At 32.1% G+C, this 72089-nt stretch overlaps 3 protein-coding genes and 2 long non-coding RNA genes across 11 annotated transcripts; 3 read left to right on the top strand and 2 right to left on the bottom strand.

The window, feature by feature from the left end:
* The first annotated feature begins 2982 nt into the window (after positions 1-2982).
* LOC143044331 (uncharacterized) lies at positions 2983-6985 on the top strand. Its single transcript, XM_076216281.1, has 8 exons — positions 2983-3026; positions 3494-3590; positions 4150-4290; positions 4610-4949; positions 5320-5526; positions 5988-6093; positions 6343-6420; positions 6844-6985. Exons 3-8 carry the CDS (start codon positions 4211-4213, stop codon positions 6981-6983), a joined length of 951 nt encoding a protein of 316 aa, XP_076072396.1. The 5' UTR covers positions 2983-3026; positions 3494-3590; positions 4150-4210; the 3' UTR covers positions 6984-6985.
* A 13945-nt stretch (positions 6986-20930) lies between these two features.
* Positions 20931-27698, top strand: LOC143044334 (peptidoglycan-recognition protein SC2-like). Of its 2 annotated transcripts, none has more exons than XM_076216283.1 (4): positions 20931-21202; positions 21836-21964; positions 26094-26294; positions 27001-27698. In XM_076216283.1, the coding sequence occupies exons 1-4, from the start codon at positions 20998-21000 to the stop codon at positions 27324-27326; spliced, it is 861 nt and encodes a 286-aa protein (XP_076072398.1). In that variant the 5' UTR covers positions 20931-20997; the 3' UTR covers positions 27327-27698. The 2 variants fall into 2 exon arrangements, with proteins under 2 accessions (XP_076072398.1, XP_076072399.1); XM_076216284.1 differs by having other exon boundaries at positions 20932-21088; positions 21839-21964.
* A 6288-nt stretch (positions 27699-33986) lies between these two features.
* LOC143044330 (uncharacterized) lies at positions 33987-46831 on the bottom strand. 6 transcript variants are annotated; one of them, XR_012968646.1, is made up of 3 exons: positions 46747-46831; positions 35463-35550; positions 33987-34764 (listed from the first exon to the last, which is right to left on the bottom strand). It is a non-coding gene; the product is annotated as an uncharacterized LOC143044330 (long non-coding RNA). The 6 variants fall into 6 exon arrangements; XR_012968644.1 differs by having other exon boundaries at positions 46743-46828; XR_012968645.1 differs by lacking the exon at positions 46747-46831 and adding an exon at positions 42872-42911.
* A 2163-nt stretch (positions 46832-48994) lies between these two features.
* LOC143044329 (uncharacterized) lies at positions 48995-50785 on the top strand. Its single transcript, XR_012968640.1, has 2 exons — positions 48995-49088; positions 50094-50785. It is a non-coding gene; the product is annotated as an uncharacterized LOC143044329 (long non-coding RNA).
* Positions 50786-58631: 7846 nt separating this feature from the next.
* LOC143046607 (putative G-protein coupled receptor B0563.6) lies at positions 58632-65702 on the bottom strand. Its single transcript, XM_076219753.1, has 2 exons — positions 65605-65702; positions 58632-60608 (listed from the first exon to the last, which is right to left on the bottom strand). The coding sequence occupies exon 2, from the start codon at positions 60602-60604 to the stop codon at positions 59540-59542; it is 1065 nt and encodes a 354-aa protein (XP_076075868.1). The 5' UTR covers positions 60605-60608; positions 65605-65702; the 3' UTR covers positions 58632-59539.
* Between the last annotated feature and the right edge of the window lie 6387 nt (positions 65703-72089).

Below are 72089 nucleotides of genomic sequence, written 5' to 3'. Positions count from 1 at the left end.
CCGACATGTTTATTTTAACTGAAGAAGGGAAAGAAAAACAAAGGTTAATCAAAGCTGGTTTGGATAAAGATTCTGTTGCTGTGTATTGGACCATTTATTGCCCTGGTAAAGGAACTTGCAAACGTGTTTGCGATGGAATTGGTGAAGAAGGTATGATATGACCAAGGATAGATAAGAAACAAGCCTCAAAGCAACCAAGGCTTGTTTTTTTAAAATATTTTTAACCTGACATTGAAGAAAAAAAAATAATTTGGTGAGGATAGGGTAAAATATAAAAAAAATACTCTAATGTAAAAATTGAAAAAATTGCTTTGGGAGTTCAAAAAATAAATAAATTCTCACCCTCTGTGTGCCGAAAATATATTCTTAACTGAAAAGCAAACCCTTCAAGTTAAATGATCGGTCCCTAAAAGATCAATTATAAAGGACATAAAAAGTTTATAACATGTGGATGATTTCAAAACCAAGAGGCTCATAAGAGCCTGAATCGCTCACCTGGAAAAAATAACAACAACATTTTTCTAATTACAGCCTGTTATAAATGATTGTTTACAAATGTTTTGTAGGTTGCATTTCTCAGAGAAAACGTCATGATCGCCACAACTGTCAGGTTAGTGTAACAGCAAAAATTATGTTGTCAGATGAAACCAAGTGGAATGTTTGTATAAGAGGATCCCATACTGATAGTGGCTCAGAATGGAGTGAACCAACTGGAAACAGGAAAATATTAGAACGTGTTAAAGACAATATTATGGTAAGCAGATCATATGGACTTAAGCCATTTGAGGTTTTCAGACGTCAAATAAAAGATTTAAAGGAGCCTGACATGGAGACAGAATTTAAAGACACAAGAACAAATCCCACTGATAAACGTGTGGTTGACTTCATAAAAACTACGGAGAAAAGACACCCTTTCAGTTCAGGACAGTGGACTGCTGTCCATCATTTAGCAGTTAATGAATTGAGAAACTCTGGCCAATTGCTTTTGTACCAGAAAGGGAATGCAGAAGAGGCTGCTATGGATGATAGAGATAGAGGTTATGTATTGGCAGTGTCCAACCAATCAGCACTTTTGTCAGCCAGAAAAAACCAAGCTGTCCTTGGAATTGATGGAAAACATGGTTTACAGGAGGATGGCGCAGCTCTAATGACTGCTATCACTCAGCATAAAGATGGATTTGGATGTCCAACGTCATTCACTATTATGAGCAGAGAAAATTCAGATAATATATTTAATGCTTTACGAGCTATCAAGGAAAATGTGCCGTGTCCTGATGATGAGTGTGACCATCCTTTTAGATACTTTGAGCTGCCAAATAATCAGGGTTATCGTCGAGTTACCCAGTGTTCCAGGGTCCAAGAGTATAAACCTTTAGTCATGATAGACAAGTTTGAAGCTTCTGCTAATGCATGCCAGCGCCTAGAACTAACATATGTCCTTTGTTGGTTCCATTTAGTTAAAGCGGTGATGGAAAAGCTAACTCATGAATCAGTTTCGCTTCATGACTCTTACTTAATCATTCTTGGATTCAAGATTGTTGCAAGGGCTGTGTCTGAGGAAAGGGCTTGTGAAAGATGGCAGATGTTTTTACAGGTATTATGTTTATATAATGTAGGTATACAATGTACATGCTGTATACATAATATTTTTTTAAAGTCCAAAATCACACATGACGTATAAAAAATACATACAGCAGCAGCCATTTAATTTGCTGGGTAGGGGCTATGGATTTTTTTCTTGACAATCTTGTTTCGTCTTTTTGAAGACTCAAAACATTCTGTAAGTTCAAAATTCATAAAAAATTAAACATGACTAAGGTATAAATTTAATAAGACAATTATATATTATCCATTTCCAATTTAAAAAAAAAGTTGGGGCTTGTCACAAAAAGCTGTATAGTCACATGTTATATTTTTCAGTCTGTCCATTCAAAACAAAAGCATGTTGGAGCTGTATCTTCTTTGACTAATAAGATAGATTTTTTTATATATTTCATGTATTTTGCATGTGGGAGATCACAGCAACATGATCAAGGCAATATGCCATGTACCATGGATGTTGACCTTTGACCTTATACTTTTGTTACAACCATTCTGTACATGTAAATACTATTAATTCATATATTTCAACTAATTTGATTCGTTCAGGGATGGTCACATGTTAAACTATATTATCTAAGGTAGACTGAAAACGGTGGATTGAAAAGTGATATTGCACGTTTAAATATTTATAGAAAACTGATATTGCACGTTTTTTTTTAAGAATATCTAAAAACCGATATACTTTTTGACGTCAACTAATGAATTTCATGATATTGTTTTAAAAAAGTGTATATTTATGATCGATTAACTTTCAAAAAATCTTCAAAATATATAAAATGTACTAAAAAAAACATAATAATTTGAAATCAGAACAAATATGGTAAACTTGTTAAGAGACAATATGTTATACCTGTAAAATAAAAATAATAAAAAATCGAAAACAGGAATATAGTGCACTGATGATTTTGATACAAATATGGTCGGTAATTAATAATATAACAATTATAGCCTTTGTATTCAGTCAATACAGGATATATCGACCCAAAGAAGTATATCGACTTCAGACTTCGTCCTCAGTCAATATATCCTTGTATCGACCTCATACAACGGCTATAATTGTATAATGTGTCTCGTCTATCCATCATGTTGTACATGTGAACAAGGAGTTTAATAGTATATACTATAAAACTCCTGATGTACAATATGTGCCATGCATAAAATTGAAGAAAAAAAATTTCATTGAAAGGTTATTGACCTCCTCTTCAAAGATGACAAGCAGATACGACTGAAAAAGTACTTTATAGAGGAATGGTGGTGTCCAAAGTGGAGATATGCATGGTTGGATATTACAAGACGCCCACTTGCATGCAACGGAAGCAGAACAATGACTACTAATAACTGTGATGAAAATCTGAATTTGAAAGTAGGCAATTGTGTTGGTGGAAAAAGAAAAAAAGTTTCAACTCTTGTGTTTGAACTGACAGGTACATTTATATTGTTGTACACATTGTTTCTCATTTTCAGCTCACCTCACATTTTTATGAGACCATGCAATTTATTGTCATCATTTTGTGTCTGATGTTGTAAATTTGCCCTAATATCTTCTTTGAAACTACTACATGTTCAAAGACAATCAATATTTTACCAAATAGGGCTTTAACATTGTTGAAAGCAAATTGTTGATTTTTTGTCATTTTAAACTGCTTCAGACTTCCATCCCTTGAAGATATAGTAACCAATACCGCTTTACTTTTTCTTCCATCCCTCTGTAAGCTGTATATATCTTGAAAACTATAAAAGGCAAATAATATAAATAAGAAGCAATTTTTTCCAAATGGTTTTAAATAAGGTTTGTCAGGTGAGCCTCTTGTTGGTTAGTTTTGTAAACTTGATTTTGGGCAAATTTTACCCCAAACTGTATCTACTCCTTCCTATCATTTTCACATTTTAGGTTTTGAGAAAGCGAAATCAGGAAATGAGGCAGCAGTAGGTCAGAAGAAAAAAGCTTCTTTGCTAGACACGCATGCAGCAAAAACAATTTGTCACAAGTAAGTTTTTTTGTACATTTATGTACACTACAATGAAATGTGGTTGTTAGAACATTAACCACCAGGACAAAAAGTTTACTGATCTATAAGGCTTTGAATATATTTTAATAGAAATGGTATTTAGATCAGTTTGCATAGGCAGCATAGCTATTTTTAGACCTCAAGTTGCCTCAACCTATTGGGGTTATAATGCAACTTCAATATATATATTTGTACGTCCAACTTTGGCAAAACTTAGCAACTACTTGTACTAGAGTCATTTAAACTTGTAAACATGTACATTTATGGTTATCTGTCAGCATCCAGATCAAATTAGGTCACCATGACCTATATTTCATAGTTTATCGACGCATGTTTTTTTACATTCTTTATCGATAAATATATGTGAGCCTAGCTACGAGACAAAATGTGAATGTATACTAGTAATTGTTGATTACATGTGTTTTTTATTCTTTCCATCAGCTTAACTAAATAAATATCTTTATTATGAGCAATTGTTTACTTGTTATTTATCATTGTCTTAAGTTTTCCTTATAATTTTAGTGTAAATCCATTTCAGTCTTGGAACAAGAAAGGCCACACCATCAGACATTACTTTGCGTGACAATCAGGCGAGATTTATGTTTCTTACCTACAAAGTAAAAGATACCGAAAAAAATGGGATTTATATTGTTACAGATGAGCACCAAAAGGTTCAAAGGTTTGTTTGCAAATATTATGATATTATTTTATTATTTTAATTTAGATTTGAAATACTGTCAGTTATTGTGACAAGAGAAGGTTACCTTTAATAAATTTATTTCCAATATATAAATTACTTTTGAAAAGATGCTAAGCCAATTCAATAAACTGTGCTTGTCATGTGTCAAAGGAAATTTACTATCAACATAGGTAAAAGTATGATTCAATACCAGAGTATTCTGGCCTTGGCACAGCTTTAAATGAACTATATAATCATGTATTCACATCCCATGCATAGAGTTAAGGATATAAACAGTCATTTTAAATCTCTATTTTAGATTTAAGGATCGCAAAGGAAATTGGATCACGATTTCGGACACCAGTGTTCTGAAGAACTTGCTTTCATCGCTGCATCCTACTGGTCTGATTCCTGCAAATGATGAAGTTTTGATTGATATGAATACAACAACATGTACATGTACAGATTTTGTTTGGCGTAGTGCTTTAAGAGATATGTGTATACACATGAAAGCAGTTTTACTTTTCATTGATGATCAGAAAAGGAACAGTAATGTCAGGGAATCTGCCAAAGGGAAACTTGCTGAATTTCTTAGACGTAAACAGCTTGCAAGGCCAAGACAAGGCAGAGATGAATTGCTTTGTGATGCTGATGACAGTGTAAGAACAACAATATTGAAATCCTTTTCCTACATGTAAACTTATCTAGGTGTTAAAATGTTCTTGTTAAAGTTTCAATATGTTTCACTTCAGGACTAAATTGAATCTAGATCAAAATTTATATAGAATTTACTGTATCTTGTATTATCATTCAAGTATTTTAAGTAAATACACCATCTCTGATGCTGTAATATTTTTTATCTTATGTATCTGTGACAGTTCACAAAGAACATTTATGCATTTTTGAAGTTTTATAAAGTTTAAAGTTCATGGATGTAAGAGGATGAACTTCGTAACTATTTTACCTCATTCTGAGATTTCAGGCACACAATGAAAATTATCTTCATACACACTTTTTTCATTTTCACAGATTGTGTTTGAACGTTTATCAGATTTGTATGAAGAACATAAAGGTAAATTATGGGAATTTCTGTCTGTGGTACAAAGGTCAGATAGAAATGACAAATTTAGACCTAAAGACCTCCCAAAGACATGTCTGACAATCGGGAAACCAAAGGAAAGAGGAGCAAAACCAAGAGCTGCCAATCCTTTCAAGAGAAAAAGAGTCCTTCAAAAGGTTTGTTTTAAAGAAATATGTTCAATTCAATTCAATTCTGCACAAAATTATTGAAATAACCAAATCAGTCTTCCAATACAAAATCTAAGCTATAGAATATCAAGAATGTCTGTAATAATTCAAGGTAATGATATCGATATCCAAGCATAACCTTTCAATGATACAGTATCTCGGTACAAGATTTATTTTTACTGCAGACGCTGCTCTTCAGATTGAACAACTGTTAAATCAAAACTATAGAATGTTAAAAAAATACCATAAATAGATGCTTAGTTTTTGTACCCGAACAAATGCACACACACTCGTGCTCTGATTTGGAGACATATTTGTCCTTTTTTTCATCTGTAAAATAGCTTGCGAGTACAACTATCTACTCCATTGACTTGCATTAAACTTGATATGCAGTTGTGTATCTTTACAAGACCATTATAATTCCCTAGATTTTGTGGATTTTTATTAAGGTTTCAAAGAGCAAGGATGATCCAGTTGAACCAAAGAAAAGAAAGACACATAATGGAAGCCTGAAAAGAAAACGTAACACAGCACGGCGTGCATCTTCACGGATAGGTATATGATAAGGCTGATTATTTTATATATTTACTTCAACATTATGACAAAAATGCTTGACATGATTAGATTCAATATATTTTTCATCACTTTAGTCTTTACAATATTTGAAACATTGGCATTATCGAAAAAGCCCACTTCTTTCTTTCTGCAAATTCAAATGAATTTGATAAATCAGTCACAGAATTTATGATTCAAACTTTTGAATTCCAGTCTGATTTGAATGGTTTATTCACACATATTTTACAGTTGCCAGAGCCAAACAGACTTTATTGATTGGAGCTGTTGTTAAGCCTCGTCTCACTGATCCAAAGTTAGATTCTCCACGTGAGTATATACCATCTTTTTAATATACAACTGAACTTTTTTGCAGTGGTACAGTATTTTGTTATTATTGCAATGTGTCATCCTTGTTACTAAGCGATGCCTTTTAATAATTGGTATGTATAATAAGTTACCAGGGTTCCCATATTGTGGGATCCAGTTTCAAACCAGGCCAATATATAATTCAGCCATTTTTATATTTAGCCCCTATTTTTCAAATGAGAATGTTTATTCAAAATTCAATCTTAAATGCGGAATTTTTTTTTTTCAGTTTGACATTATTTGAAAAAATATATATATGAAAGCATTGCAATTTATTATCAAAGGGAGGTATCTCCAAAAAGTTCTTCTGAGTCACTTTTAGAAGGTGACATGGATTTTACCTTAATTTATGACTGTATTTTATTACAAGATATATTTTCATAGTTTCAGATTATGCAAGATTAAGGCAAAAGAGGATAGAAATGGAAACCAAACAGAAAGAATCACAAGCACAGTTTGTAAAAGAGCTGGTAGCAAAATCCCCATCTCTGTCAAGAGGTCAAATAATGGCACAACTTTCATGAAGAAAGTCAGGTACATTTGTAATACTTATTTTGACTATTTTGTCTCCCCTTTCAAGAAAGCAGGAGAGTATTATAGGTTTCATAACGAGTGAGAATTAGATATCGCTTGATATCAACTCGAGTTATTTAATTTCAATATAATAATAAACGAACCTATTTCTCTTATGGTAAACATGCTTTTTGTGCTTAATAAAAAAAATCCGCGAAACGTCGACCCAGTCGCTTGAACATAACTGCATTGTGACGTCATATGTCCTGTTCGTCGTCAATCTTCAACATAAGACTTTTTTAAACATTTTGTACGCTTCAGAATGTAATAATATTTGAATAAGAATATATAATAAGGTGAAAAGTGTGCGTATTTTCTATATTATTGAAGAAATCGCTTATCTCCGTTGCAATGGAGGAAATGTACATCATTGTGACCTTTAACTGACCTAAAGAATAGCCAATGAAAATGCCGCAATATCGTTTCAGGAGGTTTCGTTGGCCAATCAAATTAACGCATTTTTCGTATCACTTTTACGTATCACACTCCGGACAGTGTGATACGAGAATTATCTATTCATGCGAGAAATAGATAACAGGCCCCAACCATAAGAGAATAGTATTTAGCTTTCTGAAACTGGTAATTTTTCAATACCTTCATTATCATATAATTTCATGACTATATTGTATGTCTTTAAAGGATAAAAGTCTGTCACACACTTAAATATAAAGAAGTACTAAACAGAAATATATTCAAATTAGTTTTGTCACGTCACATACTCTCTGGCTTGATCTAAATAGAATAGAACAATGATAATATTAGCAATTTTGATTTCTTTTTCAGGTGGCTTTAAATCACGCTCAGGCAGACACATCAAGAGGAAAAGTTTTGGTCCTGATTTTGAATCATTTTGATTAAATCAATCATTTTAAGTCTATATCTTTAGTATCAATAACTTTTAAGTTAAAGGGTGTTCATTTAATGGAGAAGACAGGCGACCAAGATTCTAATGCTAGACAAAACTGAAAGTCCTGGTATTTGTACAAGACCTTGAAAACAATCATCTACAAAACAAATTATATAAAAAAAATTAAAAAAAATGTGTGTTACATGTGAAAATCAGACTCCACAAAAAACTGGGTGCACTGGTAGGGTAAACATCTTTGCTTTTCATGAAACACCTGCTGAGTTTCTCATATCGACTCGTATGATGAGCTAGTTCTAAATATCAGGATTTTGTTGATAAAGGAGTTCTTCTCTCTCAAAAACTAAGACAAGGGTCTGAATCAATAAAATAAAAATCTGCCATCAAGAAATTTTACGGATGTCATCACTGATCATCACTATCTGGTTGATCATTATAATAACACTTTCTCAATCTTATATTAACCATCCATCTAAACCGAATATGACAAAGAAACAACTCAACAGGTGCTGTAAACAGTGCAGGAAATACTTGCCCTTCCGGAGCACATGATTTCACTTCCGGTTTTGGTGGAGTTCATGCTGTTTCTACTATATTTAGTTTTTTTTGTTTAATACTGTTCTTGTCACTGTCCTCTGATTTTACTAGTTTTTGTTTATCCCTTGGCTATGTTAAATTTGTTTCATGCTATCGACCATACAGCTTTCAGACCAATATTAAATACCAAAGTCTTAACCTTGCTCCATTAGCTTCACTATTAGAAACTTTGCATAGTTAAGAAGTCTGTTTAAGCTTAAGGTCAAATATCAATTTTTTACATTTTAATTACTGACAACAGATGCTTTATTATAGCAATACAAGGAAAGTATTTTACATGTGAATTGGAGAACTATAAAGCTGTAAAGCTGGAGCTGATATAAGATCAGCAATAAGAACTCAGAGCCTCTTGTTTCATTTAATATCAGAAGAGGTAATACAGACATTTGACTAGAGTTTGTTTGGGTGACTTGGGCTCTGAAAAAAACATATATCACATAGTAGGATTTATTCTTATCTGCAAAGTGTTATTAGGATGGAATTGTTTGTTATTTTTAGGTATCCCTAAAAGGTTGTCTTCCTCTGCAGACTCTTCATCTGATGAGTCTGAATAGTTACTTAGTCTCATCACTGTCCCATCTTTTTTTTCCTTTTTCTTCCTGTATTGTATAAAAGATTGTAGTTGTTTCTAACTAACATCTTCCTTCAGATTTAACTTCATCTTTTTAGATGAAGTTATCCCATCTTTCATTAAAGTTAGAGCTCTTTTACGAATCTGTAAGAAAAATAGATTTTTTTTCTAAGTTTAAAATGATTCAATCAATAATTCTGAGTTTTTCAGAAATGTTGTTAAAAGAAGTGTATACAACAGAAGCCAAATCAATGTACAAAAGACAAACCCAGGAACAAATTAGACACACACGGACAAAAAGCATCATTTAACATTGAAAACTAAAAACAAATGAGAAACACTGACCCTGAAAAACTGGGTCGACCTCAAGTGCTCTTGAACGGTAAGCTGGTCCTGCTTCTTGCAAGACACCTGCCATGACCAACTGTGAATATGGCCTTTTCTGAAATTGGAAACTGTGTTGTGTGTTGTTTTGAATTTGTTTATATTCTTTATGTCAAAAAACAGAAATAGACCCAATAGTAAATATGTACAAACGATTTACTTTTTTTGTACTATCTTACAAACTTTGAAATGGCAATATTAAGATTGTTTAACTTAAATTACCTCATTTTGCTTTAATGGGTTTTTGTTTGGTGCAACCCACACAGTTGTTGAAGGGACGTGGTGTCCCTCAAAAGTGACTTCCCATTGTTCCATGTCATCAGAGTATAGATGCAACTGTACTCTAAAGGAGCATCTGTGGCCTGACTTTGCCCTCTTTTCGTCCTTTTTTGAGCAGCCTAAAAATATTCAAAAAAATATTAAGAATTGTTTCATATTTGAAAGCATTCAATGTCTACAAGAATAGTGTAAACTTATCCAATATATAAAATAAATGTTGGAAAATTAGATGCTGTAAGTGAAGGACTATTTGACTTTGAGGACGGGTTGGAAGATTTCTATGTAAAATAAACAAAGCAAATGGAGGGGCATGGAATTTTTTTGAAATAAATAGTTAGCTTCCACATTATTGAAAGAAAAATGTTTGTTTTCAAAAATGTAAAATATGTTTTGCCATCTTGGTTTACTTGCTTAACTGTATAATTGCATTGTTTTTTTCTGGTCAGAATATTTTTTTATTCGTGGGACGCAGCACTACATATTATTTTTTTCAACTTTAACATTATTTTTCAATGCTCTGTCAGATTTTTTTTCTTCCCTTTAAGCTTGCAGGCCAGATTACTTATTTTCTCAAAATTCACTGTCAGGGCAAAATATTTATTTACAATAAAAAATGCCCCCCCCCCCCCTCTGCAAGTTAAATGGCCGATTCCTTACTACTAAATATGTACTTATACTGTAAGTTGTAACTAACTGTAACTGGTATATGCCTCCTATCTCAAGAGCACTCCACTACGCCTAAGGGATCACATATGTCTAGTTAAATCACCAGATAAGATTTATTATATCTTGCCAATAGGTAACAAATTAAAGAATTAAGAACGCATCAGTGTTCTCCTTTTTTGAAAGAGGTAAGGTGGGTGTTTTGAAAATCCAACTTCCAACCGGACGTTACGCATAGAACAGAACGCAGAAGATCAGCCCCCCCCCATTTCCCCATATTTTATCAAACGTTTCTGTAGCATTATAGCTAAGCATTACATACTTCCTACCTTCAACACATTCACCAAAACCTCCACAATTCCGGAGACAGTTGCCTGTCCCATTGCAGAGGAGGGTCTCCCGAGCAACCCAAATTCTCTGTTTTGGTTTATCAATGTCTTCACTCTTGAATATAATTGTGTCTGTCAAAAATCCATTTTCTCCCTTTTCAGCTTTCACATATTTTGTTTTAACTTCTCTTCCTTTCCGGATAATATTGGCCTGAAAGTTTCAATAGAATCCAAATACTCCTTAAGATTTTCTTGTTTAATTTTCCGCGCCATTTTGCATCATCAACAACATCAACAACATCCAGAGATGTTCCGATAGCAATCACGTGGTTTTAAGACGAGAGTAGGGTACGTTTAATACTCCGCGGTACCATGACGCATTTTATTTCAAACGAGGGTACGTGTATGACAAAACACGGTACCCAGGGTACCATCATTGAAAGTAAAAGTACCCAGGGTACGTTGATGGAGTACCCAGGTCGACAACGACCCGTTCAGCTGAATTGTCTATTTTCGTCGAGTACCCGGCCCGCTTCATCTTTTTATATTTTTTTCTGCAATCATTCCCCCTAATTGCGGAGAAGGTTAAGGGTAATGGAACGTTTAAATGAGTGGTAGGAACAGATGGAAACAATAAGAATATCTGGGAGAAAGTGATTAATAATTCATCTTAGAGCAAGGAAGTGGGACATGGTGATGGAGTTGCATGGGAGATGAGGGAGTAGTGAAGTGGAAAATCACCAATGACCACTTCCTAAAAGTAAAATAATTTTACCCAAAAGCAACATGAGCAAGAATCAAAACATTTTGTAATATAAAGAGAAAAAGAAAATGAAAAACTTATGTTTGAACAAAGAAATAATCCTAAAACTATACATTACATGAGGGAGTAGTGAAGTGGAAAATCACCAATGACCACTTCCTAAAAGTAAAATAATTTTACCCAAAAGCAACATGAGCAAGAATCAAAACATTTTGTAATATAAAGAGAAAAAGAAAATGAAAAACTTATGTTTGAACAAAGAAATAATCCTAAAACTATATATTACCATTAAGCTGGTAGGTTATTGTATTGAAAGTAATATTTGAATCAATTCCTTTTTTCAATTGTTCCCATGACTTACACATGTTACATTTGGACACTTTGGTTATATTATTTTCAATAATAATATTGACTATTTCATTTGATACAAATTGACTGATGATTCTAAAATTTTGGGGATGTGGTATGGTTTCCAATGAATCAAGTTTCTACACAATGAATCGGAATGACAAATTATGAAAACAAACCATTCCATGCCTACTTTTGGAGAAAAAAAAAGAAGTTTTATTAATCTTTGTCCATCATAAATACAGAAAGACCTACCTCTATTATAAATACTATATTTTAGGTCTTTTTACAAATATAAGTGATAAGCGGCTTACATCATGTCATGACGCGCATGTTTCAAAACATCTGTAGTTTGGATACATGTACAAAATTACAATAGAAGTATAGAACCAGGTGCTATAATAGCAGACAGTGGTTACATGAAACCTGTTTATGCAAACAAGAGAAAAAAAGTAAAATCACAAAAAATACTGAACTCAGAGGAAAATCAAACTGGAAAGACCATAATCACATAGCAAAATCAACTGACAAAACACATCAAAAACGAATTGGCAACAACTGTCATATTCCTGACTTGGTACAGACATTTTCAAATGTAGAAAAGATGGAATAAACCTGGTTTTATAGCGCTAAACCTTTCACTTTGTACGAAAGTCTCATCAAATTCCTTTATATATACGTGAACTAAACATAATAAATAAAATAGTCAAAATATGGGTACAGCAGTCATCATCGCGTTACAATTTTAAAAGAGAGAGCATAATTTATCCCGATCCCACAAAATAACAATGATAACAAGGTATGGTAATTGAGAAAACATTGTTAATATGGAAACAAAGGTATTATCTTATGCAAACATGTTTTACGGACAAATACAGTTCATATCAGTTTCACATATTTTTTATCCATTTTTTGCACCTTACAAATGTTTTGTCAACTATAAACAGGGGAACAGACCAGAATATGATAGAAAACGTCTATGGGTAAATGTATTATTGATAAAACAATAAAAAAATGTTACCTCAATTAAATTAGAATCGATTGTTTGTTTACTTAATGTATAGTGGCAAATATTTCATTGGTATTCAGAATTATCTTTGGAGATTCGTTTGGACTAAAAGACCAATCTTTTAAGAATAGATAAAAAAACAGAAGTGTAGATCTTATTTTTTAATGTTTGAGACAAAACTAAATTCAGAACTATTTAACATTAGAAATAAACACAGTATCTTTTAGATTTTCTATCCAAATACTAATGTTTCATATCTTACATTTCCAATGATGGGTAAACGTTAGTTAGGATGCAACCTAACTACAAAGTGAAAGCCATCTTTACATATGTTGTCATATATAATTCTTTTTTATGTAAATGCTTATAAGAGTCCAATATTCATTATTATTTAAACATTATGTGCATCCGGCCATTTGAAGTTTTGGTCCACTTTTAATGTTTTGTGCTGTACTTCAATATAAAATAAGGAGATGTGGTGTGATTGCAAATAAGAATATACAACTGATTTCAACTGATGGTGATTAAAGCCGTCTACAAGGTGCAAAACCCTTCCCATATACAGTTGCCCAATAAAGGTTCCGACCTGACATAAGGTAATACAATTAAAACAAAACAAAACAACCAGCAGTCTGATTTACAACGTAATATTAACAAAAATAAAAATGTGATTGACACTGATCCTGAGCAACCAACGTCTACCACAGAAGTAAAACATCAATTTTTCTGACATCCATCTTGTATTATCTTTAATGTCAAATAAACGTTAATGTATATATTATATGTGCTCAGTTACGACATCCTTAAAGATAAAACCATCATATATATGTAACACTCCCAAACGTGTCCTGTCCCCCAAACGTGTCCGATTCCCCCAAACGTGTCTATTCTCCCTAAACGTGTCCGTAATATCCAATATTCCCCAAACGTGTCTGGTTTTATAACCCCTAAACGTGTCCGAAAATTGTTATTAGCCAAAAAGTGTCCACTATTTAACGCCAGAACGTCTCAAGTCTTTTAGCGCTAATACATGAATAAAATCAATAAAGTTTACGATAATTCTATAATGGGGGACACAGTTAATGAAGTGGTCATTTATTAGTATTAGTTGGTTCAATGCCGGTTGTTATTGCAAATTTAATCTGTAACATATAAATCGACTTTTGACTGAAATTGCTTATAGTCCAGTTGCAAGTATTATGCTCGTTTAGGGCGCACAAACATATACAAACCATTCTAGTTCAGTTGAATTAAGCGTTTACCATAGGATAACACCCAATTAAATTCAAATACAATATATTCAGGTTAAACTATTTGGGATGAGGCCTAAATGAATTGTGTACAGTTATTAAAAATTTACACTTTACGGTTATTAGGAATCTACACTAATCGTAACTCGAAATTAAATTATATTTTTTTGGAGCGGAAAAGGACAGTTTTATTTTTACGAAATATCACTGTTTTATCTTTTAGTTCCCTTTATATTATAGGACAAGTTTGGGGGATTTGGCAGGTTTGGGTGTTTATTAAAAAAATGGACACGTTTAGGCGTTTAAACAATACAAATGACACGCCACGTTTGACGCCCTTTGTACAACTAGACATGTTTTGCAGTTCAGTGACGTCGATGTGGACACGTTTGGGAGTATTGGACACGTTTGGGGGGAAGGACACGTTTCTGAGTGTTACATATATACCAGCCGAGGATTGAAATTTTGTAAACAGTTAATTTATAATAATGACCATATCAATGATAATTATTGTCAACACAAAAGTGCTGACTACTGTACTGGTTATAGAACCACTATGAGTAACAGTGTTAAGGAGGACCTTAACCTTACTGTTTCGTAACAGATCTAATGTCAGCATTTACCTACTGCATTCCACAGGTTTGGTGTTACGGGTCTTACTACCATACATGCCAAAAATAAATGCAACGTTAGCATTACATGTAAAAGTTCATTTTTGACAAATAATATACATGTACTTATATTATGAACCCTTAATAATTTGTATAAAAGTCTGGATAGAATATATATAAAAAATTCTTCAAATTAAGATCCGATTCGCACAATATCCAAGTTTTCAGTGCCAGATTTCCACTTGCTTTATTTGTAGCGAAAACATTTTTCAGGCATACACAATGTAACTCTCACTTTTACAGAATTATTGCAGAAATTGTTGTACAAAAGAATTTGCATTTGTAATATAATCATAATGTGTTTTCAACTTCTTCACATTATTCATAATAGAAATTAAAAAGAAATGTTTGATGATTGTTACTCAGCATGTCCACGAAGGTACAATTATTAAGAACTTTTTCAAACTATTTAATATGGATGACTCTATTCTAAAGGAAATCACAGGGTTAATCATAGATAAGTATGAGACCAGATTAAGCATTCACATGTTCGTAGCGTGTACGGTTCTTCACAATATAGCCATGGTGCCTAATGGACCAATAATACTTAATGATAATATTCTAGAGGAACAGCCAGTGGTACAGCCATAAATTGGACAACAAGATGGCCATGGAAAAAAGGACCATTGATCAATCATTTTTCTCATAATTACAAAATTAGTGGAGAAAAACCTTTACAACATCTTTATATAAACCAATTCTTATGATGATGAACACCCGGTAGTTGTACACGTAGTTGAGTGTCTGTGTATACTTTTTAAAGCACATATATTGTAAGTTTAGGAAAATTCTAGAGCGTAAAACAGTTTATTGAAAGTTGTGTTATACATTTTTTGAGTTTTAGTTCTTATTTGCTCATGTATATCTCGAATTCATTGACCTAGTTCGACAATAGATTTGGTCTTTTTCGGTTTTATAAGCTATTCAATTTCTTCTCTTTTCAATTAGGTTTTAATTTTGTTAACAGTGATTTAAATCTTAAAGAGCTTTCGTTTTACTATGAAATTGAAACATGTTTTTAAACTTGTAAAGACCCCGCTGCAATTTACCTTTAACTAAATATAAGAAGATGTGGTATGATTGTCAATATAACAACACTCCACCAAGTCACAATTTGTAAAAGTAAACCATTATAGTTCAGGTCTTCAACACGGAGCCTTGGCTCACATCGAACAGCAAGCTATAAACGACCTAAAAAATGACTAATGTAAAACCATTCAAACTGGAAAACCAACGGTCTAATGCCTTACCTATATATAAAACGAGAAACGAGAAACATTTATGAAACATACCAACAAAAAACAGCCACTGAACATCAGATTCCTGATCTAGGACAAGTGCAAACAAATGCAGCGGCTTAAACATTATAATAGGTACCAACATTCATCCTTATCTGAAAAAAAAGTGTAACATTAAGAAAAAAATAAAAATAGAATATCAATAGAAATGGCTTTACTATTAAATCAAAAGACATGTTAACGCAAGTGAAAATTCACTGAACGAATAAATTTGATCTATGACACAATGTAAATATGCCATTTTTTGTCAATTTAAATTGTTATCATACCACAAAAAAGGAACATGAAGTAAGACAGAGCTTTATATAAGTAAACAATCGAGAAAAAATAAGCGCGAGCGCGGCTTGAAGACCACTAGTCTAAGAAATGTTGATGGTGATACACAGCTTCGGTCTGAGTTTTGCAAGCTGTTTTTATGCACTGATGCATCATTTACGTTTTTTTTTCTCGAAAGGTGCGAGTCAAGATATGTATGATACGGGTGCCGAAAGAACGAAAGAACGGAGGAAATAACTCAGGGAAGAAGAAGACAATCTAGAATTCTCAGATGACTAAAAACATGTCTTCAGTGTTGCGAGTGTTTTATTTTCGAGTGGGCCAAGTTCGGTCTATGTGTTACACTGGTCCTCCGAGAAAGGACGAAATTACTAAGAGAAGAGAAAACAATCTGTGAATGATTAAAAACTTTTCTTCGAGTTTATTATATTTCTCTTTTTTGAGTGGTGCAAGTGTGATGCAAGATGTAATAATTAGTTAGAGTGTTCGAGTGGTGCAAGTTGGCCGTGGGCCGAGTTGTCGAGCAGTACACTAAGCATGTGCAAAAGCGTATTAGACAATGATAACGGTCTCCGAATTTGGATACTTTCTAAAAAATTGCCGTTTCTGTGGAAAAAAGTACAAAACACTACATTTATACGTACGTCATATCACAACCATTTTCGACTTTGTTTGGTTTCAGAGGAACGGCAGCTCAATGAAATTGGTCTCTTCCTTTAATAGTTAAGATATTTACATCAGCAGGTACCATCTTTTTATTAGTCAAGAAACCTTTTAAAATTACAATTCTTATATGGTAAAGAAATTGTATTTTTTTCAAAGTCGTGTTTGATGCATATATAAACATACTATTTGTAAATCACTTTCAATGAATAAATTAAGTAAAAATGAAACTTTGTTAAAAAGTTAAAATAAAAAATTAACTCAGAGTAAAATTGTACACGAAAATGGATAAAGGAAGATGTGGTATGAATGCCAATGAGACAATTCTCTATCCAAGTAACAATTTATAAAAATAAACCAGTACAGGTCAAGGTACGGCCTTTAATATGGAGCCTATGCTCACACAGAACAGCAAGCTACAAAGGGCCTCACATTTTTAAAAAGTCCATAAAAAACGGCAAAATCAAATTTTAAAGCTCAAATACATCAAACGAATGGATATTACAACTGTCATAACTTGGTACAGGAATTTCCTGATGTAGAAAATGGTGGATTAAACCTTGTTTTATAGCTAGCCAAGGAACTATATTTAACAAACACCTGGTGTACAAATAGTAAGACAAAATAAACTAACAATAGACAAATCAAAAGATAACACGAGTTGTAAACAGGTGATAAATTGGATAGTCTATAGGTGTAATATACAATAAATTGAAGTGCTTGAGACAAGCCCCTCGCTCTAAATTGTATAGAACAAACCTATCCATAAACTTATCGATATATGATGCGAACTGTATGGAATAATCGTCAACTTGATGTACTCGATTTTCGGAAGTGTGGATAAAAAGTATCAAAAGTACTAGCAATCTTAAATCCTATTCTATTTTTAATTGTATTTACTTACTACTAGACCGAAAATATAATTTCATTGCGTTATGTTTCTAAAATCTAACAAAAATTGGAGTAGTATCTAATCCTATCATTATTCACATACACATCGAATATCTTTTGCCATTATATAGTTAAATCAAAAAAGGGACACGGATTTTAAAGGTGATCTTCTTGTTTACGAATCCCTGTATTTTTATTGTATTATTGTAATTTGTGCACTTTTGAAAAGTAAAATATTGTTTAAACTAAAACACGTTCTTCGCATCTACTGAGTCAGACAATGGTTCTCGATCAAAATATTTTGATTGTAACCAAAACAATTGTTTTAGGTCGATAAATTATGTAAAGACAAGTCAGAGTAGTTTTTCGATGTTCGAATCTCTTATATCGATTATGAAGAAACAATTCAAGGTATGAAAAAAAAAGGGAAGAAATCAGAGGAGACCCACGTTTGTTTAAAAACGTTACCATCCTCATATATATGAAAACTTGTATCAATGAATATTACGAAGGTAAATCTAGAAAAGCGCATTTGACGATTAAAACTATAACGTGTTGTTTTCATTTTGTATGCTTTTTAGTAGTTTTACATGTATTTCATACAACACTATATTTCTGTTTCTGAAGTTGGCGTTATTACACGCCAAGAGGGCTTTTTGGTTTGTTCAAGTATAAATATTTATTTCGTCAACCAAAATCCAATGATCAGACATATAATTTAGTATTTTGCACAAACATAAAAGCAAGACGAAAGATACCAAAGGTATACATATTAATATGAAGTTCTAGGAATTGACCATTTTCTCAAATAAGACGTTTTCTATTTATACATTTTTAAAGACAGACTGACAGATACCATACACATACAAATGTAGATATATGCCCTAGTCTGAGCTTATTTTCCGATACGATTAAAAAAATTGACGAAAAAATGTCATTTATTCAAAATAATAAAACGCCAAACATGCATGTTTCTAAATTAATAATATTTATTTGGAGCTAATTAGACCATGTATGTTTTCTTGTGAGCAGATATTCTCTATGAAGGAAATAATAAGAGGAAAGCTCTGGAATAACTAGACGTGTTTCGTATCTTCTAGGGTTGGTTGGGTTATAATTTTTATACTCCATTTGCAGGCACTTATATTATGTGCGTTTTTCCTTTTTAGCCATGGCGTTGTCAGTTTGTATTCGACTTATGACATTGAATATACATCTGGTATCTTTCGACTTGACTATACCTGATTTATCACTTATTTATGGTTCGATGGGATAAATGCGGTAAAACGGTCACCAAGCTTTGTGTTAGTTAGGAAGTCTATGAAGCGGAATGGTATAGAAGCTTTAAATTAGTTAGGGGGACATTACCAATATTGCAGAACGAGAAATTAAGGGATGATAATGATACTAAGAAGCTCCTGTATAAAGTCAGTGTCATATTATAAGGAGTCTAGCTGAAAGGTTTTGTGGAAAATAGTACATTTTGACATACTGATCATTCGCGATAGTGCACATTTTGTATGATTTACTGTCATGGTTTTAAAACATTAGTCATTAAACGCATTTCACATATTCACGGACAGAAACAAATTACAAAGGAGAAGATTTTTGTAAAAAGTCTACGATGACAACTTACAACGACTGTTGGCATTAAGCGATCATGGTAAATACGCAAATGGTTAAATGGTTCACAGGGCGAAATTAGCAGAAAATTTACAGATCAGATGACAATTGTGATATAAAACATAGTCATGTTTTATGCCTTCCTTGTCCTATAATATCCTTGAGATCATGCGGTTAACTTTTTTTGGACAATCTGCATGTTCTATATGCGCAAATTACTAAATTCAATACAAAAAAAGTTAATCTATATAGAAACTAGTTATGATTTGATTGTAACGAATTGGTGAAAATAAAAAAAATAAAAACGTTCATGCTTAAACATTCATACATGATTCTATAAAAATAATTTGATTTTCAATTGGAATAGTAAATACAGTTGGCCATGGGTTTAAGGAATACTATGAAGGTCTGTAAGAGAAATTAACTGAATTAATAATATCGAACTTCAAGATTTAGTATAAGCAGAAACGATTGAATTCCTACAATTTCATTTGTGGAAAAGACTTTATAATTTAATAGTTCATGTATATTTTCAAAGAGGAAGTTGTTTAATTTATAACACTAAAAATCTAATTTAAACCTGTTTTGCATGAATAAAGATGTGCAATATAATACATTTTTTAAATGACATTTAAATCAATATTTATTTTTTGACACGAACAGTTTCTTTTGTGCTGTATATACGTATTGTTTTTTTTGTAGATACTACTTCAAATAACTTTATCAGTATTGTATACATACATTTTTTAAAGCTTTTAGTCCACTCTACTTAAACATTTGAACAATGTCTGTCTTTGTACCGTCAAAGTTTGTAAAATCTTTGTAATTATACAAATCAAATTAAAAACAATTGAGGAAAACTTGAACCCTCCAAAATTTGATTTCGAATTCTTGACTCGATATGTCTATCTTAGCATCACAAAATATTGTACATATAGAATGCGACGGATAGGCTGATTTTGAAAACAAAATATATCTTATCGTAAAACTACATTAAACAAAATAAATGTAAGAGTTACTGGTCTCCTTCTAAACGTGTTACATGTACAGACATATTTTGATAAAAAATATAAATTCTGTTTAAGGAATTCGAAATAAATAGACATTATACTCATTTTGTAGCACAGTAAGCATTGGTCCTGGTTATTTTTAACCTTAAGCTTAATCTTTTTGCGTTATAAAGTTTAAACAATTTGATTTGCTAAAATAATGTTGAAAAAATGCCACATATAAACATTTTCGTAAAGAAAACCAAGACATCAACTTCCTCATCAGATCTGCTTATCATTGCACACGTATCGATTAAAAAATATTTGCCTAACAAATAAAATCAAGTCAATAAACGACATATGCCTCAATGGGTTTGAATGGTATCATATTTTTGACGTGTGTAAATTATATTTATAAATCCAATTTTTTGAAACAGGTAAAGTGCTTTTAACTGTTTAGTAGATATTCGACTTCGAGTGAATTTTACTTAGCAACATGGTTTTAAGAAATCCATGTATGCTTTTACTAATAATCATTTTTCTTGGAATATACACGGGGACTATAGATATGTGTGTGAGAAGTGGAGGCGGTGGCAGTAGAATAAGTGGAAGTGGTGGTTCAAATAGCGGAAGTGGGGGTTCAGATAGCGAAAGTGGAGGGTCAAATAGCGGATCCGGAGGTAGTGATGGAAGTACAGGAGGTAGTATGAAACAGATAAATATAAAGATAAGATAAAAATAAGATGTGATTGCTACTGAGACAACTCTCTATCAGAAAACAAAATGACACAGAAATTAAAAGCTATATGATTTCATTATACCGGTATTGAAAAAATTATAATTGTAAAACATGTTTTCAAATATTTGATAACAAATGGATAGAATATTATTTTAATTACGAACAATTATTTTATGTCGAAATCATTAATGTGGCAATAATATTACTGTTCTATATCTTTCATTATGATTACAAAATGTATTGATTGTTTTTTTTTTTTTAACTTGAACTGGCGTACTTTGTTAATACTCATTCTGTCAAATATTTTATTCACGCTTTGATTCAGCCATTTCTTGAATAAAAAGAGACATTTCAGCAAAAAAAAAAAACCAACAACCCAGTTTTGCTTTCACAACATATGCAGTTTTTTTTTATTAACAATTTTGATAAATATAATAACAAAAACGTTCATTTGTTATCCTCAATCAGCGTTCTCATTAAATCATTTGTAAAATAAAATATTGAAGTTCCACCTTCAACAAATTTACACTTACGGGGAAAATGAAATCTTATGTATCAATATACAATCCAAATTTATTGAAATATAAATATTTAGAAGGCGATCAGAGTTGTACAGATATTGGTGGAGTTTGTCAAGATGACAGTGGTAAATGTGGTGGATCATATTACTCTGGAAAGTGTTCTGGTGGCGCTAACAATCGATGTTGTACAACTAGCGCAGAAGGTAATTAACATGTTGAAGTATACAAAATTGAATGTAGATGTTTGTTGTTAAAGATGTTTGTTACTCTTTATAGTTGACTTTTGGATTTATGTTTGAAACCCTCTAGTTTCGTTCATTTAATGGAACTCAACAAATATTGCCCGCTTACCCCTACTTTTCCATTGGAATTTTATGACGAATAGTTTTGAAAGCCATTTTTGAATATCTTGAGAGTCCTTGTTAATTTTCATTCTGATTGAAAGAAAAGGATAAATTTATGGAAAATCTAGCGAGAATCACTTTCCTTCAAATTGTTCATTGCTCCTATTCGAAAAACCAGGTCATTTACATTTTATTTTTTCTGATTTTTCAGTTCCGTTATTTATATACTGTCAATTTATTATAGTCTTTTTAAAAGGTTGTTATTCAAAACAGAGCAAACACATCATTGAGAACAAATTTCTGCAAAGACTGTTCTAAAAGAGTCATTCTTCACTGCATTTTACGGAGTATATATCTCCCAATTGATACGATTGTATTTCCTATCATGATTTCCTTGGTAGAAAATTGCTGCTCACAAGGAAGCTATTAAACAAAGAGTTCGAAATGGTGAGGTTGAAATTATTAGTTCGTAAATTTTACGGACACTATCAAGAGTTGGTTGACCGTTATAGAATAACCGTTTCACATGTGATATCGAATATGTTCCGTATGTCGTAACTACAATAACCTTCTCTTTTCACGAATGTGAACTACCGAATTAGACTATTTACCGAATATGTAATAAAATAAGCAACACGACGGCTGCCACATGTGGAGCATGATCTGCTTACCCTTTCTGGAGCACCTTAAATCACCCTTAGTTTATGGTGGGGTTCGTATTGCTTAGTCTTTAGATTTCTATGTTGTGTGTTCTGTACTTTGATTTGTCTGTTGTCATTTTTTTATAAACCATGGCGTTATGAGTTTGTTTTCAATCTATGAGTTTGACTGTCCCTCTGATATCTTTCATCCATATATATACAGGAATGTTAGCAACCTCATAACACATATATACAGGAATATGGCCATTGTTATACTATAGTTCGTTTCTGTGTGTGTTATATTTTAACGCTGTGCCGTTTGTTTTCTCTTATTTTTGAGTGTGAATTCACATTACTATAAGACGTGTCACAGTACTTATCTATCCCTAATTCATGTATTTGGTTTTGATGTTATATTTGTTATTCTCATAGGATTCCGTTTGTGTGTTACATTTTAATGTTGTGTCGTTGTTCTCCTCTTATGTTTAATGCGTTTCCCTCAGTTTTAGTTTGTTAACCCGATTTTGTTTTTTGTCCATGGATTTATGAGTTTTGAACAGCGGTATACTACTGTTGCCTTTATTCATCCCTCTTTTACATGTGCTCATGTTGAAAGGTAAATAATTAATGGGACAACTCGGGGTTTACCCGACTGGATAACTCATGTTTAACATACACTGTTTAGGTATTGTGATGAATGATTTTTTTGAATGATGTTTGTGTACATTGTAACGTTAGTTCAGTTAATAATACACGCAAAAACATAATAAGAGTTCCTAGAATAAAGGGTCAGCATGTACACCGAGAAGGTAAAATGGAATATCACTGAAAAATGAGGATAAATAATATTGGATAGGAACATTTATTCAATATTGGAACTGGTCATTTATGGGCCCTCAAAGAGTTGTTGCAATGGTTAATAAATGGCAAAAAGGGTGGTGCCTTCTCGAAACCATGAATGGTATTACTGTAAACATATATTTTTTTTTAAAGAAATCGTTATATATATAGCTACAAGGGTAAAGACTGACATAAACACGAAATATACAAAATATTCAATTATTGGGATTAGGAAACAAAAGCAGTGCTCTTATATAAATACGTCTCCCTGAATGGTATGTATTGTCCAATTCCGATAAGACGTGCCTGCGTATACACACATTCCGCAAAACTTTGGCAAGGGTTTTACTGCCGTTCGGAACAGTACCAACTGTAACCATATTTATTTTCCAATCGCCCATATGGGTCTGTATTCTTAAGACAATGTTACAATTCGAAAGGTACACACCGTTATTTAGTACATGCTTTCTACCTTAGACAGCTTATCACATAGAAAACACCAGTACAATAGAGTGTACAAATATGTATGTTAGCAACCCCATATCATATTTTGAACTGAAATTTCTAAGTATCTTGTTGAATAATATCATGTGTATACAGAAGCTGTTCCAAAGAGGTTTGCGACATGCTCTCGAAAGGCTGAATTTGAAAAAGTTAAAATTTAAAAATATCAGTACATATCTGGGAATATGAATATGATGAAATAAAAATATTACATACAGTTTCATATTTTCCTTTGTTAAAGTTCAATTTCAAGGACAAATGAAAAAAATAGATTATGACATAAAATATGTTTCATCCTTGGTTTAGTCCATTTTTGGAAATATCCTTTAAATTTGCAATGGCTCGGTATTTATAAATTCTGCCATATGGTCCGAGAACACGATTATTTCGTAGTGCATTTCTTTTAGAACATAAATGAAAATAAAAAAAATCCCACCTGCGCTTTCTCAAAGAAACTTTTACAGTTTCTTTTGGGACAAATTATATCAAAATTATAGAAAACTTCATCGTCTCTAACTCAAAATATGGACAATTTTATCTTTAGGGCGTCTTGAAATCTTTTGACAGCTTCCGAAGTACTATTTTTCAACCTTTTTCACCTGGACCAAATCACTACTTTCCTTTAAAATTCTGGACCCAAATTTTTTTACAGTGTAATTTCACCCCCCTACTTGCAATTTGAGGCATTAAACATGGAGAAATAAATTTGGAAGGGTTATAAAAATTAATGGCAAGTAACCCACTGTCAACACTAGGGACTATATTTGTGAACAACGAAAAGGTCTCGGACCATATGGTTAACTTATTTTTCATTTTGGCCTCTGTGCTTTGTCTATTTAAAGAGTTTACATGTCATTTTGTTTTTCTTTGTTTACATAGTTGTTCTTTTTTTTTATAGTGATTAAGATGAAAACACAACGTTGACTACTGTACCCATTTTTGTTTACATTCTTCCTATTGTGTCATAAGGACATGTCTGTTCTTAGTCTGAAATATGACAGTTGTGTTCCATTATTAGGTCGATGTTTATGAGCTTTTAAGTGTCTTTCCGTTTAGAACTTTCCCTTGACTTTTGTATTTTCATTATTTTATTTTCTGGTATGCTTAAAGATGTCTGCAATGTAGTTTCCTTATTCTAGACGAATTTTATTCGATACAATACAAGTAATACTTTGGGTAGAAATGAATTTAGTAATATGACCTTGAATGTGTGTAGTGTTTTTCGAGATTGAATCGATATCCGGGCTTTGTAATTTTGGTATTCTAGAGACCTTACTTTTTCAGAATCGTGATTTCATTCAAAATTGCAAATGCTATTGTTTTATTGTGAATTGGCCGTTTCAGAATCCAGAAAATTAGGAATAATGTCACTGTTCGTATATGTTGGATCTCAAAACTAAAAATAGTGTGGTAAAATTTCATTTGAATAAACTGTTGTTTACCAAAATTGCTCTTTAGAGTACACTTTGAAAATATTACCTCAATTGTATTCTGAGTCGGTAAATTACCGTACGCGTATTGCAGCATTCCGTTAATAAAAGTATTTTACTTAATAACACGAATGTGTCCCCAGTACATGGAGACCTCATCCGCACTATCATTTTCTATGTTCAGTTGACCGTGAAAAATAGGGGAAATCTCTAATTTGGCATAAAAACTAGAAAGATCATATCATAGGTAACATGTGTACCAAGATTCAAGTTGGTTGGACCTCAACTTCATCAAAAACTAACTCGACCAAAAACTTTAACCTGCAGCGGGACGCACGGACAGACGCACAAACGGACGCACAGACGAACGCACGGACGGACGCACGAACGGACGGGCGGACGCACAGACCAGAAAACATAATGCCCATAAATGAGCTTAAAAAAGGGGATCAAGAGTGACTGGTTTTACTAGATTTTTAAAAACAATTGTATTTATTTTCAAAGACTTTTATTCCTAGTTTATCTAAATCTAAAAGATGAAAAGTGTAATGATTTTTTTTCATTGTGTTTTAGAAAAGGATACAAATGATTGTAGTGGTGTGACGATTATCTCCCGTGATAGTTGGGGAGCCAGGAGAACTAAAAGCAGTTCAATCATTAGGGTACCAGTTCCTAAGATGTTCATTCATCACACCGTCACAAATCCATGTTCATCGTTCTCTGAATGTATCTCAAGAATGAAACAAATACAAAACTACCACATGGATAATAGAGGTAACTTATAAACACCGTAACAAATACATGTTCATCGTTCTCTGAATGCATCTCAAAAATGAAACAAATACAAAACTACCACATGGATAATAGAGGTAACTTATAAACACCGTAACAAATCCATGTTCATCATTCTCTGAATGCATCTCAAGAATGAAACAAATACAAAACTACCACATGGATAATAGAGGTAATTTGAACACTTAGATTATATGTTTTTTTCATAATTGGTTCATAGATCTTCATCTTTTTAATAAGCTTTGGATTTCCAATAGGTTTGTCTCGAGAGACATTGAGTGTGGAAATGTGCATATATTGCTGACGAATAGAACCGTTTATGTTATTATGATAATTGTTTTGAAAAATCAAATGACTAATAATTTACTATAGACCATGATTAATTTTTAAAACATGTAAAAGGCAATGCTAAGCACATTTTATTATACGACTTTTGTAATTGAATGTTTCGTTCTGAAAATGAATGCAGATAAGGCCACGTATTCCTCTAAGAAGGACGTCATACAAAATGCAGTTTAACAAACAATAAAGAATTCGAGTTTTGTAAGATTTGCAGTTACAAGAAGTAAGTCTACACAACAACCAGAAGGAAACTAGTCACTCACGAAGAGAATTAAAGTTTATGAAACTTCTTAAAGCTAAATATAACTCATAATAATAGAAATTTCTCGTCTTTATCATCTTACAGGGTATGCTGACGTTGGATACAGTTTCCTAGTTGGAGAAGATGGGAAAATATACGAGGGAAGAGGTTGGAGTCGTGTTGGAGCTCATACAGAGGGTTACAATAGCGTTGGATTTGGTATATCATTCATTGGAAATTTCATGACTCTGGAACCTAACACCGTCGCTTTAAATGCAGCCAAGGCTTTGATTCAGTGTGGAATCAATAATGGCAAGATATCCACCTCCTATAAATTGTATGGACATCGCGATACAAAATCAACAGACTGTCCTGGTGATAAATTGTACGACATTATCAAATCATGGCCTCAATATCATCATGATCCATAAGTCCATTTTAGTTTGTTACATTTTGACAAATGATGGTGTGGATGATTTTGTCAAAATAGAAAAATATTTTTTTTTTATAAAGGGGGAAAGGGGGAGGGGAGTTATTTACTGGAAAATGGGAGCAGAAAATTAAAGAACATTTATAGAGATGATAATGGTGGCTTTTCATTTATTGAAAACTGATAAATTTTGAACCCTATCTATCCCGTGACACCCTCTTGAATGTCTTATGCGTTCCTTAAACATGTATTTATCTGTTACATTGTGTATATCACAACTTTTGATGAACACGAACTTCAATAGTGTATGTGTTTTTTTCTAATAAAATATGTGTCAATAAAACGTTTCATATTATTAAACAAACTGCTTTGCCACGGTTCATTTCAAAGTTTTTTATAAGGTATAAATGGCTCTAAAAATTACTAGTGTTAACCCATTCAAACGGTTAAACCAACTGTATAATCTTTATAAAAGATAGAAAACGAGAAACGTAAAACACTTATCAACCTTATCAACAAACGACAACTACTGAACATCAGATTCCTGACTTAGGACAGGTGCAAACAATTACAGCGGGTTTTAAGGTACCAAACATTCATCCTTGCCCGAAACAATAGTGTTACATCACAACATAGAAAGACACGAAACAATACTGTAATATCACAACATAGAAAGACACATAATAAAATAGTAATTGAAATGGTTAGACTCAATCAATGACAATACCACTATACCAATCAGAATGAAACTATTTACTTTTAAAGTTTTTCATAACTCTTTTTAGAGTGGCTCATGTTGTTTTAAATATTACTGTAATTTTATAAATGTATAAATGTATGTCAATTTTGAGGTGAGACTCTAATAAAGTATTTGTCTTGTCTTGTCTTGTCTTGTCCTTGAAAATACAAATAACATGCATTGTAAGCGATGTCAAACTTAAATCCCAGTAGGACTGTTTATTCTTTCTATATGAATGTTTTATTTAAGAATGAATAAATAATAATTATAATGAATCATCGTCCGAATCAAATTTAAAAGGCTGTTTCTTATCTTTCATTTAGGTGCTTTTATATAATGTCAAGTATTCCGAGTATCTACCAAAGGGCAATAACTGCAACACATTTTTGTTAACATTTTCACAAATGTCTCAATAGAAATGTTAGCGTCACATTGGTATCAATGTACTTTTCAATATAACTTTTATTTCTAGGTTGAAATATTTCAACACACATATGACATTGACCATGTTGATCAAACTTGTCCAAAACGTTAGGCATATAAACTTTTGATAAAAATTCATAAAAATCAACAGGAAGTGGAGGTATGAGACGCATTGTAGCATTAATTGCATAAGCCATTTACCAAAAATATATAACAGAATTCCTGTAAAAACAATCGATTGGCATTAGCTCTCAAAGAAATTACTTAACTCAATCATAAACTGATATGTTTTTCAAAGTCAAGTTATTGATAATCGCTAATGTTTTAAATTTGCCTTGAACATTACTTTCATATGAAAAAAATAAACAGTCCTAAAGGAGATTTAAGTTTGACATCGCTCACAATGCATGTTATTTACATTTTCAAGGCGCATAACAACTTTAAAATTAAAAAAAAAAAAAGTTTTTGGGCTTTGATGTTCATTCTGGTTCATAGAGATTTTTCTGATTAAACCCATTGATTTTAATTTCACAAATCCTGGCATCTGTGACAGGGCATACAAGACCTGATGGCAGGATGAACCAATATTTCATTGAATTAAAAATGTCGATCAACACGAATTTTGAAAGCCATCCGACACGTTGCTGATACAAATCGTTGATTAAAATTTTCAAACAGTCTGCAAAAAAAAAAACAGACGCCGTATATCGATATGTCCCTCGTACCACGTTAAGGCTGGGAAAATTAACAATTAGAACACCAACGACTAGATACATGTAGCATGGAAGTTATACCTCAGGTCATGAATGTAGCTAGGCATACATTGTCCTTACCCTAGTTTGATTGACCCATGTAATTTTGTATGCATATGCTGAAGTATACATATTAAGTACTATTATTAAAAGAAAAAAAGCTACATAATGAGATTTTTTCAAATTTGAATGAAATCAAAAGACAAATAATCTCTTCAAAAAGATAAAACATACAAAATGAATAATCATTCACCGGAATATGAAACTTAATCAAATAATATATCACTTCATGCTGTTTCACAACTTGGATTTTATAACAATAAATATATTTTTACAAAGCAAACAATTTTAGAAGGATAAGATTTGACTTCAATATTTATCTTGAATTGATAGGAATCGTGATAAAGGTCTTTTAATTAAATTGGAATTGTTATATAAAAAGCAACCGCGCGTTTTTTAAATCCAATTACAAAAAAAATGTTTTTGTTGTTGCTCTGCAATGCCAGTGTAAAACAACGAAACACGAATATCATTCATTTGCTTTAAAAAAAAAAAAAAAAAAAGAAGAGGGCAATATCCACTCTTTGACCTCTTTTTCTTCTTAGGATTCATCATTTTTCATCGATATGCGACAGAATTAAACTTATAACTGGGTTTGTGCGAAATTGAAAAAGACGGCGGGTGTCACAAGTGTAGCAGGATAATTATGTATATCATTGAAGAGCACTTTCGAGGACCCCAAGTTTGTTTTTGGTGTTCGTGTTGCTTAGTTTTTAGTTTTCTATGCTATGTTTTCTGCCATAACGTTGTCAGTTTGTGTCCTTTTGGTATCTTTTGTCTCTCTATTTCACATACTTAAGTTTATAGTCGTTAGAATCTAGACGGTTGTTATAATGCACTCATTGAACAAGAACTACTAAATAACGGTTTGTTTTATTTTTAAGATTTTATGTACAGAAACTGTGGTGTGCTGTTTATCTTTTCAATTAATTTTCAACTTTAATTGTGTTACTGTAAAAATTGAAGATTTTGTATGATTGCCAAAGAGTTACTCAGTATCAGAGACCAAATGACGGAGAAGGTCACCAACTACAGTTCATTGTAAATAAAGGCAACAGATGTATACCGTTTGTTCGAAGGTTATAAATCGATAGAGAGAAAACAAATCCGAGTTACAAACTAAAACCGAGGGAAACGCATCAACTATAAGAGGACAACCACCAAAACAACAGAAACACTGAAGTGCAATAAACAACAATCGACAATGCAACACACACAGAAACGAACTATAAGATAACAACTGCCATTTCCTGACTTGGTGCAGGACATTCTAAGAAAAATGGTGGGTTGAACCTTGTTTTGTGGCTAGCCAATCCTCGCGCTTTTAAATGTAACACATAAAGAATATTCAGGACAGAAAAACGCACAAATAAACATTACAATCATAGTACTTTCTACATGCTAATAACAGAATAAAAACGAACACGTAAAACAACCTAGGACAGCACACAAAAACAGCACAACAGAACCACGAACTTTCTGTCACAAGACTGTATTAATGCCACAAAAGTGACGTCAAAAGACTGTATCAATGCAAGAAAACTTACGTTATATTATTCAAGACGAGGTCTGCAATTATGTTATTTGATGTATTTCATAACAACAATATAGAATTGTGTTTTCTGAGTAATTAGATAACTAATTTGTATTGTCTAGCTATGTCCGTATCTCTTCTAAATCAAACTAAAACAAATAAATCGTGTACTTATAGTTGCTAAATGGACTGGGTAATTAATTATCTTTACTACTACATACAAATAGATAATAAAAATAATTAAAAAAAATAAAATTACACCTACAAATGAAAAGTCATTTAACAATATGCGATAAAAATTACAATTTCAACATCATGGATAAATACATGTTCGACAAACAAATACAGTTACACGTCTTATAGAAATGCAAATTCACACTCAATATAACAGTCATATTAAGGAATCGGTAACCTTGTTGAGAAAAAAGTAAAACCACAAAAATACCGAACTCCGAATAAAATTCAATATGGTAAGTCCCGAATCATATGGTAACAGGCATTTTCAAATGTAGAAAATGGTGGATTGAACCTGGTTTTATAGTGCGAAACCTTTCTATTGTATGTCAGTCAATTCCATTACATTTATATAGATGCGTGAACAAAACAGACATACAAGGTAAATTTGTCAATAGTTATCAAAAGTACCAGGATTATAATTTAGTACGCCAGACGCGCGTTTCGTCTACATAAGACCCATCAGTGACGTTCGAATCGAACAAGTACAAAGTTGAAGAGCATAGACGATGCAAAATTCCAAAAAGTTTTGCCAAATACGGCTAAGGTAATATATTCCTGGGCAAGAAAATCCTTAGTTTTTCGAAAATTCAAGGTTTTGTATCAGGAAATTTATAAAAATGATCACATAATTGATATTCATGTCAACACCGAAGTGCTGTCAAAATATGGGTTCAACAATCATCATTGTGTCACAATCTATTAGAATAATGATATAGATTGATCCTTCGATATTATTTATTGATTTTTAATCCGGCGACGGTAAAAGCGTAAGCTTTATAATTGGAGGGTATAACCTTTCGATACTTCATATCTTGCATATATCTTGCATATTATATTCTTAAACTTCCGCCCGTTTAATTTACATTTGTACGGTTTACTGACTACTTAAAAACTGTATCACTTATAATGAGTTATAATTCTAGGCTAATTATATGTAGTAAAGAGAATAGTCCAATTTTCAATAAAGTGTTTACATTTGAAGAAATGTTTACAAAGGGAAGCAACATTAGGTATATCAAGCAAGTTAAAAGAGCATGATGCAATGTATGGGTAAGGTCAAAGTTTATACCTTGTAAGTACAAGTAAAATGATTAGCACAATTATAGTGATTACGCAATGGAATTTCTAAAAGATTACGTACTTTGAAACCATCAAACCGTGCTCTTTTCCTACGGTTTGTATTCACAGGTCGGTCCTACCTGGATTTTGTTCCAATCTAAAAAAAAAAACAAACCTGTAATCATGTAAAAACAAACGCAACCTTATTAGAAGCTGTGGATCATCTCCTTAATATACAATATTAAGTAAAATATAGACTTTTTTGTATGAAGCTAAGAAACTGGGGAAGGGCGAGGTTTTATCGCACCGTTCACCAGTTTTGTGCCCGAGTACAAAAAGTTTATATTTTTTCTGATATAGACCTAATATTGTTTTTATACTGCAACTTTAATTAATACATTGATAGCTTTTTAAATTGTAACACAAATTTTAAACTTATTTCATCCCCACATAAGCCCCTGTTGATGAAGAAAGCGTGCCTTGATGAAATTGACATTGCACACAATCATTGACAATATAGCTGTGTTACTATATTTAGGAAATAAACACAACTAGTGGCAGTGTAAATAAAAACCTAATTGATATGACTGAAGCAATTTATTTCAACTAGACTATTCTCAGTCAAGTTAATAATTATTTCTAATTTATAAATGCTACAAACTGATTTAAAGCAATGCATTTTCATGTGTAGATCTGTGTACAGTCATAAAGGATAATATATAATTTGCAAAGTAATACACCGATGCACAATACATGCATGTGCATCAGATAGGTAACAAGAGGCTTATGAAAGCCTGATATCGCTCACCTTTAATTTCCTTCATTTTACCTATTTTATAGATCTTACTTTGCTGCACAACTTTGTCATTTACCCTTTTTCTATTTCTATAATAATATTAAAGATGATAGTTATACATAACAAAAACTGTAAAAATACCCCCCCCCCCCCCCAAACCCCCGAAAAAAGAACTATTCTGGATAGTAATCCAACAATAAGTTGACCTATTGGCTTGAAGATAACTTAACAGGAAGATCAAAACCTGTTATACTTCACCTATGATAGTTTTGCTCTTCCTGCTTAAGATTTCGAAATGAAAGCAAACAACTTCATCTGACCCTAATGATCTATTTCAAGAATCTTCCGTCATGTTTTTAAATGGATCAAACAACAGTCTCCGGGACAAGTTTGCAATTCCGCTGAGTGCAAAAGTTGTCACCTTAATTTTTGGAGTTAAGTCAAAAGTAAGTTGATAACTTGGTTGGTATTGGCTCTCTGATATTTGTCCTAAACATTTTTGCATCTAGCACCACTGTTGAAAAAGTTATGCCCCTTTTTTCAACAATTTCCTCAGAGGAAAAGTACTTTTCCTCAAGGGAAATCAAATTTCCCTGAAGGAAAAAGATTTTTCCTCAAGGGAAATTGTTTTTTCCTCAAGGGAAAAAAGATTTCCCTTAGGGAATTTGCTGCATAATAATTTCCTTTGAGGAAATTCTATTTCCTTAGAGGAAATTCTTTTTCCTTAGAGGAAATTCTTTTTCCTTTGAGGAAATTTGCAGCTTCAAATTTTCCTTGGAGGAAATACTTTTTCCTGTGAGGAAATTTGTAGCTTCAAATTTTCCTTGGAGGAAATACTTTTTCCTGTGAGGAAATTTTTGACAAACACTTTTCCTTGGAGGAAAATTCAAGACAACAAATTTCCTCTAGGGAAATCATTGTTCTTCAAATTTCCTCTAAGGAAATTTCTGAACATCAAATTTCCCTTAAGGAAATGTTTTCCCTTATTTTTACTTGTTAAACATTTCTTCACTACACCATGTATACAAACAGTATGAATATAATTATTACAAGACTGTATAATTGATGCAAATGATATTTAAAACTTTAATAAATGTTTGACTCAACATTTTAATGACATTGAAAATAATACAGTCTGACTGTTTAGATCTAGGTATTGTTTATACTTTTTATATAAATTTAACTTTGATTTATATTTTTTTTTGGAGCAAATGCTTCTATTTTCTTTGTAATTGTTTCAATGCAATACATTAATAAGCAACCAATTTGAATGTCATACCATTTGTGGTGTTCTAAAGAATTTGTTTATATATTTGCAGATTAAATAATAAAATAAACACTTTTCGTGTTATTTTAAATTAGAATTTCTTCTGTTTCAGCTTGTATACAGTTATTCAATCCACTACGTAAGAATTCAGTGAATACATTATTCCATTCACTAATCAATTCCCTTCAATTCTAAGAGAAATCATTTTTGCAAATTGTTCTTCAATGATCTTCTTCTGTATATTTGATATGAGGGAGCGGTGTAAATGAGTGGATAAAACTGGTGTTCCTTTTTTCAACAACAAAATAGTATTTGTTCAGCATTCTCCTTTCTTTTGATTAAGATATGTTGTTGCTTTTATGCAATAGTGTTTTTGTGTATCTATGATAGAACTCCATTTTGTTTATGGTCATTATCATGTGATAATGTTGAAATTTCCTATTTCTTTTTTGCAGGAAAGCACACATTCCATTTCAAATTAATCCAATTATGCACTATGTAAATAAATTTCAACTTTAAGTTTCCTCTTCAGTAATGACCTATTGATCATGAAAACCAAGATGTCTGATCACCTATAAATACACAAAATAAACAAATAAAATGTTATAAATGGAGAGAAAAACAGCAATAAATGTTTTTCATGTGTATCTTTCCTTATTAAAATACATTAAGTAAACTTGAACTCGAGAAAAATAAATAACTGCGATGTAGACTAGAAAGTATAAAATGCCAAATAAAGTATTCACGAAAAATTAGTTGATTTACAGAAGTCAAGTCCGTGTTTGCAGGAAATTTACATCATTGGTTGTCTGGTGGAGAGTTGTCTTATTGGCAATCATACCACATCTTATTTTTATATAACCTTGCCATATTCCTATTGTGTCTGTCCAAAGTTCAGAGCCTGTAGCTTTTGTCAGTTTAGTCTGACACTAAAATTTAGTGGTTGTTGTTGTTGTTGTTTCATACGGTCATATTTATTTTTTGTAATTTATTTTGTTATAAACTAGGCAATTACCATGATTAGTTTTACAGTTTGGATTGTTTCAATGTTTCATCTTTAGGTCTTTTATAGCTGCCTACTTTGACTATAGTATAGGGTATGGATTTTCTCATTATTGAAGGTCGTAACAGGCCTACAATTGCTTTCTCAAAGCCGGCCCATGATAGTTTTCATATTTAATATACCACATCTTTTAATTTTTATAGTAATCATGATACTAATAATCATCTTTCAAGTTTAATAACTTTTTTATATTAAAAGGTGCCTTACCATTTAGGTTTAGTTGGCTTCTGCAAATTTTACATTGCCTATCATTTCTGCTGTATATAATTTCTCTGTATCTTCTATAGTTCTTGTCCTATACATAAAAGAGTAAAAGTTGAATGACATCTTGCATCAATATTTTTTTCTGTTTAATGTACATTATGTATATTAATGTGTGTTTAATAAAAATCTAAACCGTGAGTGCTTGATAAGCTTCTTGCCCTTGTAGCTGGTCTTTAAGCTTTAAATAAATTTTAACGATCGACTAAAAAACTATGAGCACTGTGCAAATAAGACCCCTGCCCTCCAAAAAAAACAAAACATGCACAAACAGTGGTATTTATTGACATAAAACATGTATATAATATGGCTCCATTTATAGATATATATCTCGAGTGACTATAAGTTTAAGGCTGCGATTTTTTTAACAAATACATAAATTTCTAAAAACCTTTCAAAGTTTTTGAAAATGGACAATTTTAAAATAACTTTGCAACAACTAAAGTTCCTTAACTCTGCATCTTATAAAAAATATACATGATAAATAGGGAATGATACTCCAGCTTGCATATTATTCAAAGTTTTAAAGGAACATAACTGAAGAACGGTAAAAGTTTTACTACCAAAATTTGAAATTGATCTGATTAAAATTATGATAAAAAGTATTTTTTTAAAGTTTAATAAAATTTGGTTGAGGAAAACTTAAGTTAGAAGGCCGAAACAATTTTTTCCATTTTTAAAGAACATAACTATAGAATTTAGTAAAAGAGACACTACCAAAATTCAAACTTAATCTGTATTTTGTGATGATAAGCATTGTGTATTGATTTCATAACATTTGGTTGAGACAAACTAAATTTTAGAGAACAGGAAACCAAAAATTCAGCATATTTTCCCCATTTCTAAAGGGGCATAACTCTGATACTCTAGTACAGTAACACTGACATCACCAAAATTCAAACTTGATCTGAGAATTGTGATAACAAGCTTTTGTAAAAGTTTAATTGAATTTGGTTGAGGCAAACTAAAGTACTGTAAGAGAACAAAAAACAACTTTGGGACAGACGGACAAACGATCTGACAAGTGTTAAACATTATGCCCCCTCCACTTTGGGTCATAATAATAACTAGAGGCTCTCAAGAGCCTGTGTCGCTCACCTGTTAATGTGTTTACTGATGTCGGCCATCTTTGTTGGTAGGCGGGGTCATTAGACACTCTTTTTAAAAATAGATACCCTAGTATTATGATTGTGGCCAAGTTTGGTTAAATTTGGCCAAGTAGTTTTAGAAAAGATTTTTATACAAGTTACAAAAATGAGGAAAAGTTGTTTAATATTGACTCTAAAGGGCAATAACTCCTTAGGGGGTCCTCTAACAATTTTGATCATGCTGACTTATTTGTAGATCTTACTTTGTTGAACATTATTGCTGTTTACAGTTTATCTCTATCTATAATAGTATTCAAGATAATAACCAAAAACTGCAAAATTTTCTTAAAATAACCAATTTAAGGGCAGCAACCCAACAACAGGTTGTCCGATTCAACTGAAAATTTGTGAGGGGATATATCTTATTCTGATGGACATTAAAATCTTGAAAGATTTGCCCTAAATGTCTTGGTTTCAAAGATATAAAGCAAAAACTGCATTTTACCACTATGTTCTAATTTTAGCCATGTCGGCCATTTTGTTTGGTAGGCTGGGTCATCGGACACATTTTTTAAACTATAAACCACAATGATAATTGTCGCCAAGTTTGATTAAATTTGGCAAAGTAGTTTTAGAGAAGAAGATTTTTAGAAAAGTTACAAAAAATGATGAAAAGTTGTTAAAAATTGACTATAAAGGGCAATAACTCCTTAAGGGGTCGACTGGCAATTTTGGTCTTGTTGACTTATTTGTAGGTCTTACTCTGCTGAACATTATTGCTGTTTACAGTTTATCTCTATCTATAATAGTATTCAAGATAATAACCAAAAACTGCAAAATTTCCTTAAAATAACCATTTCAGGGGCAGCAACCCAATAAAAGGTTGTCCGATTCGTCTGAAAATTTCGGGGCAGATAGATCTTCACCTGATAAACAATTTTACCCCATGTCAGATTTGCTCTAAATGCTTTGGTTTTTGAGTTATAAGCCAAAAACTGCATTTTACCCCTATTTTCTATTTTGGTTGGTTTGACGGGTCACGCCACACATTTTTTAATCTAGATATCCCAAGGATGATTGTGGCCAAGTTTGGTAGAATTTGGCCCAGTAGTTTCAGAGGAGAAAATTTTTGTAAAAGTTTACGGACGACGGACGACGGACGCAAAGTGATGAGAAAAGCTCACTTGACCTTTCAGGTCAGGTGAGCTAAAAAGGGAGTTTGTCAAGATATAAAAACAATTCACCAAAGTTTCATAAAAATTTGTGAAAGCATTCTTGAGACTATCCTAATCCCAAGTCATGATAGTACAATGACATAAATCAGATTTTTTTTTAAATTAAAAGGAAAATTATCATGTTTATGTTATACAAAAATAATTCACCAAGTTTCATGAAAATTGCTCAAAGCATTATTAATAGTATACGTACTGGAAAAATTCCCCCTTTTATGAATAAAATCCCTAACTTTAAATCAAAAAATTTAAAATCCCTAAAAATTAAAAAGGAGCTTAATCATCATGATTATATCAATAGATAATTCACCAAAGTATTATGAAAATTTTATGATTAATGTATTCTAATTCCAAGACTATCTAAGACATTGTTTGTTTGAATTAAAAAAGCTGGAATAAAGTACCTGCTAGAATTCAGGAGAATTAGACCAAATCAGGCTATCTTCTAGATTATCAGACAATTGACTGTAGAAAAGGAATTTTCTTTTTTCTTATTTAGCTATTTGTTATCTCTTTCCTTAATATATACTGAACTAAGCCATTTTTTCACATATTTTTATTGTTTTTTCTCTCTTGTGACTTGTTATTTAACATAACAAAAAAAAAACAAAGGCAATGAAAGAGAAACTGACAATGCCAAGGCAAAACATAAGATGCAGAAAAGAAAAACAAAACAAAACACTAAGCAACACCAACATCACCAAAAAACTAGTGTTGAATTCATGTGCTCAGTCAGTCAGTGAGAGTTCGCAGATCCTGACCTACTATATCTATGCTTAAAAACCTAAAAATCATATAGTTCTAAACAAATTTTGTAAATTTATACTTGATTAAAATGTTGTCATAAATAGCATAGACACCTCTGAGTTTTGAGAACCACATGTGTTAATTGTGCGAGTATAATCATTGATAATCATGCACAAGATTGACTTTTAAAAGCCTATATATTGAAATTTTCTGAAAATATTGCATGCATTTATTAATATGACCAATTTCAAGAAATGCACAAAGATGTGAGATGATTTATATAATTGTAATTTCAGGAATTTACAGTAAAGGCTTTTATCCTCACTGCATTTTGCACTTTTCCTAATCCAGGAGCCAGAAGTTATGGCCTTTGAGACCTTTGTATGATTTTTATTTTAGTTTCTTTTTTTTATATTGAAGAGTTTAGTATGACGTCCATTATCACTCAACTAGTATATATTTTTGTTTAATGGCAAGCTAAAGCATGCCTCACAGGCACGGATCCAGGGGGGTGGGGGCTGAGGGTTGGTCATGTTGGAACCCCCTTTCTTTATTGGACGATCAATGCATTTGAATGGGGACATGTAGTTGGACACCCCCCCCCCCCAAAAAATTGTCCTGGGTGAGGAACCCCTCCTTTATATGACTAGATCCACCCCCGTCTCAGGTTCCGGGATTTTCTCGTTGCAATGAAGACCCATTGGTGACCTATGGCTGTTATCTGCTCTTTGGTCATGTTGTTATCTCTTTGATACATTCCCCATTTCCATTTTTATTTTCTTTTCGGTTCTATTATAAATATTAGAAACGAGTTTGGCGCCTTTACAAAAATATAATTGTCTGTGCTGATAGGGGAGTATGTGTGCATACCAATATTTAAATTTTCTAGGCCTTCTTTTTGGATATTTTGTGCATTTCTTGGTAAAATACTGTCAGACCTCGAGTGCTGTTGTTTTACAAAAACGGTCAAGTAATGTAGGGGAAAGAAACTAACTAAAAAGACCAAAATAAGCCACAACTAATGGGGGTCTCATTGGGGGTTTTGTTCATGGATCCCGCTTAGTTACTATTTATTTTTTTAGATTCTCGCATGATGCCATCCCGCTTACACTATGTAAGTGAACAATTCTGCTATTTTTGTAATTTCCCATGTCCCGCTAAACTTCATTTCGCGTTTTCACGGCACAATAATTTGAGGCCGGGAGGATAGGACCTTTATCGGGACTGCGGGATCGGGTGTTTTTAAGCTCTGAATTTCGGGATTGACCCTTTCGGGATACGATAATTCTTTTTTCGAATTTCGGGACCTCTGGATTTCGTGTTTTTAAGCCCGGGATTTCGGGATTTCGGTATCAGTACCCCTCCTACCCTCCCTCATAATTTGACTTTCATGTGTCACGTTTACAAAAAATACGCCTCGACAATCCCGAGTCCCGCTCAGACCCCCTTATAGGTACATAATGAATAGTTTACTATGTAGTCAGTAGTCGGGTCAAATACACATGTATATACTTTTAGACGACCTTAGATTCATTTCACAGCGAAAATACTCATTAATATTGAACATTTTAGATCACTTCACATTTAGATTTTATAACTTTTAAAATTAAGACCATATAGATTTAAGATCATTTAATCGAAAGATTATAATTTGTCAATGCGCAACTGTAACCAGGTACTGCATTTTTTTTTTTGCATGCGTCAAGAAACAGTTAAAAGTGCCGGGAATAGAAAAGCAAGTTAAACTTTTCATCTGGACTTTTTAATAAGTCTGTATACCGGACCTCTTCTCTATTTTGGGATTGAAAAAAAATCTAAAGTTAAAAATGCGGTTTTGAGTCTATTTCTTCTTTTTAATTTGGTGACACTAATATGGTATATTACCAATAATAAGGCCATATATTTCGGTGTGTAGAAATACCGCAAAAGACTTCTTAGTGCACTAAGAAGAAAGTTTTTGCATTAAGGACACTAAAACGATGTTTTAAGATCACAGCGAACATGCATATAAGAGGATATGATTAAATACCTCAAATCTATAAAGTAAGGTATCAATAGATTTTGTAATTTTGAAGTTAAATGACTTTTTAATCAACGCCTGCCACTCGCCACGTGACCAACGGTTTATTGCAGATTCCCGAATCATCATGTTCAATCAACCTAATCCAATAAACAATTGTCTTTTGATCGTTACTTATTGATTAATCAATGGTTGTTAACCTAACGGTTTAGCGTGGTATAAATTCAAGTTTATGAAAGAAAAATAAAAAATAAATTTTGTGTTTTAAAACTTTGCCTTTGTTATATATATTTAGTTTTTAAGGAAATTGCTATGCAAGCTTTTTATTTTATTTAAAGAACCCTATTTTGAGATTAAAATTGAGAAACAAATGCTTTTGATATTTCATTTCCTTACTAACAACACAAGAGTTTACATACTATCATTATTCCTTGAAAGACATTTGAGAGTATGTGGTGTCCATGGGGTTCTTCAAAATCATATTACAGAAGTAATATATAGAAAAACTCCAAGAGGTAAAATTATTTTACGTTTTAAAAAGAGAATTATAGAATAAATAATAACTGTCTTCTATGAACGATAACTTTAAACTGGTGTCAATGCTTTTTTTTTAACAATTCATCTTTATTTCAACAATTGAAGATGAATACCATTTTATTTTATAATGTAATAAGCACTATGGGCAGGCGCGGATCCAGAGCTTGAAGTGTGGGTTTGGGGGAGGGGTTATGTGAGAAATGTTTAAAACACTAGAGAAGTTTTCATGTTATACCAAACCATATGTTTTTCAAGAAATGGCACACTTTTTGTTCATCCGGCATATGGTTACTCTAAATAAAATTTTAAGTATTAATTTTATAAGTTTAATTATTTGATTACAGATCGTATCTACCCGTTTTGCAATTGTTGTATCACTCTAAGGGAGGCTAATAAAGATATATATAATAAAATCAGAGGCGGATTTAGAGGGGGGGCCCGGGCCCCCCTTTTTTGGGAAAAAAATTAGTTGCTTATATAGGGAATCACTGAAGCGTGACTGGAGCGGGCCCCCTCTTAGGTCAGTCAGTGGGCCCCCACTTATGAAAATTTCTGGATCCGCCACTGAAAATATAGAGATAGCAGCCTTGGATTGTCTTAATTAAATCCTTTGGTCCTCTAATTATCAAGTTACCCTCTGGCCAATGTTAATATTATGACTTGTGTATATTTAAAGAAGTGTAGCGACAACGTGTCACTCTATTCAGTGCTAGATATTCAAATTATAGTAAAGATAACATTAAAACAAGAAATGGTTAATACAAAAAATATTTTAAGATTTTCAACCGGGGGTGGGCTCGTTTTAACCCCCTAAATCCGCTAATGATGTGGGAGAACTAAATTATTTAGTTAACTTAATCATATGACTCTTAAGCCCGTTCTGCCATTATTAAGAAACGCTAAAGAACGGAAATGTATGATTTTAAGATTTGGAAATAAATGAAATTGGTGTCACAAATGGTATGTCTGCTTGTATTTAAAATATTTTATAAATAGATATAATGCAGGGGCGGATACAGGATTTGACGTTAGGGGGGCGCAGAATAAAATTTCGAAAATTTTTTGAGGTTAAAATTATCAAAGTTAATGAAATATTCTTCTAGAGTAGGTGCAATGTAGATAGATATCTTGCCAAGCGAAGTGTGGCGAGAAACATTTGTGGTAAAATGAGCGAGAAATTAAAGTTTCAATCTAAAACCGCATAATTTAAATGACAATCTAAATTAACCATAATTAACAAAAAATCTATTAGTTTCTGTTCATTGACTACGGTAACCTCTATATATTTACCAGAAAACGGGACTGAACAAAAGTAGAATAGAAACAATTCTGAGTACACAAACTGATTCTCCATATAAAAAAAGTGAGACGAAGCAAATGACGATAGCTCATCTGACCAATATAAGGTATTGAAAACGAAAATGATTACTGGTACAATTTATTTGTCAATTCATGATATGTGTTTTTATTTTTGTTCTATTTTCGGAGGTCGTGCTAGACTTTTTACATACTGTAAAACAAACAAAAATGGCCGCTAACCACTAAAATCAAAATGAGATCCTTAAACAATTCATTGTGCTTATTTTCTTGGGATCCCATGTAATACGGTAGTACCTACGGGTTTGGGCCTTGACCGTTTATGCATGCTTCGGCAAAATTTACATGTTTGCAAGTGAGAAATCATGTATTGTCACAGAGATATTAAATAATGAGTCAAATTAACAAACTAACCTCTCGCTTGAACCATAATCTTTATCTTTCCTTAAGAAAGAATCTAACTTACACTGCTTTCTTGGTATGATGAAATAACCAACCGGTTACCCAAATAGCGGGTAGGGCTCCCACCTTCTTCGTGGTAAAGTGATGTAGGGATGTTTTTGAACTTCGACTATCAAAGAAATTGTTTATTAAAACTGCAACTAGAATGTCACAATTTTTTTATTCTAACTGCTAAAAGCCTATGATATTTGTCATCAAACGCAGTACCGCTTTTGACACCTTCCTTTGAAGTGTAACATGTTTATAGAACTTAAATAAACAAAAGGTCAGTTGATTAGTAATCACGTTAAATGATTCTGTTAAATTACTGTTTTATATAGTAATACTTGTTTGAATGTTACGACAGATTGAATGCGACGACATTAGCTTTCGTCGGATACTTTATTACGTCCGGACAACCCCATGCTTTGCAAATTTTAGGGGTTGGGGGGAGGGGCGCCCGCCCGCCACGCCCCCGCCTAAATCCGCCCCTGTAATGCTCATATAATTAACGGTTGTTTAACTTCGCTTATTTATAGCATTTAACAAATAACTTCGTATTCTTATTTTCGGCATCAAATAAAAATAATGGAATAAATAAATTTTAAAAGACAAGGAAAGTGAATTAAAAAATATATACAACAAAAATAAGCGAATGGAGATGTGGTACGGCTGTCAATGAAACACCTATCCACAAAAGTTAAAAATGAAGAAGATGTCAGAAATGAATTGGTCATAATTTATTCACAGTCTAAAACATCGAAGGGACTAAACATCAACCTATACATATTTATACTTGTAATGCATTTGTATATAAACATCGAATCAGAAATATGTTCCTTTCCTAAACATGTTTAAAAACATTGCCGTGATAGTTATCAAAAGTACCAGGATTATAATTTAGTACGCCAGACGCGCGTTTCGTCTACACAAGACTCATCAGTAACGCTCAAATCGAAATATTGATAAATGGCATAGTTCTTAACATTAGAAAAATGAATGAAGTATTGGCAACTGGACGTTAAGCAACCAAATATCAATCCTCACTTTTCCGTGAAGTGTTCACAATTATTTGTCTTTTTAAAATTAAAAGGATGAAAAATTCCCAAACTGAAAAGAGTTGAAAATACGCTATTAATTTAGAAGTAAAAAAGATAGCAGACAGAATACAGACGGCAAAAACAAACAAATGAAAAAAAAATAGAGAACAATTTGAAATACCATATACATGTTTAATCAGTATACTAGTAGATCACGGGCCAAGGTTGAGCGAACATGAATTGCTATCGATTATACTAAAGGTGACAATCAACTTTTTGAGGCACGTGTCGAGAAAACATTAGAAAACATATAAGTTAAAATTATGAAAGGAGTAGGTCCGGTAAGGACCGATTTTGGCCTCAAATTTCAGGTTCATCTGACGAAAGATTTTGACCACTTTTGAAACACTTAAGTGTCTATTTTATTTGATTCTATTAGTGTATGTGGAAGATTTTCACTGATTTTGTCATTAAAAGCTCAATTAAATATGAAAAATCCACCAAATATGCCGGAAAATGTCACTTTTCAGATGGTTTTTGCAATTTAGCATGACTTTATGGTGCTTGTACCCGATATATGTGCCATGTATTGTCAAAAACAGCCCATATTTATGTAGCAGAAGCATTCTACTGTCCAAAAAATAACTAAAAGTTTACTTTTAACAATTTTGTAAAACTGCTATATTTTGGGGCCAAAAAGGTGTCTTACCGGACCTTCTCCTTTTACAAAGTCTATTTCTATATGCCATATCCTTTGTGACAGTTGTATCATTCCATCAGGTCCTTAGTGCACATTTTTGTTCTTAGTGCACTAAGGAGGTCCTTTGCGGTGTTTCTACGGACCCCATATATTTGAAGCTGTTCAAAATTCTGTACATTATAGGTACGTGTATCAGATCGGACAATAATTTTCATATATATAAAAAGAATTACTGTATAAGTTATCTAGTATGAAATATGTCCACTGGACCGACCGTGCAAGTGCTATATATATTATATCATGTATATAGCCAGTCAAAAAGATGTGGTATGATTGCCAATGCATGAGACAACTATCCACAAAAGACCAAAATGACACAAACATTAACAACTATAGGTCACACAAGGTCGTTAAAAACTTCCATTTGTTGTTGTCCACTGAAAATAAGCTCATAAAAACACGAATCCCCGTTTACTCAATTCCACCTTTATTTGTTAATATTTCTTTATCTTTTTCTTTTGATTTTATCATATCTTTTTTGTGAAATATTTTGTGTGGTCGAACATGAAATTGCCTCCGATGCTACAAAGAAAATTTGTTTAATGTCATCTGTTGCAATATATGCTAAGTACTACACGTGGACAGGATGTTCCCCAGAAAATAAGTTATACACACCTTGATATAACCCCGAGGGTACACGCTACTGTCATATGGAAAATTACTGGGTCACCTGTAAGATGGTAATCAGCCATGCAACTAATTAGGTTACTGACCATGTCACTTCAATTTAAAAAGTTTATCGTTAGATATCAAAATGATAAATTCATTTTAATTAAAAATTTAAGAACTAAAGGATTTATCATTATAATGAAGTGAAATAATTCAACCAAATCGTACATAGATTATATCAAGGATTTTCTTACTATACAAATCCTTGATTATATACATATTTTTTTTTTATCTATGCCGGAAAGAATTGAAAAACTGTATTTATAATTTTTGATTTGTTTTATAGAAATCTGTGTAGGTCTCATGAAATGGAACTCACGCAACGCATGCCTAATTAAGATTTATAAATTTATTGAAAAATATAACAAAAATTTAGTTTTGATATTAAATTAAAGTTACCTTTCCGCGCTGTAATTTATTTGATATGACATGAATCAAGCAATTTTTGTTGAGGGATTTATGGGTTTGTCCATACAACGTATAAAAAAAGAAGTGTATGTTATTAGTATTTCACATGCCTTGTTTTCGCCTTGAAGCTCATTATTCAGAGTGTTTCAGACAAGATGATGAAAATAACGTGCAAGATACTTTTTTCGATCATCGTGAAGAGACAATTTTAATTCCCATTCCTCGATGCACTCTACCCCTGATGAATTAATTGTATATTTATAATTCCTCGTGCTTTTAATTAGCCCCCCCCCCTTTTTCGTGGTTACCGTTATGCCAATAAATACCCGGGACTTGATTTACATGTAAAATCATGGGCGGATCCAGCCATAATAAAGGGGGTTCCAACTACATGTCTCCATTAAATAAGGGGTGTCTAAGCATACCTAAGTGTCAAAAGAGAGTTTTTCCCGACCTATTCACATATTTTTAAGGTTCCTATATACAAGGTGATAGGACGTTCGGTTCCGTTGGAATAGGTTACCTTTTCACGCTATGCCTTAAAACTTTTCCTGCACAGGTAACCTATTCCAACGGAACGTCCTATCACCTTGTATATAGGAACTTGAGAGGATTCCCGAGATTATCATTTATGATCATTTATGCAATGCTTGCTCACAAAATGCTAGGGGAGGCCAACCCCGGATTCCATCCCCTTCGACCCGCCACAGAATACAGATATAATTGATAATTGTTATTTAAAAGTCATATACTATAGCCACTATATAGTACTAGAACCGAACACCTGTTTTGGGATATATATACATACACCACATCTTCCTATGTCTATATAGCTGATTTACCGTAAATAACTGCGAGAAAATGAATAATACACAAGTTGATAATTGTCTCTTCTCTGCTAATTTTAATGTGCATGCAATATTCACTCTGATTTACTTGTGAGACCACCGACACTAATAATAATTACCTACAAAATAATAGGTGCTCCTTTACTGGGAAGAACATTTCGGATCCGATCAATTTATTGGTTCCATTCCCCCATTCTACACTTCTCCTTAGAAAAAATGCCTTGCAATGCGGCATAATTATCTGGACTACTAACTTACTTCCATATAACTTCGAAAACAGACTATAATCTATTTCACTGGATGAGATTGGGATCACAGATTTTTTAATGGATTGGTAATTTTATTTAAAGCACAAGTTTACAAAGCAAGAATTAGATTAATCACATTTTTCACCCGGCCTACACATCAAATGGTTGCCTCCTTACTGACTTTATTAATGTATGCTATTGCTATGAAACTAGGTCATTGTAGGTAAACTGTCATCTATTCCCTTAAATCTTTGTTCCCAGTCACCCCAAGTTTGATTTAAATTAGTCAAGTATATATCTACTCTATTAGGTCTCTAGTTTAGATAGTTAATAACTTGCAAATTAAAATCATACTCCTCACAAATTTATTTCTTTAAATATTATGGATGAAATACATGTAGCAAGTAAGGGATGAAATTAAATTGGATGAGATGTGGCATTTTTTTTGGATAAAGTAGTATGTCTGATGTTGTCAAACTTAATTATAGACCCTTAAGGGGCGGATCCAGTCATTTTAAAAAGGGGTGGGGGTGGGATTCTAACCCAGGACAAAAGGTGAAAGGGGGGGGGGGTCCAATTACATGTCCCTATTCAAATGCATTGATAATCCGAAAAAAGGGGGGTTCCAATCCCTTGAACCCCTCTCTGGATCTGTGCCTGCCCTTTAAAAATAAAATTATCCTTATTTTGAGTTAAAGCTTATACATTTTTCTATAATGCTTCTCAGGGGCGGATCCAGCCATTTTAAAAGGGGGGTCCCAACCAAGAGCAAAGAGGGGTTCCCGTTCCAACTATATCTCCCATTCAAATGCATTGCTCGGTAAAAGAAAAGGATTCCAACCCTCGAATCTATGGTCAGGTTGTTGTCTCTTTGACACATTCCCTTTTTCCATTCTCAATTTTATCATGTAGTCGTCGTTGTCCCAGGACATTTAGTTTTCGCTTAATTACTTTAGTACAAGTAATAGAAATCTATGAAATTCAAACACAAGGTTTGTGACCAGAGTTTTTGTTCAGAGTTTAGGAATTACATGAATTAGGGGCCAATAGGGGCCAATAGTAAACTTTGTTTGATTTTATAGAAAATTGAATTATTGGAGTTCTTTGATATGCCAAATCTAACTGTGTATTTAGATTCCTAGTTTTTTGGTCCTGTTTAAATTGGTCTACCTTAAGGTCCAAAGGGTCCAAAATTAAACTTATTTTGATTTTAACAATATTTAAATTCTTGGTGTTCAGATTAATATGCTGAATCTGAATATTTACTTAGATTTTTTTATTATGGGCCCAAATTTCAAGTTGGTCCAAATCGGGGTCCAAAATTTTACTTTGTTTGATTTCAACAAAAATTGATTATATGAGGCTCTTTGATATGCTGAATCTAACCATTCATTTAGATTTTTGATATTTTGGCCCGTTATCAAATTGGTCCACATTGAGTTCTAAAAGGTCCAAAATTTAACTTTAAGTTTGATTTCACCAAAAAATGAATTATTGGGGTTCTTTGATCATGTTGATATGCTGCATCTACTGTAACCATGTATTGAGATTTTGAATATTGGACCATTTTAGAGGTTAATTGTCAATTTGAAATTTTTAAGTACTTGGACCGCATTCATTCTGTGTCAGAAACCTATGCTGCATCAACTATTGAATCACAATCCAAATTTAAAATTCAGAGTTTATCGAGCTTGAATGTTGTGTCCATACTTGCCCAAACTGTTCTGGGTTCAACCTGTACGTTTGTATCAAGCTGAGCCATGCATAGCATTTTTATTGGTTATTTATATATTAATTTGAAATTTTGACAAGTGAGACACATACAGATTATACTGTTAACAATATTTCAGAGTTTAACGTAGTCAAGCGAAACAAATTTTAGAAGAATAGTTGAATCATGTCTTTGTTGTCAAATGAAAAATTAGTACGAACACAAAGAAAAAGTATGGGAATGTTTGTTTTTTAAACTATTGACCAGGGTGAAAGTCTTTGAAAGTCATGACTGGCAAAAAGTTTGTGAAATGAAATAGCACAAATATTCCATTCTTTTTAAATATAACTGAATATAAAGAAAAACACAAACTGATGTTTTATAATAGTTTTTACGCCTTTTATGTTTTATAGGACAAGAAATATAGAAAAATAATGAAAAATATAAACAGTTACAATAGAAATGAGCGCAAAACAAGATTAATAGAATACAACAAGGCCTAAATGGTAAGACCACTTCTATATACTGTAAATTCAGATTTTTCAGGGAATGGACAACTTATTGTGATTACAAAAAAAATCTGCATAAAGATCTATATAGTTACATGATATATATATATATATATATATATGTTTCTGTTTTTGCGATACTCACCCAGTCACATTATTCGCATTACTAAAAAGTTTCGATAATTTCTGAATTACAGTAATAAAAGAAATTGCCTTTGAATGATGACTCATATAAAAATAAGAAAATGTGGTATGGTAAATGAGTGACTTATCCACCAGAGTTCAATGAAGCGGATGCAAAAAATTAAAGGCCAATCATGGGCCTGCCTTCAATAATGAGAAAACACTTCCTTTATAGGTCATCCATTAAAGATCTCAACATATAAAGATTTAAACAATCCAATTTAGTTCAACATGTTCAAAGTCAATAACAATTAATAAAAAAAAAATCATGCCTAATATAAAATATTGTTTGTTTCTCCAATCCTGACCGACCCTGCAAAAATGACCCTACTCATAAAATTTTATTGTCAAAACTAAGCCAAATATTATTTTATTCATTTCTGATTTTCGGGCTTGCCGGATCGATAATATTCAGGCTTTTGGGAAAAATAAAATTATTTACCTACCTAACTACCCACACCTGGCTTGTCAGAATAGGGATTAGGGAAAAAAACAATATATTAATTTAGGCCACATGTCTGTGAGCACTCAACCTGACCATAATATAGGACAGTGGTTCAAATATTAACACAACATATGAACATTCTATAACAACTATTGCAAGTGGCTCAACTTTAAATATCACTGCAAGGCACTAAACAACGAATATTAAATCTTGGACACAAAGCACTGAAATAAGAGAACTCATAAGCATGACAAGTAATAATATCAAATGAAAGTTTCTCAAAATGTTCATTAAAACATGATAAAATAAGCTTATTTATATTGCTGTTTTTTTCTCCATTTATAACATTTTTTTTTTATTTTGTGTATTTATAGGTCAGATATCTTGGTTTTTATGATCATCAACAGGTCCTGCAGGTCTATACTGAAGAGGAAACTTAATTGTTAATACTTTTCTACATAATGTGCTAATTGGATTATTAATGTGAAATGAACTCAACTGTGTGTTTTTCTGGAAAAAGAAATAGAAAAAATCCTACAAAATTGCTAGAAACAAAATGGAGTACTATCAAAGAACACAATTGTGTAAAATGTAACAACCTACATTCATATTAACTGATGGATTATGGAGAAATTAAGAAAAAAAAATAGTATCTTTGTCATGTTTGTTGTCGAAATAAACACCTGCTTTATCCATTCATGTACATGGCTCCATCATATCAAATATACAAAGAAGATGTTTGAAGAACATATGTTGCCAAAATTTATTCAACCAATTGAAGGAAGATGTCTTGTGGATTGAATTATTTATGCACTGAACAGTTATGTAGGGGGTCGAATACACAGCAGCTGAAACAGAAGACAAGTTAATTTGACATGAAAAGTGTTTATTTGATTTAATATGCAAATATGAGCACAATATTAATAACATCACAAATGGTTTGATATTCATAGCGTTTTGCTTATTATTGTATTGTCTTAAACATGCTAAACAGTCAGCCTTTTGTTTTTGTATGTTTAATACTCACCATGAAAATTTGTATTACAGTATTAAAGTTTTAATTATCTTTTGTATCAATAATTCAGTCTAGGAGAAAATATATTAATACTGTTTGTACTGTTATGAAATTTCCATAGAGGAAAAACATTTCCTTAAGGGAAATTTGATGTTCAGAAATTTCCCTAGAGGAAATTTGAAGATCAATGATTTCCTTAGAGGAAATTTGTTGTCTTGAATTTTCCTCCAAGGAAAAGTGTTTGTCAAAAATTTCCTCACAGGAAAAAGTATTTCCTCCAAGGAAAATTTAAAGCTACAAATTTCCTCACAGGAAAAAGTATTTCCTCCAAGGAAAATTTGAAGCTGCAAATTTCCTCAAAGGAAAAAGAATTTCCTTTAAGGAAAAAGAATTTCCTCAAAGGAAATAATTATGCAGCAAATTCCCTAAGGGAAATCTTTTTCCCTTGAGGAAAATACAATTTCCCTTGAGGAAAAATCTTTTTCCTTCAGGGAAATTTGATTTCCCTTGAGGAAAAGTACTTTTCCTCTGAGGAAATTGTTGAAAAAAGGGGCATAACTTTTTCAACAGTGGTGCTAGATCCAAAAAATTTTAGGACAAATATCAGGGAACTAATACCAACCAAGTTATCAACTTTATTTTGACTTAACTCCAAAAAGTAAGGTGACAACTTTTGCACTCAGCGGAATTGCAAACTTGTCCCGGAGACTGTTAAACCCTCCGAATACAATTTATAAACAATATACCCTAATGAACATTCTATGAAAAAATATTGACACTCCTGAAGTATTTGGTCACATAGTTTCAGGGAGGAATATCTATGAAAAAATATTGACACTCACAAAAAATGTATATACATGGATAAAAAAAGTCAGGAGAACTGTTCTAAAACAGTACGTAGAACTGTCAGCCTGACACCTTTTAGTCAGTTCTAGGTTAGAACTGTTCTAGCTAGAACTGATTTGGTCAGTTCTACCTAGAACTGATCCTGACAGTTCTACCCTAGAACTGATCCTGACAGTTCTAGCTAGAACTGACCAGATATTTGGTCAGTTCTACTTCTAGAACAGTTCTACGGTTAGAATTGATTTCTAATTCTACGGCTAGAATTGATTTTTATAAATTCTACGGCCAGAATTGATTTATAAATTCTACGGCTAAAATTGATTTATAAATTCTACGGCTAAAATTGATTTATAAATTCTACGGCTTAAATTGATTTTTATAAATTTTACGGCCAGAATTGATTTATAAATTCTACGGCTAAAATTGATTTATAAATTCTACGGCTAGAGTTGATTTGTAAGTTTTAAGAACACTTTGCCTTAATATACAGGGTTGGGTAAAAAAGCGATTTAAATTATATAGAGTTTTGCTATTTTGCCGGTTTTATTTCAGATTTAAAATCGGCAAGACTTAGGCAGCAACCATTTGATTTTCGGGGGGGGGGGGGGGGGGGGGGGTTCTATGTTTTTTTTTTGAAAAAAAGTTTGTTTCCAGTTTTTGGTGAAAAAAATAATTTGTTTTGGACCCTGAGAAAAAAAAATTGTTTGTTTCATCCTCAGCTGCCACTATATGTAATGCTAAAATTGAAAGAAAAAAATTGTTTTCGGTTTGTCGCTAAAAAAATAGATTGTTCTTCGCCGAAGTCGAAAAAAAAGTTTGTACAGAAAAAAAAACCCATAGCCACCCCCCAGAAAATCAAATGGTTGCTGCCTTAGAGAACATGTTTAACCTGTTAACCCCGCCATATTCTGCATGTATGTGCCTGTTCCAAGTCAGGAGCATGTAATTCATTGATTTTCTTTTGTTGATGTGTTACATAAATTTTTGTTTTTCTCTCAATTTTTGTACATAAATTAGGCCGTTAGTATTAGGAGGGGGGCATTATTATTTGAATTGTTTTACATTTGTTATTCCGGGAGTCAGGATGGCTCATTATCACATAACAAAATTATCGGACCTCAATAACCAATATAATATCTGTTTACGAGTAGTTTTCATACCTCGGACGACCTGTTTAACAAAAATCTTTTGACCGCATCAATCTAAACTGCCTTTATTTGCTTTTTCATTCTGCAAATCTATATAGCTGCACAGTACTTCAGTTTTAATTTTAGGTCTAGAGGGACTGTAATATACAAGTAACAGCAATTTTGGAAATAAAATGTAATTGTTCACATCAATTTATAGTGCCAGCATGCAGGGGCAGCTAGATCCAGGCTGGGGGTCCAACTATATGCTCCCATTCATATGCATTGATGTTAAAAAAAAAGTGGGGTTCCAACCCCTGGACCCCCTCCCCTTGATCCTCCAATGAGCATGTCCTTGTTTTATTCAAAATATTGAATCATAAACAAATATGATTATCAGTAGTTTTTATACTTCAGACTGAGTCGTGTAATAAAATCTTTTGACTGCATCAACCAAAACTTACCATATTTGCTTTTTTATTATGTAAATCTTATAGCTGCACAGCAATTCAGTTATAATTTTAGTTCGAGAGCAACTGTAGTATATAAATAACTGCAATATTGGAAATCAATGACCACAAATTTTTTTTCTCGCATTAATTGAGGGTGCCAGCATTTCCTATTTTTATTCAAAATATCGCATAAGGAAAAATTAACAGTAGTTTTCATACCTCAGACTGACTCATGTTACAAAATTATTTGTCTGTATTCAATCAAAACTGACCATATTTGACAGCATCAACCAAAACTGACCATATTTGACCACATCAACCAAACTGACCATATTTGCTCTTTTTTATACAACTCTTATAGTCGCATAGTAAATCTGTAATATTTTTATGTAAGAATGAGTGTATAATCATTAAATACAAATATCTATATTATAGGGTTATTTGCATGAATATTGGGGAATATTGTTCCGAGTAGAATTTTATATTGCGCGTGCTTATATTTTTATATCAGGATGGATTGTTCAATATAAACATAATAAAGGAAAGCAAACATTGGAAAACAAAATTATGCTCGCATCAGTTTAAAGTGCCAGCATGTCCTCTTTTTAATCAAAATTTTGAATCGTAAACTAATTTCAGTAGTTTTGATATCTCAGACTGACTCATGGATATAACAAAATTATTTGTCTGCATCAACCAAACCATTTGAGAGCCGTGGTGTAGTGGTTAATGCATCGGACTACTAACACAAAGGTTCCTGGTTCGATTCCCGTTTGGGATGAAAATTTCAGGAACTTAATTTTCGGCTCTCCCTTGACACCATCTGCGAGTATGGTCTTGTAACACATAGGCTAAAAAAAACCAAAAAAATTCACATCAATTTAGAGTACCAGCAATTTTCTGCAAGTCCTCTTTTTATTCAAAATATTGAATTGTAAACAAATTTCAGTAGTTTCGATCAGACTGAGTCGTTTTAACAAAATTATTTGACCATATCAACCAAAATTGATTTTGTTTGTAGCCGAACGTCCAGTGGCAAATGCTTCATTCATGTTCAGATGAGTACATTTTTCTGTCCCAGATATCATTTATAATCGTTATGGATAAGTCTGGCTAAATTGACGAGATGGTGCAAATGTATATATAGTTTTTTTTACGTTATAAGGGAGCTACCATTTGATTTTTATGGGGGGGGGGGGTCTATTCGGTCCTGCCTTTTTTTTTCTTAGCTTATCCTGACTTTTTTTACAATTGTCATCCTGCCTTTTTTTTTGCCAAGTTACTTATCCTGCCTTTTTTTTACTCAAAATCCTGTCCTGCCTTTTTTTTCAAATTTCATCCTAGCCCTACCCCCCCCCCCCCCCCCCCCCCCCCATAAAAATCAAATGTTAGCTCCCTAATACAACACTTTTATCATTAATATCCCATAATTCATCCACTGTACAATTTTCGTATGAACATTTGTCAAAACAGAATCTTAAATGAATGTAAATCCAAGGCAAACAAGGTAAATTACGATTAAAATTCCATGAATTAAATGCAGAGATATATTTATGACATGTATGAAGAGACTGTTAAAAACGGGGAACGAAGAAACGTAAACAATGATGTTTCCTATGCAATCTTATAAAAATATTTCTCCGATGAGTTGGATAACCTCCTATTCACTTCGATATTTGTACATGTAACGTATGATCAGAAAGAAATATAGAAAATCTGCTATTATATAGCAAAGTAATTGGAAGTGATTTATTTCTTCTAAATTCTAAAGTGCCCTTACTGCAGTGACGTCAGTTTAGAACTGTTCTACAGTCCTGACTGATTTAGTCAGTTCTGCTGACAGTTCTACGGTTAGAACTGATTTGGACAGTTCTACCTAGAACTGATTTAGACAGTTCTACCCTAGAACTGATCCTGACAGTTCTACCTAGAACTGATTTAGTCAGTTCTACCTAGAACTGATTCTGACAGTTCTACTTAGAACAGTTCTAGGGTAGAACTGTTCTAGGACAGGTAAGAACAGTTCTATGACAGTTCTCCTGACAGTTCTAATGAGAGGTTAGAAGTGATCTCCACTGTATGAGACAGACCAGTTTGAGATGTATACGTACATGCGTATTGTAGTTGTGGAACTTATTTAATCAAAGATACATGTATATGGTAGGAGTTCATTATTCTCTTGATAGGGGGAGTAAAGAAATGAATGAATAAACTCATGTTATGAAATGCTAGCATCATTCCTAATCCGTATCTGCTTTTATCTTATTTTTTATTTACTTAAAATAATTTCATTGTATTAAATAGGCAGACAATCAGAACTCATTAATAAACTATTTTCTCATGGCTTACTCCGCATTTTTTCCGTGTGGTTGTATACTTTATTATTGGCAACTATAGAAAGTTCACTATAATTATGAATCTACAAATGAACGAGAAACTATTCAGGTATAAGATTAAATTATTATTGTGTAAATCCATTAATTTGATAAGTACTAATTATAATAAAAAAAATGTCCAATATTACATCAAAAGGATGATTACCAGTTCTGTGATTAATCTTTATAGAAGTGTCATTGGTATTTTGCTATAGAAGGCGTGATGCGTGTACTTTAAGACCTACGCTTGTTTTTCAGTGCAAAACAATAAATAAGAAATACTCATTTCGAAATACTTAACATTTAACAAGTTAGTACATACATGTATACACGTTTTTAAAAATATTAAAAACATGCTGTATGTACTTAGACCAAAATCTCTACACGATTTACAACTACAGAAGCATAAGAAAGTGTTAATGTTCTCATTTGATTTTTTTCTACAAGTGTCATTTCCGCACCTGTTACATAATTTACTGTCCGGTATGGGTTTTGCTCATTTTTGAAGGCCGTTTAATTGTTCGACTTCTCCGTAATTGGGTGTCTGTTTGAGAGTTTTCCCGTTGGGAGTCATACCACATCTTTTTTACACTACGTTGTGAAAAGGAACAGTGCTCGTAACTTCACACTGAATAAATCAAGTCGCAGTTGTTTCATCGGTGTTTTCAATCAAACATATTTACCGTTACATATTAAATAAGTGGTAATACATGGATTCTCCACACAAAGTTAGGAAATTCTAAAGATTTACTAGACAATTACTTCGTTGCCCTAGTCTGTGCGAATCTACAGCAACACGTTACTGTAGCGAATATGTCAACATTGCATTGTGACCAGATTGCCATGTCATACAGAAATAGAAATTTCATAGGAAAATTCCTTATTTTAATGAATATTCGAGATATCATATGTTGTGCACTGTCTTGTTTCATGTATCGAAATATGCAAAAGTCATTTTTGATTATTTTTTTAATATGAAAATAATTAACATTCCCAATTTAAAAAAAAAAATAATCTCAAATGTTATTCAAGCTTGACACGACATGGACATTAAGTTCCTGACAAATTTAGAAAATTGAGTTATCAAATTAGACATTCTTATATAATTTCAAAACTTTGATGTCATGTGTAATTTGTTTAATAGCTTAATCAGTTCTAAGTTTTGATGTACGTTTACAGTTTTCTGTGGAAAAGGATTATCAATTTTCTGTTTTAATTTAATTTTTGTCCAGAAAGTCCTTTTACTTGTTAAGATTAAGATAATTTTTTATTAAACTTTGAGAATTATTGGGAATTTCCCAGTAAATAGTTTTAACAAAGTACTGAACTTTAAGGAGGTTCCATATAACATGATGACACGTTAGTCTATATCTCAAATAACTGAACGAACGAAAAACAACTGTCAATTTTCTGACTTACTGCCATCAACCTCTTTTTGTTGACGTCTTTTCCAGGTTTATTTATGTGTTTGTTTAACTTGAAAATAAGAGTTAAATTAAACGGGGTTTTGCAGCTATCTAAACCTCCCATTTGTATGACAGCTGTTTATAGTTCTTCTAAACTGACATTGGGATCTATCAGCCAAAACAGTGTAAACATACATCACAGACATACGATACAAATGTTGTAAAATTTCAAGTAAGACCAATGAAAAAACAATTTGTTATCTATTTTTTAGAAAGACAAAGAACGCATTTCGTGTCCTCTTCATAGAAGATAACAAAAGATATTACTACAATTCTTTGTGTATCGGTTGTTGTTTGTTTATGTTGTTGTTACTTTTATGTTGTTGTTTAGTTGCTGTCTCATGTACAATTGTGTACGTATACCTACCATCATCATATATTCATAGTATCCTCTAATTACCTCTATTTGGACATCCTTTTCAAGAATAGTAAATGATAAACTAATGATAGATACCAGGTTGAATGGAAGTTTGGTGTTGTCACCTTAACATTGTTTAGGAAGATTTTGAATTAATCTAAGGCTAGATTTTATATGATAGGATCTTAAAAAAAACAATTTCTTCAATTATGTTAAAAAATATTTTCATTTATCTTTATTTAGTTAGTTACAATAGATATAGGAAGATGTGGTGTGAGTGCCAATGAGACAACTCTCCATCCAAATAACAATTTATAAAAGTAAACCATTATACATTGTTGTACATATATTCGTCTTCAATTTCTTACTCTAACCACAATATAGTGGAAGGAATATTTACATATAGTAGAGAAAACTTAAAGGATAGAGGATATTCATTCACGACACAAAATCTGTTCATTCCCAGCAAAAACACAAAAAAGGAAAGGATAAAATCTTTTAGTGTTGTCTTCCATCTCAAGGTCAGAGTGAAGTTTTCAAAACACAGCAAACCAAAACAAAAAACACTCTCTTACCTCTTTAAAAGGAAAAGACGGCCTCATTAGCACCGGTTTGAGAGAAATTCTTTTCAAAATGATAGATAGACTTTGTAAGATGTTGCACGAACAAATCGGACTCGTTCAACAAAGAGCATCCTAACATAAAATAGTTCCTGCTCATAGGTGTTTATTTAACACACACCCTTTCGTCTACAAGTTAAGCAATCGAGTCGTACAAAAACTATAGGCTTAGTGCTCTAGAACACCTCCTAATTAGTGCAATAATGAGAAACGTTTTACTCGGGACTTCTTGAGTGTATACTATACTGATGAAGGTAAACCCAGATAGGGGTGTTGGGCGCAAGAAAGGTATAAAACGTTTTATGTTACAAAGAAAAGTACATGACATTTTATTTTGAAAATGTATAATAAAAAATATGTAAATGTAATGGAGGAGAAATACCGAGGTAGAAATTACGTTTGTATCTCAAAGTAAAATTTCCACAAAGGAATCGTTATGAAACAGATTGGTTAAATTCACAATTTTCAAAGAGTTATCGCGAGAACGTCTGCAGATTTGTGATGAGACATGTGCTTGCCTCGGAAGAAATGAAAGTTATTCTGTTGAATGTCTTTATTACAATTTAAAAAAACCAAGACATTTTTACATAAACTAGACAATAGTTTAGAATTCTAGTATCTAATAAAAACTGAGAAATACAATATGGTTGCTTAAAAAGATTTGAATTGGAAGTTCTGAAGAAAAAAATCTGAGGGTTGGCAGAAATGATGGAAACTGTAAAGGAAACCAAAAAATAATTACCAGATTTAATAATAAATTAGTTTATTTCGTTTTCTAACACTGTGCGTACGCTGCTTTTTCAGATGGTTTTGGATTTTCTGTGTACACCCCTGCTTTATTTAATCAAAACATTATAAGATGCATGACAAATGAAGGTAAAGTCAATAGAACGTTTCGAATATACTGTAAATTCAGAAATTATTGCAAATTGTTCAAGTGGTTATTATTACAAAAAATGCGACAGGGTTATAATTGCAGTAATTTAAACTTGCGTTTTGAATTTTTTATATCAATTAAATAGGGTTTTTCTCAATAGCGCAGACTTTAAAATCACGTTTTAATCCAAAATGACAAAATCGCAGTAATAGGCAGTAGACGTGTTTTATTTTTCTTCTCAAGGTACTGAGATCTGTGTAATGTCCATCAGTAATGCTCCTATATCTTTCGATCTTACGTCATTTTTTGTTCGATAAATCACGAGACAGTACGACACTAAAGGCAGTGTTTATTTATCATAGCGAATTTTCAAGTCGGATGTTTAACGATAGATATATAATATATTTACAAAATTTCTGTCATAAAAAAAATTCACACAATTATCTGAGTTAATTAACACCTAAAATATCAACCAATAATTTTTCCTAACTTCTCGTTGTAAAGCAACATAAACAGTAAATATCCCACTTAATATTACTGTTCGTGTTCCTTCTATTAAAATGTCATAAAAATATTATATACATGCTATATACAAATATAACACTGATTCCTTTTCGGATCAGAGTTAGAAATCTTATCACTGCTACATTGTAACAAAACAATATATATATATACAAATGTCTGTTACATGTACATGTTAGTTTCAGTCCGGGAATACCTGCTGGATTTCGTCCTACGTATTGACAGTTTCACTTTTATTAAGCCACCTCCAAACATCGATTTCATTACGCGCACAAATCGTTTGTTAAATGCGCAATACAACAGGAAGTTGACAGAAAGGTTAAGGAGAAGCAACATGTTACTTATATGTCGTAATTTATGATAGTGTGAGAACGGAATATGTAACAGCCGAGTAAAATCTCCAATTGTTGATGGTAAGATGGCAATTATAGACAATAGTACAATAGAAATAAGTGTTATTGTAAATCTCCTTTGGTCCAGCTGCCAATCCTTTTCTTTGTTGTTTCTTATATCATATTCCTTTCGAATAGACCTTGCTTTATGCACAGCATATATCAGATACGAATTGCAGAATACAAATATGACCAATGGCGCGACGTGAAAAAGTGCAATGCAAACTATGTCATAAACGCGGTAATTGTGTGAAGCTCTGAACGATGTTGGGTATAAATGGTATTGGTTAGTAGCTCCTACTAGACTGAAACATAGGAATCTTGGAACTGTGATAAAAATTGTTGCAACTAAAATAATTGCTATTCTTACTTTGGCTCTGTTTAACGAAAATTGAGCTCGAGCCCACAATGGCGCTTTTACATATAAAAATCTGTCAATTGTTACCCCAACTGTCAGCCAGACACTGGAAGCAGTGAAAAAATTTACAAGTGGAAAAAACAAGTAAGCGTCAAAGAACTTCCATTCGTATAAAGTTGATCTGTTCGAGACCATCAGGTGGAGGAATGATAGCACCAGTGCACACATATCTGTGACAGCGAGTGCTTTAAGGTAGAAGTATGGAGGATTATTCAAACGTCCTCTAATTAAAATGATTAAATTGAGTATATTTCCGAAAACACCAGCGACACAAAGAATTGGTCCAATATACTTATTACAAATAACAGCAACCATATCAACCTCATCCCGTACTTGATTCGAGCTAGGATATGTTTCTGATGACACATCGGAATCATTGAAAGTTGTCATGGTAACTATTGTGGAATTCATGATCATTTTCCTAGAAAATAAAAGAAACAAAATAAAACAAAGACAGATTTGTTTTGTGTCTAGTTGATTATCATTTTAAGTCATTAGGACAACAATATTGAAGATCCCAACGGTAGTCTCTTTTCTCTAGATTTATATATAACATTTTTTTTTTTATACAATATGAATTATTTAAACAATAAGATAGGCTTCACGCCTATGTAACAGTAAATAACAACATAATTTTAAAGGAGAAATTAAATAGCCAACATTATTTCTTTAACAATAAGCAATTGTCTATACCATATGTCATCAAACTCCTACTCATCTCCGGGACTAGACAAGTTAGGAATAATATAATCGGAAAGAATATCCAAAACAACTACAAGACTAACAATCTCAATGTCTATATAAAAAAAGACACCCACTAAATTATTATGGACAAAATCATTAACACGTTTTTTCGACAGACAAAATACCATGTTACAGGAATAATGAAACTAATTTAGGATTTTTGTAAATTCAGAAATGTTTGCGTGCATCTATTATATGGATTGTTGAACAGAACATATATATATGAAATTGATTGGTGTTTTGTTATAAATTAGGCTGTTATTTTTCTAAATTGAATTTTCTAGATGTTCATGTTGGGGTCTTGTATAGCCGTACAGACGGTTTAGAATTTTCTCATAGTTGAAGGCCGTACGGTTGCGTTTAGTTGCTTTCATCCAATTAGTATTTACTTCTCTATGTTAGTTGTCTCACTGGCAATCATACAACAATTTCTTTACTTTCATTTTGAAATTACGGGGATTGTTGAATGAAATTAAACTAGAAAGTTTTATTTTTGCCAAATTTGCATGTATTCTATTAAAATATCGCAATAATATTAAAAAAAAAAACATTTAAAGAAAATCATACATTTAAAGTAAATATGGCTATGGTTAAATGTCTAAATTGGTTTAAAAGACAGTTTGGCGTTTCAAACACTACTATACTTAGACTTGAACATGAATGTGCAAACTAAGCAGAATTTACTGTGTGTAGATATTGTGTTAATTAACAGAAGATATAGCAAAGGTGGTATTACTGGTAATTTTCTATTACAATTATGTAATGGATCTTCTTCCAAGAAACAGACATTCAGACAATTTTATTATCTGTCTTTCAATTTAATGCATTGTTGAATGACCACGAGAGAAACCGAGTTTATGTACTACATGTACTATACAAATCTTTAATGTGGCGTCGTAACTGATTTTATGGAAATACAATGATTTGATATAACCAGTTGTACTATGTTACAATGTAATGTTTTTTTTTTATCTTACCTCCTTTACATTGATTTTACTAGGAATGTGATTGGTTAAAAGCGTCCACGTGGAGATCGTGTATATTACATGTTAAGTATAAATATATAACGAATAAAACGACAAGTTACTTTTAAATATCAGATCGAGATTGTTCTGGTTTGGACATGGTTGTAACGGGTCTTACATCCCAGCTCCTTTGTTCTAACAGTGGTGATATGAGCTGGATCACCCCTACCAGATCACCCCAGTTTAAGTTTCTTTTTTTATGCACACTTTCCTTTGTTCTGTAACATTTTGGCGGGAATGTCAAATCCAGTATAAAACTTATAATTATTTATACGGAAAAGACTATCTATCAAAATTCACGTAGAAAAATTCCAGTGTATATGCTGGGATTTGAACTCAAGACCTTTAGCATTTCAAACCAAGACACATACCACTTCACCAGGACGACTTGATACGAACTATCAGAAATTTAACATACTTAAAGGAAGCAAGATATGTTTATAACTGGGGCGAGTTGGCAGACCTTTACTCAGTGGGATTTAAACCCTTTTCGTTAAATAAATGAGTTGTCAGACTGATTGTTCAATTTGATTTTATACATTTTTAAAGTTGGGCGAGTCGGTAACAAGAGTGGGGCTATTTTTTCATAAAGTGGCGATATAGTGTGGGCCGATTGGCCAGTGGGGCGAATTGACATTGATTGATATCTACTCATCGTGTTAGGGGGTCATAAAGGGTATACATCATATAGTAATATAAGAAGGATATAATAATGGTTGTGTGGCGTTCTAAACTAGATTTTTTGAATTGTCAATGGTTTTTCGTCTAATCTAAAACAGCTGGGATGTAAAATAGTTATCCCATTCGGACTTGGTCCATCGGGATGATCTTACACTGACACACCGCGTTCTTATGGGACTATTAATTGAATTCGAGCATAACTCATTATACTAGGGTGCGATTTTATATTATAATTCAGAAAGATTTTCGATTTCTGTTAACTATTCATACAAAAAGTTCAAATAAGCTTTTGCCATAATACTTAAGGGCTGTTAATATTATATTATATTATATATATTAGAACGACAGACACATTCTATTCTATATTTGATCTATATACATTTAGTTCAAATAACCTTTTATTGCCTTATATCATAACACTAGAGGGTTATTTGTATTATAAATCAGAATAAAAGACAAGATCTATTCGATTTGTTTTAACTATTCATTCTAATAGTTCAAATAAGCTATTAATTTTTTATGAGGTGATAAGTGCATGTTATACACTGTACATGATGATCGCTTTGTTAAATGATACAGATAAATCGACGTTAAATGTAACTTCTATTTGTACAACAAAAAATATAATTGCAATTTTTCACACGATTTTATCCCGTTCAAATACGTTTTAAACATGAACTTTAGGTAAAGCAACGAGTTTTAACCGACAAACCTATTTTTCAACATGAGTTATTTATATTAAAGTCATAATAACAGACAAGTTATTTGATTTCTTTAAACTATTCATACAAATACTTTCATCACTTCAATTAGGTGATACGTGCATGTTATACCTGATGATTGCTCTATGAAAAGATAGAAATACATCGTTGTACACTGTATCTTCTCTTCATTGAATGGTTTTAACATTTTTTTTATGTGGTTCTGATCCGTATTAACGGTGACGTCGGGTTTAATGACGAATTCTAACTAATAAACATTAGCGATGGTTTTGATGAGTCCGGGAAATGTTTTGGTGCATCTTCATTACTTAGTTGTGGTTCAGACTTAAAGTCCCGGATTGCACTTACATTTAGTATATGTCGTATGAGTGTCAATAAGACAACTCTATATCCAAGTCACAATGTATTAAAAATTATACGTGAAAGTACGGACGTCAACACAAAGCATTGGATCACACTGAAAATCAAGCAATAAAGAGCACCAAAAGTCCTAGAGGTAAACAATTTAAATAGGGGAACCAACGGTCTAATTTATATAAAAATAAGAGAAACGAAATATGCATTTGTCTAACAAAAATCGTTATAAATTCTAGGCTTAGAATTGTACATGAATACACCAGACGAAACGATGAGCTTCAGTCTTAGTTATTTCATAACATCAAAGTACAGAACCTTAGGTAATTTTACACTTATACAATTCGTTACTGCAATTATTTGTAGCCACCAGAAAGATATTTTGCGCAGATAGACTACAATGAAGATACAGACATATTGAGTCTTAGCCACCAGGAAAACTTTTTTGTGCGGATAGACTTATATGGATACAGACATACTGAGACGCATGTGGTTTACAGAGAACGTTGACTGTAGGAAAACACGAGACTTAATGAACAGCTTCATGGATAAACTATAGGAGTGTCGTCTATTCAGAAACAGAAATGACAGCATTACTTCAGGAAACAGTTTTAGTCATTACAGTATAATTAGTTTCTCCAACTCCTGCTTTTGTCTTAAGGTAATGGGAAACAAAATTAATGATGATGTAAGCGTTGAAATAGGCTTCATTGGAAAATAGTATATAAGTCTAGACTGGTCTTTTAAAGTACAAATTCAATTTTGTGGTTAAAATTGCAATAGTATTAATACATGTAATTAAATCAGTGATGAAAACAAGAATCATATTTTTTTTAAAAGAAAACTGTACAAAAATGAATTAAGAGAGGAATTAAGAAAAGTAAAATAACAAGATTACTGAACTTCGAGAAAAATTCAAAAAGAAAGTCCCTAATCAAATAGCAATATCAAAAGCCCAAATACATCAAACGAGTGGATTACAACTGTCATATTCTTTACTTGGTACAGGTATTTTCTTATGTAGACAATTGTGGATTAAACCTGATTTAATAGCTAGCTAAACCTCTCACTTGTATAACAATCGCCCCTGAATATCATTATTTCATCAAATCATTTTCATATTATTTACCTTATAATTAAGTTCGTTATTAACGTTCGGTTCTTATAAAATTTTTCAGAGTCATAATATCGTTTGTTTCCGCTTTTGAATTGTTTGTTCCTCAGTGCTGGAAGTCGTACGGTTTGTATGGTCTTTGGTGAACAAGTATTTCATTTGCAACCATAAATACATATTGGGTTAACGTATTTGCCATGAAGACTGCGTGTCATGTATTTATGTATTTTATTATTTATGATGAGGTTGTAGTCTTATTGACGTATATCACACTAAGTTTTCCTCATTTATTCATAATAAGTGCTGGTAATATTTTCTCAACGAAGATATAGTTTGGGTCGTCCGTTTCAAAATCTGCTATTTAAACTGCGAGCAAGCTTTGTATGTGCTTGACTGTATGCTTGCTGTTTTATGTTCTGTTATGTATGTTTGACTAAATATGTATATTTGTTTGCATGTTATTTTGTTTGTGTGTAATAAATTATTGTTTTACATTGTCATTTCGGGGTCTTTTATAGCTGATTATGCGGTATGGGCTTTGGTTATTGTTGAAGGCCGTACGGTGATATATAGTTTTTAATTTATGTATCATTTTGCTCTCTTGTGGAGAGTTGTCTTATTTGTCATATATTTAAAACGTGTGTTACTGTGTTTGCAATGTATCGACAATAAGTAAAACTTTGATTTGAAAAAGTTTTTATGTCGCAGTTTGATTACAGAAAACAAGTTGAACAAATATGTTTTAAATATTCAAATTGAGTAGTTAAATTTATTTACCTTTTAGAAATCTAATCCAAGAATTTTGTATACTTTTCATTCCAATTGATATTAAAATTCACTATAAACGTATGTAATGCTAACATACAAGTCCCATCTATGATATTCCCAAGAAAGAAAGGATCGGGTAATACTATGCATACATTTGTAATTATAAATTAGATTTTATGAAAATTACCATTATTAGTATTATAAAATGCAATCATTCGAAAGACTTTTTAAAGAGGTTTTGATTGTGTAATAGCAATAAAAGATAAAATTTACAATAGTTGTAATGCAATCAATTGAGCGTAAATGTCAAATATAATTACAATTATTAGATGTTAAATAAATTAAAAACTTAAAAGGATCGTACATTGTTTTTGTTAGAGCAGTGACATTAATAGGTGTAAATGTTTGATCGTTTAACAAAATAGGTCAACCGTTGGTAGAACAAACGAACGGTGAATTTATTTACATATCGTGCACTAAAAAAAGCACCAAAAACATAGAAAAAATTATCTATTTTACAAAAAAAAATAAAATTGAATAGCACAGAAAACAACTTAGAGTGCGTCTCGTTGATTCAGAATCAAATATTACATTTTTGATGTAATTGTTGTGTTCCATTCGTAAAACATTATTTTCCTTTTTGTATCCCTTGAGTAGGTTGATCTTTATGACCTTTGTTAACTGATTCGAACATAGTTACAAAACAACAACACGGCGTCCAAAATGAGCGAAAAAAATTACATTATAACATTTCAAATATAATACTTTTAGATGAAACAAGATAAATAAAATTGATGTATAGTTAAAATCAAAATTAACGAAATTGTATTAATAAAAATGAAAATGTAAATGATACATTGTGGTTTTTCTCGACCACTTGTATTATCATCATCATACTAATTAATTAATGGTTATCATTACATTGGTTGCAATGAAGTACTTGATGTCACAGTTAAATAAAAACCGATATTATCACATGTGAAATAAACATGGTTATTTCACTCCTCTGACGTCATACAACGATAGGCATTGTCAAGACGTTGATAACGGCGTATCAAAACAAATTCGGAATGCGTAGAACAAATATATAGTTCCTAACATTTTTTACATTAATTTCTTTAAAAAAAGCCATTTTATAACTGAAATAAAAAGAATAACTACTTAAAGAATTCAAATATTGAAAAATATTCAACTCGCATTCGTGAATTAATGTGTTGTTCGGTCACTCGTTGAATATTTTTCTCTATTTGAAATCTTCGATTAGTTATTCTATAAATAATGTGTATAGATATAAGAAGATGCGGCATGAGTGCCAATGAGACAACTTCTTAAATATCAAAGCCACAATTTGTAAGGGAAACCATAACAAGTTAAACATGTAAAAACTCTCTCACAGGCACATATATAATAATATATGTATCAAATAGCTCTGATGTACAGTAGTTGTCATTTGTTTATGTAATTTATACGTGTTTCTCGTTTCTCGTTTTTTTCATTTTGTATAGATTAGACCTTTGGTTTTCCCGTTTGAATGGTTTTACACTAGTAATTTGGGCCCTTTATAGCTTGTTGTTCGGTGTGAGCCAAGGTTCCGTGTTTAAGGCCGCACATTGACCTATAATGGTTTACTTTATTTTAAATTGTTATTTGGATGGAGAGTTGTCTCATTGGCACTCAAACCACACCTTCCTATATCTATACACACAGTAAAAATATAAATGATATTGGAGTGAAAATAATTTCTGTGGTCATTCTATACCTCTCATGTTTGATAAATTATAATTGTGAAGACAAAGTGTCGTCGTCTTCATTTCCCATTTACCATATGAAAAGAAATGTGTGATCAAATTTTTGAATTATTTTGAAGATTTTTACAAATTGTTTTTATTAAAGAAATGGATTTCTTACATTATACAAAGATTTACCTATTAAAAGAAAATGCATCTAGTTCCTCATTACAGAGTTTGCATATTCTTTTTTCTTTTTTTCAAGTGTATTCTAAATCTTGTTAAAACACTTCTTTAAAAGTATAATAAGTAAAGCTGGAAATTAAAGTTTGATTTGATTAATCGATAAGTGCTAAGTATTAAAAAGAAGATGTGGTATGATTGCCCATGAGACATCTCTTCACAACAGACCAAATGAAAAAGAAATTAACAAATATAGGTCATCATATGGCCTTCAATAATGTGCAAAAAAAAAAAGAAAGTTTATTTCAAGATGTACTATTTTGTCTTTATCATAAACCAACTCTTTCCTACATATGTTACAATATTTTAAGTAGGATTTCGATTTCATCACATTTTGTTATGTTCAATTAAGATGAGAATATTTGTTTCTCTTGAAAATCAAGCAATTTTGGGAAAGCTTGAATAAAAATAGTCAAAGAATTGTTTTATTCTATGTTATATGTCGAACTCTTTTTCCACTATTTGATCATATTTGTTTAAATGTTTAACACCAGAGGATAACGAACTAATTAATCAAATATGTCCAAATTTGTTGCGTGCTTATTCACTCCTTATGCAAATTTACAGTATTTTTACATTATTACATATATTATAGTTGGTTTCTGTGTGTGTTACATTTTAACGTTTTGTTTCCGTTGTGTCGTTTGTTTTCTCTTATTTTTGAGTGTGAATTCACATTACTATAAGACGTATCCCAGTACTTTTCTATCCCAAATTCATGTATTTGGTTTGGGTGTTGTATTTGTTATTCTCATCGGATTTTGTCTAATGCTTAGTCCGTTTCTGTGTGTGTTACATTTTAATGTTGTGTCGTTGTTCTCCTCTTATATCTAATGCGTTTCCCTCAGTTTTAGTTTGTTACCCCGATTTTGTTTTTTGTCCATCGATTTACGAGTTTTGAACAGCGGTACACTACTGTTGCCTTTATTTATACAGATTTTTACAAACTCTATAGAACTTACTGAAATCTGTGTCATTGTTTAACTTCTGGGAATTAATACAACCTCGAATTCTGAACCTAATAACATTACGGGTTTCAAAAACCAGGTTTATTCCACCGTTTTCTACACACGAAAATGCGTGTCCCAAAATCAGGAATATGACAGTTGTCTTCCCTTTATTTTATGCGAATGAGCATTTGATTTTACCATTAGATAAATTTATCTTGGAGTTCGGTATTTCTATTATTTAACTCAGATATATACATAGTATGTTCTATTGATACATACTTGTGATTATATTATAGAAACTACTAATTTTATCAAGTTTATGGAACAATCTTGTATGATAAACAGTACCAACGACTCATCGTAAATTCACTAAACATGAATACAATGGTTTTGAACCTTTTCGTGTGTATTAGTCTATTAGAGTTTTCAAGTTTAAATATGATGACTTGTTATTTATCATTGATAGAAACCAATTAGTTCTTGGAATATAATCCGATGTTCTCAACATAATTTAAAGTATGTTATTTAATATGTTAGTAAACAACTTACCAATATTACTACTGATACCAAATCCACTGTAATTACAATGTTATTTGGTGTCATCTGACTTATTAAAACTTTAATATTTAAGTGCACACAACACATACGTATTGGAAAAACCTTAATCGAAACTAATAGTCTGGAAAGACAATACCATATAACGTTTGAAAGCGTACACCCAAATGACCTAAACGGAACAACAAAAACTATCTAGTGTCAACTTTGACTTTACAGTTTGGAAGTTACGACTTTAGTTTAATGTAGCATACTTAAGTAGCATGCAGACATTTCTAAGAAAAATAATGAAATTATTAATAAAAATGTAATGGAAATCAGGTGAAAAAGGAGAACAAAGATTGACAAAAGAACTAATGATGTGTGCATTGTATTTGTTTACCAATTGTATTCACTTGAGGCTAATAAGAGTAGTAGCGGAAGGTTAAATACCAGGTTTCACTTTAGTAAAATATACACTTCAAGTATTTATGACATTAACTTCGATTTCCAATATTTTTCTATTTACCAAACATAGATCATCTACTTTGTACTTAAAACATGGTTTTACCAAGCATGATACGTTATATGTTATGCCTTCAGAGTTTCTTATTACTGATAAACCTTATTACCGAGGACAATTAAAAAATAATCACTTACAAAACATGATACTGTGACGATGTTATATACATCCAAGGTTTACAATTTATGACTTTAAATAAAAAAAAAAAATATTTTTGTTGCATAACAGTACTTTCAATTCCGTAAGGTGTCATGGTAATCTTAACACGTTAGTCATTCAGAATATATATGAGAACAGAAACGTGTTTTAAGTGCATAAAACAGAACAAGATAGTAAATTGTAATAGCATCGATCTGTGGTTGCATTAATTTCTTGATTAATGTTGAACGGCACTTTAAGCACTATTGTGCTATTTCGTGGCAGTCATTATTTTGTGTGGAGGGAGCCGGAGTGCCAGAAACAAATACAATAACAAAAATACTGAGCTTCGAGGAAAATAGAAATACGGGATGTTCCCATTAGGAAATGGCGTAGTCATAAGCCCAAACACATCAAACGAATGGATAACAATGATTGTATTCCTGACTCGGTACAGGTATTCCTTAAATAGAAAATTGTGCACAAAACCTGGTTTTATCGCTAGCCAAACTTCGCACTTGTTAGACAGTCTTTTAAAAATCCAATAACAATTTGTGAACAAAATAAACACATAAAAAGTAGGTAAAAAGAGTTATCAAAGGTACCAGGATTATAATTTGATACACCAGACGCGCGTTTCGTCTGCATAAGACTCATCAGTGACGCTCATATCAAAATATTTATAAAGCCAAACAAAAGTACAAAGTTAAAGGGTAAAAATGTCAAAAATACGAGTACAACAGTTAAGTCAACAATTTGTAATAATCTTAATCATCATAAAAATAAACAAATATGTAAGCAAAGACAAACAGAAAAGCATATAGACAAAGTACAAAAGCAAAATAAAAGATAATTAAATATCAATTGTTCAGAGAACAATTGAAGGTCTTTCAACCAATAAACATACATTTTGATATAGAACTATGAAAATTCAGTTAGAAATATCAAATCAGCGTTAAATGGTAGCTTGTTGTACACTAATTCCAAAAATATATGGATTCTATACTTTGTTTTTGTAAATAAGGGAGATAAATTGTTACTTCCAATAACAATACATTGTTCAAGATACTTTTAACAATAAATAAGTACAAGAAATAGCTACTTCCAGTTTACAGAAGGTCACTTCCGGTTGGCTTTCTAAGGTCAAGTGTCTTGCAGACATAATGCAAAAAGTCCCGTGGGTTTATCATCTATACTATTAAACGAGAAGACCCCATTTTGTGTGTCGCTTCTCTTCCTTCCACAATAAATCAATCATCATGCCTCTGTGTCCTATAGGTAACATGCATAGTCGCATTTGTCATCCATTCTTATGATTATTCAGATTGAGTTATTTTTGGAGAAAAACAACAAAAAAGGAGTTCGGACATGATTCGGTCATCAGACTGATTTTTAGTCATAGATAAGACTTCCAGGAGTGAAACATGCACAAATACCACCAATCATATGATAGATAACAAAAATGAAAAATAGATAAGCCTATCATAGCATTCTCCATATCGTGGTGTTTAGATCGCAAGAACCACAACTATTATACCTCCTTATAGAGAGGACAATTATTTTTTGCGTTTATCTACATGTAAACTACGATTATACTACTTTAATATATAGAGACTGTATTCTGTCTACTGATTTTTTTTAAATGTTTTAACTATTTAAGGGGTCATACCAGTTGCATTTATATTAAAATAAGTAAAACATGTGACACAAATACAACCAATCGTAGAGCGTTCTCCATATCATGGTGTTTAGATCGCAAAAGCACAACTATTATACCTCCTTAGAGAGGACAATTATTTTTTGCGTTAATGTACATGTAAACTACGATTATACTACTTTAATATATAGAGACTCTGTATTCTGTTTACTGTTTTTTTTTTAATGTTTACTATTTAAGGGGTCATACCAGTTGCATTTATATTAAAATAAGTAAAACACGTGACACAAGTACAACCAATCGTAGAGCGTTCGCCATATCATGGTGTTTAGATCGCAAAAATCACAACTATTATACCTCCTTAGAGAGGACAAATATTTTTTAGGTTTATCTACATGTAAACTACAGTTATACTACTTTAATATATAGAGACTCCGATCGACAACCCCTCAAATTAGCCTTAGTCGGTATAAGTCATTTATACATGATTCAAATCCTACCATTGGCATATTGATAAGGCTCTCAAAAACAGCACTGATGGATTGTCATAGAAGCATATGTTTTAGACTCATAATGGTCTACATATAAGCAGTAACATTTATTTCATGTTTGAAACGGTGCAAATTTTTAATTTGATTTGACTTATACCAAAAGAAGCAATGTAGCAAAGGAGAGGAATAATTGTGGTCGTAGGCCAGAAACACGAATATAATTGAATTTAA

This window comes from Mytilus galloprovincialis, chromosome 9 (genome assembly GCF_965363235.1).
Source record: "Mytilus galloprovincialis chromosome 9, xbMytGall1.hap1.1, whole genome shotgun sequence".
NCBI lineage: Eukaryota > Metazoa > Mollusca > Bivalvia > Mytilida > Mytilidae > Mytilus > Mytilus galloprovincialis.
This window is presented reverse-complemented; position numbering and strand designations above follow the sequence as displayed.

Excerpts from the sequence above, each read along its gene's own strand:
- LOC143044331 (XM_076216281.1), top strand. The coding sequence starts at position 4,211 with ATGTTTCTTACCTACAAAGTAAAAGATACCGAAAAAAATGGGATTTAT. Across the intron at positions 4,291-4,609 it reads GAGCACCAAAAGGTTCAAAG|ATTTAAGGATCGCAAAGGAA; the intron begins GTTTGTTTGCAA and ends TCTCTATTTTAG. Across the intron at positions 4,950-5,319 it reads TTTGTGATGCTGATGACAGT|ATTGTGTTTGAACGTTTATC; the intron begins GTAAGAACAACA and ends TCATTTTCACAG.
- LOC143044334 (XM_076216283.1), top strand. The coding sequence starts at position 20,998 with ATGGTTTTAAGAAATCCATGTATGCTTTTACTAATAATCATTTTTCTT. Across the intron at positions 21,203-21,835 it reads TAGTGATGGAAGTACAGGAG|AAGGCGATCAGAGTTGTACA; the intron begins GTAGTATGAAAC and ends ATAAATATTTAG. Across the intron at positions 26,295-27,000 it reads CTACCACATGGATAATAGAG|GGTATGCTGACGTTGGATAC; the intron begins GTAACTTATAAA and ends ATCATCTTACAG.
- LOC143046607 (XM_076219753.1), bottom strand. The coding sequence starts at position 60,604 with ATGATCATGAATTCCACAATAGTTACCATGACAACTTTCAATGATTCC.